At 39.4% G+C, this 72,089-nt stretch overlaps 1 protein-coding gene across 4 annotated transcripts; it reads right to left on the bottom strand.

The window, feature by feature from the left end:
- Window positions 1–18,586: 18,586 nt before the first annotated feature.
- Window positions 18,587–54,846, bottom strand: LOC128696563 (mitochondrial import inner membrane translocase subunit Tim10B). 4 transcript variants are annotated; one of them, XM_053787881.2, is made up of 4 exons: window positions 54,693–54,737; window positions 32,877–32,972; window positions 27,835–27,930; window positions 18,587–20,741 (listed from the first exon to the last, which is right to left on the bottom strand). In XM_053787881.2, exon 4 carries the CDS (start codon window positions 20,502–20,504, stop codon window positions 19,878–19,880), a length of 627 nt encoding a protein of 208 aa, XP_053643856.1. In that variant the 5' UTR covers window positions 20,505–20,741; window positions 27,835–27,930; window positions 32,877–32,972; window positions 54,693–54,737; the 3' UTR covers window positions 18,587–19,877. The 4 variants fall into 4 exon arrangements, with proteins under 4 accessions (XP_053643856.1, XP_053643855.1, XP_053643857.1 ...); XM_053787880.2 differs by lacking the exon at window positions 54,693–54,737 and adding an exon at window positions 54,506–54,580; XM_053787883.2 differs by lacking the exon at window positions 27,835–27,930 and having other exon boundaries at window positions 20,412–20,741; window positions 54,693–54,846.
- Between the last annotated feature and the right edge of the window lie 17,243 nt (window positions 54,847–72,089).

A 72,089-nucleotide genomic window follows, 5' to 3' on the forward strand; every position in this document is an offset into this window, starting at 1 on the left:
ACCTTCAATGACACGTTTAAAGGAGAACAAGGAATACCGGGTCAGTGGCCACTGGTTGTTCGGTGAATCTTAACAATAGTCAGCAGTTCTCTCTCACAGTACGTGATTTTGGCATATAGCGAATTAGATGAGAGATGATTTGTACTGCTTCAGATGGGATAACTAATATTTATCGAAGAGCAAAACAAGGAATTACAAACCTCTAACACACACTACCTCAACAAGATCACAACTCTAGAACATAAACTAAGCACACTGGAACATCTAAGCAGCACCCATACCCAGTCTGTGGATACCATCAACAGTCTAAAAGATCAGGTAACCCAACTAAACACCAACATCAAGAATGAAAGAGAAAGAGTGGACCTTCAACTTATTGTTGTTATGAACAATTTTCAAGACCACTTTGAACAACAACAACAACAATGTGACTCAGTTGTAGTAAATAGCAGCCTTCTTCCTATAACTATAACCCAAGAAACATGCAGACAAACCACCATAAAACTTATCCAGGACCAACTTCGACTCGTAATACCTAGTGATGAAATACGTAAAGGAATGTAAAGTGATAGGTCATCAAACTGGAAAGATATCAGTGGTACTAAAGTTCAACTCTAGCTCACAACGAAGCGAACTGTTAAGAACATCTATTAATATGAAAACAAGTGTTTGTCAACGAGTACCTGACAAAAATAAGACAAAAATCTCTTTTACAGACGAAGAAAGCTATGATATGACCACAAAATTTACCAGTGCTTTGTAAGGGATGGCAAAATTACAGTCAAGAAGGAATCAACAGGCAAGAGATACTTCATTTCTACCACACATGATCTAAAAAAATTCCTTATGAAGCTGGTCTGAGTCAGAATAAATATGCAGTTTGTACCCACTTCCACAAGTAGTGTTATGAGAGCCTAAAAATTTGTTTTTTTCATCCAATTTTTTTCTGTAAAACCTAATTCTCATTTCCATATTGTCAATCTGACAGCAGTGATTCTAAGCTGTCCAATCACTACTTCATATTTTATATTCTCATTAAACACCTCAAGATCACCATCTTGTTTGCCTAAAAAGATATATATTTTTTTTTTTATATGTTTGTAACTATCTTTTGCAGTCCTCCATTAGTTAACTGCTTTATTTTTTATTCTCTAGTGTGTGCAATCTAAAACAATTAGTGCAATACAATCCAAAGTTAAGTGTTTACTGTCTAAACAGATAAACATTTCTATTTTTTTATATATTTGTAACTACCTTTTGCAACCCTCCATTGTTAACTCCTATATTTTTTTTCTTTTTATTAACTCTAGTGTGTGCAGTCTATAATAGTTGGTGTAATACAAAACCCCCTTTTTTTGTTTACTGTCTAGTATTAGTGCAAACACTGTTAGGTAATATTGATATACCTAGTCCTAATAGTTCAATTTTTTTCCTATTGCTAATCATACAATTTGTGTTATTACTTGCCTAAATTTTGTGCTTTAAGTCAAATCTTACTATTTAAAAATTATTTAAGACCATTTTTTACCATCTTTTAACTTCATATTTTTTGTGCACTGTACCATACACTCATATACCCTTATCTTACATATGGAATTTGTGCATGGGGATCAACAACATCCAGTCACCTAAAACCCCTCATAACCCAGCAAAAGGCAGCAGTAAGAATGATAACGAATTCCCACTCCCGCCAGCACACTCCTCCAATTTTCAGAAGTCTGAATCTGCTCACCATTAAGAACATCCATACTTATTCATGTGCCTACTACATACACAGAACAATACACGCAAATATAAACCCTCCACTCAAACTTCTCCTCACCAACTTAAACAGGACACATGACCACAACACAAGACACAGATCTCTTTTTGATATACCTCGTGTCCTTATCACACTGTGTAAAAACTCTATGCACATAAAGGGCCCTAAAATCTGAAAACCAGTTTAAGACTCTTCTCAAAAGCCACTTAATCACCCTAGACTAAACACTAAATACTCAGTACACACATACTCACCTATGTACTCCCACATCATAACTTCAGCAATCACTTTGAACGTTTTATCCATTGTTGACAGGAATATAATTGAACCATTGTTTTCCACAAAAAGCATTTTAGACTATAAGAATATATCCTTTTTCTTATACAAATTTAATTCACTTATAATTAATAATCTACTGTTCAACTATGAAATAATTACTGTCCTACTGTACAACTATTTATTTATTTATTTATTTATTATAAATTTGTGCACACATACAGAGGTACAAAAAAATACAGATAAGAGCAGTATGCCAAAGCCACTTATACTATGCATAGCATTACGGGCTGGCTTAAAATTAACTTAAGATTAATTAAGCAATGATGAAGTCAGTGATAAAACATTAATGTAAACAGATTACTATAAAGCACAAGTGAGTATTACAAAGACAGGTCATATGAAGGATTCTGTTAGGTAGTGTATTTAAAAAATAATAAAGTTAGATTGGGTTTTAGGTTTAACATTTATGTGATATAATTGTGAGAAACATTTAAGATATACAATTTATAAGGTTCAGTTATTCAGTATTTATTTGGTTTTGGGTGAGTAAGTGATCTTTGAGTAGAGACTTGAATTTATAAACAGGTAGTGTTTCTTTTATATTTACAGGTAATGAATTCCAGATTTTAGGGCCTTTTATGTGCATTGAGTTTTTGCATAGTGTGAGATGAACACGAGGAACATCAAAGAGTGATCTGTGCCTTGTGTTATGGTCATGTGTTCTGTTGAGGTTGGCAAGGAGATGTTTGAGGGGAGGGTTAATATCAGAGTTAAGTGTTCTATGTATGTAATAGGTGCAGTAATAAGTATGGATGTTTTGTATGGTGAGTAGGTTTAGTGTATTGAATATTGGTGGAGTGTGCTGCCTGTAGTGAGAATTTGTTATCATTCTAACTGCACATCAGTAGTCTGTAAGCCAATAATGTTAAGTTGGCCCATAATGCCAAGGCATAATAGAGGCTCTCTTTGCATTGCAACCCACTATTGTAAATATAAAATCTCTATGTACTGTTTGCAAAGACATAAAATAAATAAATAAATAAATAAATAAATAAGTATTATTATTACTTGTGAAGTATCTGTGCAATCTTTAGAATAGTTCTTCTGCTACCTACACTCTGTACTGCTTGTATAAGCTCTCATATCACCTCCAGTGAAACATTAACAGTTATCTTTATACTATTTATACATTGTTAAACTTGCATTAGTCATATGATTGCAAACACCGATACTGACATTAACCTTTTATTAAATGACACACATGATCCTAACAACAAGTAGCCTGCTAGTCAGGCTAAGACACTACTCAGTGCCAACAATAACATAACAGTATTCAGTTATAATGTCAGATCACTAAGCAAGCACTATGATGACCTGCAGGCACTAGTGAATTCACTAAATGTCAGTATGTCTATCATTACTCTCACTGAAACATGGCTAAAACATGATGTTACAAACATCTATTCCATACCTGGCTACACAGCTATACACAATTGTAGGCCAGAACAATTAGGAGGTGGAACAGCTATATACTATTCTGATGAGCTAGAGTGTATAAATTCTACTTGCACAAGGGATGAACACAGTGAATATACCTTTGCAAAATTTAAATCTAAAGACCTTACAAAACCTCTAACAGTTGGAGCAATATATAGAGTTCCTCACTCCAATATTTACTCTTTTAGTGAAAAACTAAGAAACATAATAACTAGTGCTGAAATGAGCAAACACCACCTAATACTTACAGGGGACTTCAACATAAATCTCATCCATGACCATGACCCACAAGTGACTGAATTCAAACACTATGAACAGCTGCTTACTTCTACTACTATTGGTTACTACCAATAGTGTTTGTCCATATCTGGACAAACACTATATCCCCATTAAAAGCAGGCATAATCACAGATAACACCACTGGCCACTATCCCATCTTTCTCATAACCAACTTGTGTAAAGTGCCCCAGGACACAACTAAGATCACATTCCGATTATACGACGAGTCATCTGTTAATAACTTTATTTCAGCATTTAGTGACACTGGCAAAATGAGCTAGCAAACAACTTCGATATTGATGAATGTGTTATTACTTTTTTACAAAAAAAAACAAAACCTCTATAACATGCATTGCCCAATAAAAATTAAGCAGATCACAGCAAAGCGACTAAACAGCCCCTGGCTTACAAACAGCATCCTCTAATTTATTGATAAAAAATATATCTATATGAAAAAAGTACAGAATGGGTCTAATAACAAAGGATCTCATAAAACGTTACTCATCAATACTAACCAATCTAATAAGGAGGTCAAAAAAAAATGCATTATGAAAACAGATTTCATGACATAAAAGATGATACGAAAAAGACCTGAAAAACCTTATCTGAAATTCTAAAAACAAAAAAGCTGTGCCAAAACAGAATGATTAACTTAACTAAACCAGATGAACCTCTCCTACAGCCAACTGATACTGCCAACAAACTTAATGTCTTTTTTTCTACCGTAGGAACAAAACCAGGAAGTAAACTCCCAAGCTCAAACATTCAACCAAAAGACTACCTCACTGGCAACTACCCTAATACTCTATTTTTAGCCCCAACAAACCCAACTGAAATCTCGCTTATCATCAAAACACTAAAGAACAAGACAGGGGACCTAAATAACTTACCACCACTCGTGTATAAAAAAGATTCTCGTGTGTTGTCACCAATTATTGCAACTCTTTTTAACAAATCCATTGAATCTTCCACCTTCCCATCCATATTCAAGACAGCAAGAGTCACCCAGGTCCTCCAAGGAAGTGATCCAACTGAATTGAACAATTATAGGCCTATATCAAACCTGCCCCTACTATCTAAAATCTTCGAAAAATTAATACACAAACAATTATACTCCTACTTCGTATCCCACAACATATTCAACCCTTGTTAGTTTGGGTTCAGACCGAAAAAAAAGTACTAATGATGCTATTATACATATGCTTGAACTATACTCTGCACTCGAGAAAAATGAATTTCCCCTGGGACTGTTCACAGACTTACGAAAAGCTTTTGATACAGGTGACCATGACCTTTTGCACCAAAAACTTGAACACTACGGGGTCAGAGGACACTCTCTTGATTACCTAAAATCTTATCTTAACAACAGAACCCAGTATGTATACACAAATGGAGCCTGTTCCACTACACAACCTGTTCTTGTTGGAGTCCTACAGGGATGCATTCTTGGCCCACTTCTTTCTCATTTACATCAATGACCTACTAAATGCATCTAATCTCCTTAAACCCATTTTATTTCCAGATGATACAACTTAAGTCTTTTCTCACCCAAACCAAACCATACTATCAGACACAGTAAATACTGAACTGCTAAAAATATCTACTTGGATGATTACCAACAAACTTACTCTCAATATTGACAAAACCTACTTCATGCTTTTCGGAAACAGAGCTTCAAATGTACAGCTAATCATATTGATAAATGGTTCACCTATCTAGAGAGGCAGAGGGCAAATTTCTAGGTCTCGACCTTGACTGCAGTCTCAAATTTCAGACACACACACAGCAAATTTCCAAGGTCTCCAAAACAGTAGGCATCCTTTCAAAGATACGGTGCTATGTACCCCAATCAGCTCTTCTAGCATTGTACCACTCTCTCATTTACCCTTACCTCACCTATGGTATTTGTGCATGGGGCTCAACCACAGCAAATCACCTTAAGCCTTTAATAACCCAGCAAAAAGCGGCAGTGCGATTGATTACTAACTCCTGCATTAGACAACACTCCACCACTCTTCAAGAGTCTTAACTTACTAAATATATAAAACATCCACACTTATTATTGTGCCTACTACATACACAGAACACTATATGTACTCTAATGTAAACCCTCCTCTCAAACTCCTCCTTGATAACTGTAACAGAACACACAACCATAATACGAGACACAGATCACTCTTCAATATTCCCTGTGTTCATCTCTCCCTATGCAAAAATGCTATGCACGTAAAAGGCCTGAAGATCTGGAATTCATTGCCAGAACAAACTGAAGGACCCCTGTCTGCAAATCAGTTTAAGGCCCAAATGAGAAATCACCTCATCACCCAAAATTAACCAGACAAACCATACCTAACCACTACCAGTTTCTCAAAAGCTACTCATATTGTGCCGATGAATACTCAACCATTTACTACTTTGAAAATAGGATGTCTGTTCTTTTCACTGTTTTAAATAGTAGTAGATTGTAATACAGCACATCATAATGTAAATTGTTCCATTGTAATACTAAATTTCATTGTTTTCAATATGTAGTACTAAACTGTAATACATCACACTGTAAATTGTTTTAAATTGTTACATTGTAATACTCTAATCTTTATTAACTAATTCAATAGTGTAAAAAGTCTCTACTAGACTTATCAAAACCTTGTAGCATTACCTGATATAATATTCAATTCTCCTGTACTCATTTTTAACTCATCTAATGACCATATGAACTACGTATTATTGCCTTATTATTCTTAAGTTAATCTTTAAGTTTGCCTGAAATGCTCAGCATACAGAAGGGCTTTTGGCATGTACACCCAACTATTATATTCCTCTGTAGAACCATGTAATTTGTCAAAATAAAAAATCTAATCTAATATGTTTTGGCAGACATATCTCATAAGTATTTTGCCAGTGCAATGATCTGTAAGGTAATCTGTAGGTGCTGTTAGCACCTACAGTTTGGTGTGTGTCAAGGTCACTTGGATGATAACTCCAAGTCTGTTCTGTTCTGTGACATGCGAATGATTAAAAATTCAATGCTGTGTCATGGAAGAAGCCAGGATCATTGTCAAAGAGCAAAGGTTAGAGGTACCATGGGGTTAGGGTAAATACCAGAATCAGGGTCAGGCAATGAAGTGCTGCCTAAAAGTGATACTGGGCTCTGAGGAAGGTCCATGCGATGCTAGGGACAGGTAAAGTTGCCACAGTGATCAGAGGCCCAGGAGGTAAAGCATGATTGGTTATTTTTGTGTGAAAGAAAGGATGGGAGTAAGGGAGAGGGGAAGAGGCAGCTCCTAGAATAAACATAAAAAACACTGTATACACCCTGAACCATGACCACCTTTAGATCATTGCAAGTACCCTTATCTGACCTAGCATACTAGGATACCTGGCACACTGAGCTAGCATCAGCCAGTAATAGTGATGGGTGATTGCAATAATATAATCGTGGGGGAGCGGTAAACCTGTAGGATTATACAGTGCACATGGGGGGGTATGGAAGGTATTGAGGCTTAAGTCAGGGAACTGGAGCACAGATTCAATTTCTTAGATCAAGAGCCCCTCAACAGCATCAAGGAACCTTCCTTGAGGGGAGGGAGATTGGAAACACCTGCCGCCACCACCACCTGAATGACAGTATTATTATAGATAAATAGTTCAGAGAACCATTCATCTACAATCCTGTCAGACACTGCAACTTCTTGGGATCTTAATACTTGAGAATTCTTCGCTTGTCTAACCCTTGCGCATGACCTACTTCCACATTGAACAAATGTGACACCACCTACGACTGCTGCACCTCCTGCCTACGGTTTATAAGCTTCTTCTCCGCACATATGCCGTATTCTATTCAAGATTGATGGACTGACCACATCGACTCAAGGTTGAGGGACTGATTACCTCATTCTCCTACTGTTCTTCAAGATTCTCCTTTGTATGGACTGATGAAGCCACTGTGTGGTGAAACGTTTCCTCAATAAAGATACCCAAGAGTTACACATGTGTCTAATTTATCAGTATTATTATAATCAAAAAGAAGCCTTAAACCTACAAGGGTCATACAGCACCACCGGGCAGGGAAGGATGCAGGGGTAATGGGTAGCAAAAGGGAGAGGGATGATTATTAGGTCATGGAGTGCAGTGGGGCAGTGGATAGTGCAGGGGTAGAGAGTAGTTTATTATAGGGCAGATCAGACCAATGTTGTTACCAACGGGTGTGAAGGTGGGTAGCAATTACAGCAAAACAGTCTGTGAATGGAACACCTCTATATGAAACTGGGAGGTCATGTACTGCTGACCGTGAAGCAGTATCTGACTGTTCATTGCCCTGCATGTCAACATAACCGGGGACCCAACAAAAAACTACATCTTTGTGCTTGCTAGAGATATGGCGTAATCAAAATCGGATATAAAGGACCAGGGGATGAGGCGTATCAAATTTTCGTATAGCCTGTAAAGCACTGAGGGAGTCTGAAACAACCACAAATAGTGGCACATGCATAGATGCAATATCAATGAGCGCTACAAGAATGGCATACAATTCAGCCATAAAAATGATAACCGGGGATAATAAATGCCCTCGCACAACACTGTCGAGAAACATCGCTGTGAATCCGACGCCGTCAGAAGACTTAGAACCATTGTCGTACACTGAGATGGCATTAGAATGAGATCGGAAGTGGGTGACAAAATGAGAGCGAGAAGCTACCATAGGCAGTTGGGCTTTCATGCATGGCAGAGGGAAAGAACAGACACGAACCGTCGGAACTTCCCAAGGGGGTAGGGAAAAGTGAGACACTACATGAACATAGAAAGGTGGTAAATGAAGAGAAGACAAGAGTGAATGCAGGCGAAAAGGGATGGAGTAAATGGGCAACAATCAAATAAAGAACGTCAACCAATATCAGTGACTATCCTATACAGTGGCACCTCAGCTTACAAACGCCACACCTTGCGAATTTTTCAGGATACGAACCGTCGTTTGGTCAATCTTTTGCTTCTGGATATGAAGGAAATTTCAGGACGCAAAGTTTACAATGTGTGTTTACATATCATAATATAATTGGAGCAAAGAAAGCCACTATCATGCTGAGGCATTTCTGGCAGACTATCCTAATACTTAAAGACTACTAAATCTAGACAGGTGAAAAGTGTACTAGTAGTAGTTACCAATGTTTTGCTGATGGTAGTGCCAACTACTGGCAGCCTTTTGAAGTTTCTCCTTGCTGCTGTTATTATTATTATTATTATTATTATTATTATTATTATTATTATTATAGTATTATTATTATTATTATTATTATTTTATTATTATAATATTGTATTATTATTATTATTGTTATAATTATTATTAGTAGTAGTATGTACATGGTGATGGGCTCTTGATCTAGGGAATTGGATCTGTGCTCCAGTTCCCTAGATTAATAATAATCAAAATAATAATAAAGAGGTTTTTGTGGCATTTATGGATTTAGAAAAGGCATATGACAGGGTGGATAGGGGGGCAATGTGGTAGATGTTGCAGGTGTATGGTATAGGAGGTATGTTACTGAAAGCAGTGAAGAGTTTTTACGAGGATAATGAGGCTCAGGTTAGAGTATGTAGGAGAGAGGGAGATTATTTCTTAGTAAAAGTAGGCCTTAGACAAGGATGTGTGATGTCACTGTGGTTGTTCAATATATTTATAGGTGGGGTTGTAAGAGAAGTGAATGCTATGGTTATGGCATGATAAAGAATCAAACACAAAGTGGGAGTTGTTACAGTTACTCTTTGCTGATGACACGGTACTTTTAGGAGATTCTGAAGAGAAGTTGCAGAGGTTGGTGGATGAATTTGGTAGGGTATGTAAAAGAAGAAAATTAAAAGTGAATATAGGAAAGAGTAAGGTTATGAGGATAAAAAGATTAGGTGACGAAAGACTGGATATCAGATTGGAGGGAGAGAGTATGGAGTAGGTGAATGTATTCAGATATTTAGGAGTGGACGTATCAGCAGATGGGTCTATGAAGGATGAGGCGAATCACAGAACTGATGAGGGGAAAAGGGTGAGTGGTGCACTTATTAGTCTGTGGAGACAAAGAACTTTGTCTGTGGAAGCAAAAAGGGGAATGTATGAGAGTATAGTTGTACCAACACTCTTGTATGGGTGTGAAGCATAGGTGATGAATGTTGCAATGAGAAGGCTGGAGGCAGTGGAGATGTCATATCTGAGGGCAATGTGTGGTGTGAATATAATGCAGAGAATTCATAGTTCGGAAATTAGGAGGTGTGGGATTACCAAAACTATTATCCAGAGGGCTGAGGAGGGGTTGTTGAGGTGGTTCGGACATGTAAAGACAATAGAACAAAACAGAATGACTTCGAGAGTGTAAAAATCTGAAGTGGAGGGAAGGCGGGGTAGGGGTCGGCCTAGGAAAGGTTGGAGGGAGGGGGTAAAGGAGGATTTGTGTGCGAGGGGCTTGGCCTTCCAGCAAGCGTGCATGAGCGTATTTGTTGAGAAGGGTTCGTGGAGATGTGATGGTCGGAGTTAAACGCACTTGTTGGATGGTAACACATACATTAGCAGTGTGTGAAGGGTGAGGCCCAGCCTGCCTGTTGCTGCTTGGTAGGTCTAATGGGAACTGAGAGTGAGGACGAGCGCGCAGCACTCACAACGGCATCACGTGACATCACACATGCTAGTCACTGGGCCTAGCAAGGGGTCATGTATGTAAAACATATGGATGGTACTAACTATGACACTCAGATAAGATAAGCTATACAACACATGTAGGGGATCAGCAACTATGCTGACAGCTCGGTCATGTTACGTATGTCATCTCGACATACAATACTATGGTATAGGCTGAACAGGCAGGTAGCTCTGGGCTGATTCTATACAATAGCAAAGACATATGTAACTTAGAACTGATGGATGGTATTGTAATGGATGTTAACGTAATGGGTGTTAACATAATGCATTACGAATTATAAGAACAAATCATGGTATAATAAAGGATGGAATTGATCGATTGATCTGTATTCATGCACTCTACGGATTCTGAGGAAGAATAAATATATATTTACAAAGGTGACAGTAAATTAACAGCAAAGGCAGATCTAGCGAGCACAGATCATTACTGCTAAATTCTCAGAATTCGGAGGGAACGTGAACACAAAAAAAAAATTTCTGAAAAAACTGATCAGCTAATAGCAAAACACACAGTTGAAAACTTCATTCATCTTGGACATCTAATTATACAGGCTATGTACATTTAAACCCAACTCTGCGAGGGTAAGATTTACATATGCAGAATGGTTATCATCTTTGGGTGGATCGAATTCTTCTGCAATGGCTAACACATACCTTGACTGAGGGTGATCTGAACAAGTATCTACAAAAGATACTTGTGGGTTTCTCATCACTTGTCGTGAACGCAAAGAATAATGACATTCGGGTTGATTATCTGACTAAGTATTAGAGGTAGAGGGTACAGAGTCAGGAGGATTGTCAGCGACTGACACATTAGTCTGGGTAGAAATATCATCCTCGACATCGCATACTAATTTCATATGATCTAAATGTGATTCCTTATACTGACCAGTACTAATTTCTCTAACCTTATACTTGATAAATTAGACACATGTGCAACTCTTGGGTATCTTTATTGAGGAAACGTTTCGCCACATAGTGGCTTCATCAGTCCATACGTAGGAGAAACTTGAAGAACAGGAGGGGAATGAGGTAATCAGTCCCTCAACCTTGAGTCGATGTGTTCAGTCCATCAATCTTGAATAGAATACCTCATTCTCCTCCTGTTCTTCAAGTTTCTCCTACGTATGGACTGATGAAGCCACTACGTGGCGAAACGTTTCCTCAATGAAGATACCCAAGAGTTGCACATGTGTCTAATTTATCAACATGTCGGTTCTCTGAACCATTCATCTACAAACCTTATACTTATTGCCACTGATATGTTTAACTACTCAATAAGGGCCAAGAGAATACCGGCAAATTAAAAAAAAAAAACTTTTGATCGAGCTTAGGCATTGCGGATGTTTTGTTGAAATTACTCAGCATAACCCTCGAACCCACTTTAACTTTAGTCGGCTTAGCACGGCTATTACTCTAGTAAATTCTGCTGTTGATTTATGAAGTATTTCACAGATTCTTCTAAAAACACTTTGAGCTATGTTGGTACGAGTTGCTATGAAATCATCAGGGTTATAATTGGGTTTCGGTGTGGAATATAACAACTCGTAAGGCAAATGCTTGTCTACACCGTACAATGCATAATGTGGAGTGTCACCTATAGAAGCATTGTAAGCAGAATTTATAGCACATTGAACATCTGGTATAACTTCATCCCAAGTTTCACTATTGGGGTTGATAGTGGCTCTCAAAACATCAAGCACTTTCTTATTTGTTCATTCTACCAAACCATTACTCGCAGGATGATGGGGAACAATGGTTGACCTAGAGGTCTTGTACAAGGTACACAAATTTTCAAGTATCTCGTTGCAGAATTCACCTCCATTATCTGTTACTAGGGACTTAGGGGTGGTATGCCTGCAGATAATGCGTTCTTTAAATGCTTTAGCTACTGTCTCAGCAGTCTTATCTGCAATAGGAACTAATTCACAATATCTGGTGAAATGGTCTACCATAACACACAGATGTTTGTTACCTTGGAGGGAACATTTAAAATTGGTTAACAAATCAAGCGCAACTCTTTCCCACAGTTCGCCAGCAGTTGGATACACTTGGATTGGATTAGGACCACTGACATTTCCTTTATGCTACATACAGACACTACATTCTTAACATACTCAGAAACGTCAGTTGCTATACATGGCCAAAAGTATTTCATTCTGGCTTGTTTCACAGAACAATCCATACCAGGGTGTGCAACACCTGGTGCATCGTGAACTAGATGTAAGGCTACATTCACTAGTGACTGTGGAATTACTAACCGATATACCCTTCTGCTTGGAGTACCCAACTCGGCTGTTTGATACAGTACAGTGGATCCCCGACATTCGATGTTAATCCGTTCCTGAGAGCTCATCAAATGTCGAAAATATCTAAAGGCGAATTAATTTTCCCCATAAGAAATAATGGAAATCAAATTAATCCGTGCAAGACACCCAAAAGTATGAAAAAAAAGTTTCACCACATGAAATATTAAGTTTAATGCAATAGAATAATTACAATAACAACAATAACAATAGATTAATAACAATAGAATAATTGATACTTACCTTTAATGAAGATCTGGTAATGATTGATGGGATGGGAGGAGGGGAGTGTGTGGATGGTGTTAGTGTTTAGAAGGGGAATCCACTTAAATTCACTCACATCACCACTAGTTGCAGGCAATTTCTTTATCAAATCATCATGTAACTGCCTAGCCTTTTCACAAATGATCGCTTGAGAGATGCTATCTCCTGCTATCTGTTTTTCATTTATCCACACCAATAACAGTCTCTCAACATCTTCTAACACTAGCGATCTCTGTTTCGAAAACAAAGTTGCACCTTTTGCAACAACAGCTTCCTTGATTGCCATTTTCCTGATCACTATAGTAGAGATGGTTGATTGGGGTTTATTATACAACCTGGCCAGCTCCGACACACGCACTCCACTTTACTTTCGTACTTTGAAATTATCTCTTTCTTCATTTCAATAGCCATTAGCACCTTTTTTTCTCGAAGGGTTGGCACTAGAAGCTTTCTTGGGGCCCATGGTTACTTATTTTGCAGAAACAAGCACCAAAAACAGTGATAACATGGATAATATGGAATGTACCAAATGTATCCTTAGATGCACGCACACTGGCTGGCTTGTAAACACTGGCACACACGGGGCAGTTCAGGCCACATGTGTACACGTCTCATACGAATCGTATCGAATATCGGGTTTTCGATCGAATGTCGAGGCGAAATTTTTGCATTAAAATGCATCAAATGTTGGATTTATCGAATGTTGATGCCATCGAATGTCGGGGTCCACTGTAATTCTTGACTCATGACTAAGTCACTAATGGGTGCTGGTGGCTTCACAGTCAGAATAAGATCTTCCTGGACCAGGAATTGAATCACACCAGACCACAAGGGATCAGTTCTTTCTTACTGGAGAAATAAACGAACTCAGTGGGGAGAGTCAGCCCTATACCATCCAGCCTGTCTTAAGTACCAGCCTTGCCTGCAATGCCAACTTTCCACCCCTGCTGTGCTCATCGTTACAAGTTCTCAAGCCAGTCTGTGTGACGGGCTAAGCCAGCCATGCCAGCCAGCCAACTAACCCAGGTGACTAACCCAGTACTCAAGCAAGCCACGTGGCTACAGCCCTCACCGTCACTTTGTGCTTCTAGTTCAAACTGTTCTGAGTGTTTTACCATCCCTGTGGTGTCATGGTATTTTGTGGCCTTTTTTTAAGCCAGCCGGCTTAGAATATTTTCGTGCCTGGTGCAGGTGTCCCCAGAATGGCTTACACCACTTATCCCATCCCGGAGGCCTAGCAAGGGGTCATGTATGTAAAACATATGGATGGTGCTAACTATGACACTCAGATAAGCTATACAACACATGTAGAGGATCAGCAACTATGCTGACATATTTGATAGGCGTGAATGGAGACAAATGTTTTTTAATACTTGACGTGCTGTTGGAGTGTGAGAAAGTTACATTTATGAAGGGATTCAGGGAAACCGGCAGGCCAGACTTGATTCCTGGAGATGGGAAGTACAGTGTCTACACTCTGAAGGAGTTTGTTAATGTTGCAGTTTTGTAACTGTAGTGTAAAGCACCCCTCTGGCAAGACAGTGATGAAGTGAATGATGAAGAAAATTTTTCTTTTTCGGGCCACCTGCCTTGGTGGGAATCGGCCGATGTGTTAATAAAAAAAATAAAGAATAATAATTATTATTATAATACTTTTTTTTTTATTATCACACCGGCCGATTCCCACCAAGGCAGGGTGGCCCGAAAAAGAAAAACTTTCACCATCATTCACTCCATCACTGTCTTGCCAGAAGGGTGCTTTACACTACAGTTTTTAAACTGCAACATTAACACCCCTCCTTCAGAGTGCAGGCACTGTACTTCCCATCTCCAGGACTCAAGTCCGGCCTGCCGGTTTCCCTGAATCCCTTCATAAATGTTACTTTGCTCACACTCCAACAGCACGTCAAGTATTAAAAACCATTTGTCTCCATTCACTCCTATCAAACACGCTCACGCATGCCTGCTGGAAGTCCAAGCCCCTCGCACACAAAACCTCCTTTACCCCCTCCCTCCAACCCTTCCTAGGCCGACCCCTACCCCGCCTTCCTTCCACTACAGACTGATACACTCTTGAAGTCATTCTGTTTCGCTCCATTCTCTCTACATGTCCGAACCACCTCAACAACCCTTCCTCAGCCCTCTGGACAACAGTTTTGGTAATCCCGCACCTCCTCCTAACTTCCAAACTACGAATTCTCTGCATTATATTCACACCACACATTGCCCTCAGACATGACATCTCCACTGCCTCCAGCCTTCTCCTCGCTGCAACATTCATCACCCACGCTTCACACCCATATAAGAGCGTTGGTAAAACTATACTCTCATACATTCCCCTCTTTGCCTCCAAGGACAAAGTTCTTTGTCTCCACAGACTCCTAAGTGCACCACTCACTCTTTTTCCCTCATCAATTCTATGATTCACCTCATCTTTCATAGACCCATCCGCTGACACGTCCACTCCCAAATATCTGAATACATTCACCTCCTCCATACTCTCTCCCTCCAATCTGATATTCAATCTTTCATCACCTAATCTTTTTGTTATCCTCATAACCTTACTCTTTCCTGTATTCACCTTTAATTTTCTTCTTTTGCACACCCTACCAAATTCATCCACCAATCTCTGCAACTTCTCTTCAGAATCTCCCAAGAGCACAGTGTCATCAGCAAAGAGCAGCTGTGACAACTCCCACTTTGTGTGTGATTCTTTGTCTTTTAACTCCACGCCTCTTGCCAAGACCCTCGCATTTACTTCTCTTACAACCCCATCTATAAATATATTAAACAACCACGGTGACATCACACATCCTTGTCTAAGGCCTACCTTTACTGGGAAAAAATTTCCTTCTTTCCTACATACTCTAACTTGAGCCTCACTATCCTCGTAAAAACTCTTCACTGCTTTCAGTAACCTACCTCCTACACCATACACTTGCAACATCTGCCACATTGCCCCCCTATCCACCCTGTCATATGCCTTTTCCAAATCCATAAATGCCACAAAGACCTCTTTAGCCTTATCTAAATACTGTTCACTTATATGTTTCACTGTAAACACCTGGTCCACACACCCCCTACCTTTCCTAAAGCCTCCTTGTTCATCTGCTATCCTATTCTCCGTCTTACTCTTAATTCTTTCAATTATAACTCTACCATACACTTTACCAGGTACACTCAACAGACTTATCCCCCTATAATTTTTGCACTCTCTTTTATCCCCTTTGCCTTTATACAAAGGAACTATGCATGCTCTCTGCCAATCCCTAGGTACCTTACCCTCTTCCATACATTTATTAAATAATTGCACCAACCACTCCAAAACTATATCCCCACCTGCTTTTAACATTTCTATAATACGTATGTATTAATTATAATAATACGTACGTTCTAAGAACAATAATAATTATAACAATAATAATAATAATTAATAATACAATATAATAGTAATAATAATAATATGTTATCATTTTTAGACATTTCTCGTATTTTTTTCATATTTTTGTGCCAAATGCTTCAAAATACAAATTAGTAACCCTCTGGGTGGCTGTAGGTACTTCTAGACCACGGGTATCTCAGTGTGAACCAAGAGTTAATAAGAAGAGGTGTGTTACTCTGAGTGACCACAGCAGACCCCTGGGATGCGTAATTTTGTCTTATATTGTACAAATTTCATACACAATGCCTCACCCAAACAGACAGTATTCGTGTACAATCAGCAAGAAGCTCAGGAAGCGATTAGAAACTATGAAAAAAGCTAGAGAAACAAAGAAGGCAGCAGCATAGAGTGAGACAGCTGGCCGCCACCACCACTGTGGCCGCCCCCGCCACCACTGTGGCCACAGTGATCATGTCTTCACCTATATACTATACATCTGTCTTGACCACACCTGTGGTTAAATATGTGACAACCTCACCACTAATCATAGATAAACACAAGCCAGGTGTGGGGTTATGGACTGGGAAGATACTAGAGTGGGAGACTAAACGGCAGATGCTTTCCGCTGCTGCCTGTGTTGCCATCACTTGCCATATTATGGCCTATTTTATTCATTCTAGAGTATATAAAATGTTTCTATGTTATTAATATTGTTTATTATGTCATATTAGAGTTGATATTAGCATTATTTTGTCATGCCTCCTGAGAGGCTGGAATGGATTAATTGCATTTCACTTAATTTAAATGAGGAAAATTCACTCAGCATACGAACAAATCAGGATACGAACAAGGTCACAGAACGGATTAAATTCATAAGCCAAGGTTCCACTGTATATGGAAGGATTGCGGAGTTCATGAGAGCAAACATAACAGCGAAGGCAATGAGCATCACAGTTATCAGACAAGGATGGAATATTCACCTTTGCATAGAGGCTCTCAACCAGTGAAGAGCAAAAAGCACCGAAGCATGAACGTAATCCCTGGTGATGGATGGGATTAAAGCTAGAGTTGCAGGAGAGGCCACCGAATATATCTGGTCTCCATAAAAGACTTTCGACAAAATTAGGGCTGAAGGTAGTCAAAGGAGAGTTCTTCGATCAGCCTCCCCATGAAAGGTGAGCGAGGGATTTAAGGAGGTTCAGCTGGCTATGACAAGTTGCCTTCAGAGAGGCAGTGTGAGGTTTCCAGGATAACCTATGGTCAAACAGAAGGCCTAGAAACCTGACTGTATCACGTTCTGGGATACACAAGCCATACAGGTACAATGGGTGATCAGAGATGATTTGGTGAGTTTTAGTACTAGAAAATTTAAGCCCACTCTTGGTGGCCCAATTGGAAACACAGTTGACTGCATGCTGGAGAGAAACTACAATGAGGTGACAGTCAGCACCTGCACAAGCTTTAACAAAGTCACCAACATAAAGCGATGACCTAATATTGGATGGAAGAACAGAGGCCAGATCATTTATAGCAAGGAGAAAAAGTGTTGTGCTCAGAACACACCCTGGAGGACACCTTCAGCTTGGACAGTCTGGGGAAAGCATATTATTAACCTGAACACAGAAATGTCTTTCAGTTAAGAAGTTCTTAAGGAAAAATGGTAGATTGCCTCGGAGGCCTAAGGAGTGGGCCTGGGCCAAGATATTATACCTCCCTGAATGACAGTAAAATTTCTGTCATTCACGGACATGCAAGGCTGTCCTCTAGTGGCACTGGAGGAATGCACAACATGTGCCTAAATAATCCAATTCCCATTTCACAACAGCGTCACCACTGACTGTCACATTAGAATGGAGATGATCTGTTTTTTTGCATTCACCCAAATAGCAGAATTTCCCAAGAGGGAAATTTTCCCAGTAATGAGGCTGAATGGGGTGGGGGGGTTATTTAGATTTGATCTGAGGAAGAGGACAAGAGGTTTAATTACTCAGATCAAGAGCCTCTTCATCACACCAAGGGATCCTCACGAAGGGGTAGAGTGATAGGTTTCCAATCTAATGTTTTAGGGGCATATGTATTCAAAAGACTATATTCTGGTAATGGATCAATGTTGATATGAGAAAAGAAATTCAAAGCCAAGTTTAAATTTTATTAAACCAAAGTCTACATGTTAATATTAAGAAAATTTACAACTGCTTTACTTTAGTGTATATGTAAATCAATAACCACTATAGTGTAGGTAATCTGAAAAGAAACTGCTGAAGAATACTTTTTTTATTGCATAATTTATCATGTACTGTAATTTCACATATGTACTACATAAAAGACAAAAAATCTAGGAGTAAATGTATTCAGCCTTTACTCTTACAAAAAACCTACAGCAATATCAAAATGGTTTCTTTGAAGATTTTTTTAAGACAGTATATACACAACATGACTAAGGAAGAACTTCAACTCTTATGCAGTTGTTTTCTTAAATTTGATAACAGTTTCTACTAGATAAGGAGGGAAGCACAAAATACCATTTCATACTGCAGCCAAAATGGACTGACAGATCACATTTACACCACAAGACAAAGATGATAATTCATTGGATCTCACATTACCTTTCAAGTGTACTGCTCTTATTACTTGGCTGACAGGTGACTGCATATACATATATCTCCTTGATGAGCAATGCTGTGGGAAAATTTTATAAGTGCTTCTGCTTTTTAATTCACAGTCCTTTAACTGAGGTACTAGTGACATAAAGCACTGATAGATCAAGTACCATGCACCTTGTGATTTATCAAGATTGTCATCTTGGAGAATACATGTGATAGATTCCCAGTTGTGTTCACATGGCAGAGGTGGTTGTAAGTTTGCTGTCATGTCTTCAATTACCTCAGAAGGAACATGTTCTTGTCTATGTATATTTTGCCGAATAGCCATATCTGTGGTGCATTCTATATACAGCTGACAAAATCCAACTGTCTGCTTCCTTGCTAACTAAAAATATCCATATCTCAAACTCCTATAATAAAAATGATCATCCAATAAAGCTACATACAATTCCTCTTTATCTACAACCTTATCTAATATATTAAAGAAATTAAAACCTCATATCATTTTGACTTTCCATTTTTAAGCACTGGGTGAACTGATGAATATACATTATGTCTTGCAGTGTTCCAGCTGTCATTTTTAGTTTAACTTTTCTCACAAAACTGTTTCAGTTTAAAAAATTTCTCTTGGAGAGAAAATTTAATTAATTTATCACAGCACACATAAATACTGTGAACTGTGTGTCCTTCCCACTTATGCATTAAGTAAAACAGAAGCTTTTTAAAAAATGTTTACTTGCCAACACCTGGTAAGCCTACCAACACAAGTACCACATTTGTTTCCATTACTGCATGTTCTAAAGTGCCAACAAGTTACTAATTTCTAAGTTTTTCTAAGCTTTTCATTTTTCAATTCTTCTGAATCACGTTCATTTGTAGCCATCAGTTCAAGTGTGTCTTGGACAGTACTCAATGCTGCCTGTGCTGTGGCTTCATCTTCCTCTTTACAACTGTTCTGATTGCTGGGATTACAATTCTTATCTGAACTACCATGATCGTCCATTGAGAATACCTGGCCTCTTTTTACCATTTCACCCCTTGCAGCTAAGATATCCTCAATGTTCTTCTTGCCATCAAGGTCTGAAAACCATCCAAGATTATCTGCCACAAGATGGTGTTTTGCACAACCCTCACAGGTAACTATGACTACACCTTTTTTGTAAGCCAGCTGGGAAATTGTCTTAGACTGTCTTGTGTTACATACTTTACATGTATATGTTAATTGAAACATGGGTTCAATTTTCCCTAATTGCTTATCATGTCCTTCATGCTTACCAGAACTATGGCTACAAAAATTAGCTACAGTACTGTGAAAATGCTGATTTATGTTGCTATCCTTGATTAGAAGCTCAAACTTTCTTGCAAACAAAGTTCTTGGTATAGCTGTTAAAGCTGATCTTCCAATGTTATACCCTAAAAATCTTGTTGCTACTTTTACAATGTATGCCATAATTAAAGAATACACAGCAGTCAACAGTGGTTAGTAATAAAATACATTCAATGATTACACTTAAACTGGTTGATCCACTTGTTGCTGCTCTTGGACAAGGTTCTGCTGAGCTTCAATCTGCTTATTCATCTCATCAATGCGTCGCTGCATATAAATGGGCTGAACTTCTGCATAAACTGACATAATCTTGTGGTTCACACTTATGTGCTTCCCAACACAACGATCCACACAGGCCGTCTGAAAAGGGTAAATCTGATTTAATAAAATTAATAAAATAATATACTGTATTAGAATGGGAATGAACACAAAGATATTTAGATAAGGGTGGAGGAACAAGGAGTAAAGAACATTACTGTAATAAAACACTTATAGGAGGGTCCTGCTTTACAGTGCTTCTCTTCACAGCATTTTGCCAATACAGCAGTTTTCAATTATACCAAATATTCATTTATTCAGACTTCTTACAATAAACGTATTCACCACTCACTATGAGCTAAGGATGAAAATATTTTAAAGTAAGTAATGTGTGAATTGTATGTGAGTTTCTGAGGCCTAGCTCTCTTTTTCACTTAATATATGATAGAGGTTGGCCATCACTAATCCAGCAATCAGTTATCCGGTTCCATCAGTAATCCGGCACTAATTTCAGCTAGCATAATTTAAAATTTCATCATTATACTGACTCAAAAATTGTACAGATGGTTGTAAATCCACAGCAGCAAACCAGTGGAGGAGAAAGCAGTGATGAAAATGAGGAAGATGTAGCAGAAAGAGTCTCTATAGGGTAATTAAGTGTATTCTAACCTAACCACTCTGTAATCCGGCAAACTCACTAATCCGGCACACTACAGGTCCCAATGATGCCAGATTAGTGATGGCCACCCTGTCTTGTTTTATATGCATTTGAAAGTGAAAAAAGGCTATGTTTCACCTTACAACTATTTTCACTTTACAACAGTAGCCCAGAACCTAACCTGCTGTATAAGCAGGGCCCTCCTGTATTTTTACATTGAATTTATATTCAATTATTTAGTCAGGATTAAAACTGGTTATGAAAATATCTTGATGCACAATATTTTAAGCAGAAAAAAAAATACTTCTGACCCTACTAAAAGCATCATTTCTGCATTAGGAGCTGTGGGGAGGTCCACCTGGAATGTGTCACACAATGTTTACATAGTACCAATACTACACTTTTCTCAACTCCAGGAAGGTCCATACAGTGGACCCTCAGTTATCAGCCATAATCTGTTCCAGAAGCTCGGCCTAAAACCGAAATAATATTTCCCATAAGAATTTATGTAATTGCAATTAATCTGTTCCAGACGCCCAAAAATATTCACAAAAAAAAACATTTTTTTAAAGATTAATTATAGTTTTACATACACAAAACAATGAGAAATAAATAAAATAAATACATGAACAATTAAATCAGTATTACATACCTTTATTGAAGACTCTTCTTGGCTTTTGGAGGATAGGGAGGAGAGAGGCTTGAGAGCCACTGTACCCCTGCAACTCTCTCCACTTTGCACACATGTCCTTAATCAATGAAAAAGGCACATTCTCCCCTCTCTCTTCCTCCTCCTCTGAAGCAATTTCCTCAGCTGTGGTCTGTTGCTGTTCCAGATGAAGGTCTTGCAGCTCTAATCTCTACCACCATCACTATCACCCTCTACCACCATCACAACCACTACCACCATCACTACCACCCTTAACCACCCTCAAAACCACTTCCACCCTCTACCACCATCACAACCACTACCACCATCAGTACCACCCTCTACCACAATCACTACCACCATCACAACCACTACTACCCTCTACCATCATCACAACCACTACCACCCTCTACCACTATCACAGCCACTACCACCCTCTACCACCATCAAAACCACTACCATCCTCTACCACTATCACTACCTCCCTCTACCATTCTTGTACTTTGCTACAATTTCTTTCTTAAATTCCATTGTGTTTCTCACTTTCTTTACCAAAGGAACTTTACTAGGAACAGAGGCATCGCTAGAGTTGGTGTCACCCGGGGCAACATGTTTGGTGTCATCCCCATGAAATTCAAGGGCAGGGGGATGGGGAGGGGGGGTAAACTCCAGTTATGTCGCTACTGCATGACCAGTGACAAATGTTTAGCAAAAAGAACGTTTAAGGGCCATAAACTGAACAGGAGAATACTTCTCAACTTTATTAATGATAAAATATATAATGGTAATAATATTGAGGAAACAAACACAAATGCCACTTTGAGTACAGCCAACAGATCCTACATCTATTCATCTTCAACAATGCAAAAAAATAAAAAATAAAAAACTTGAAAAATAAAGAAAAAATTGCAAATCAGAGAAACACTAGTTCCGATATGACTTTGAGTACAGATAACATCACAGTAAATCTGATATTACATTTCCTTGCCTTCAATTATGCAAAATCATCTATCACATCATCAAAATCAATCTATCAAATCATCAAAATCAACGAAGGATTCTTCTCTTATGTTGGTGCAGCATTGTTTTGTGCATTAGTGTCACCTTCTTTAGAGGCTCTATGGTGTCACCCGGGGCACCCCCCCCTGCCCCCCCTTACGATGCCTCTGACTAGGACTTTCTTTGGGGCCATGGTTACTAATTTCACAGTTGCACTTAATAAATATCCACCAAAAACAATGGATTATAGTGAAATGTTTGGATGAATGAGCAGAAGCTTTCTCACTCGCCCAAGCCAGACTGACGCACGAGCGGCTGGTGGTGGTCCCATACGGCCGATAAGCGAAATAACAGCCGATAACCGGAAGCCAAAAAAACGGCCGATAACCGAGTTGGCCGATAAGCGGAACGGCTGATAACCGAGGGTCCACTGTATTTTCTTTTTGATTTTGCTCAGTAGCTCTGTATTTTCTTTCGTACAATATGAGAATGTTTGAAAAAACTGAATCTAAAATAATAGCCTGCATCTTATACAGTCACAAAATATATTACGATGGGAAAATTGGAAAAATGCCTTTACAGCTACATAATCATGTTTATGGGGAAATACGTACTTAACATGCAAATATATTACAGCAAGTGGGGAATGGGATGGTTAGGGTAGTCAGGTGTGATCCAAGAAAGTGATGGCAAGCTCCAATTTAAAATGACTCATGGCCTGAATAAACCCAAGATGGTAATTTTTCTTGTGTGGCTCAGTAAGGAGAACAAAAACACATGAGTGAGATGAGTGGCTCTGTAAGGAGAACAAGAACACATGGGTGAGATGTGTGGCTCTGTGAGGGGAACAAGAATACATGGATGAAATGTGTGGCTCAGTGAGGAGAACAAGAACACATGGGTGAGATGTGTGGCTCAGTGAGGAGAAAAAGAACATATGGATGAGATGTGTGGCTCTGAGAGGGGAACAAAAACACATGGATGAAATGTGTGGCTTAGTGAGGAGAACAAGAACACATGGGTTAGATGTGTGGCTCTATGAGGAGAAAAGGAACACATGGATGTGGCTCAGTGAAGAGAACAAGAACACATGGGTGAGATGTGTGGCTTAGAACAAGAACACATGGTTGAGATGTGTGGCTCAGTGAGGAGAACAAGAACACACCGATGAGATGTGTGGCTCAGTGAGAACAAGAACACATGGGTGAGATGTGTGGCTCAGTGAGAACAAGAACACATGGATGAGATGTGTGGCTCAGTGAGGAGAACAAGAACACATGGGTGAGATGTGTGGCTCAGTGAGGAGAACAAGAACACATGGGTGAGATGTGTGGCTCAGTGAGAACAAGAACACATGGATGAGATGTGTGGCTCAGTGTGGAGAACAAGAACACATTGGTGAGATGTGTGCCTCAGTGAGGAGAACAAGAACACATGGATGAGATTCCCAGTAGACAATAGTGGCATCTTAAAATTAATTATTTACAGTACTTACAAACACTGATCTGTAGTCATGATCATTGCAAAAATTAAAACAAATAATTTTAAATACAGAACACTGTTGATTAACACACACTCTATTAATACTTTTTTCGTGATAACCTGGATGAAAATTGTGGCATGTTTTCGATGAACATGCCATATTTATTAGTTAGCATGGAGTAAATTATTTAGGGGAAAATAACTAAAAGGCAGTACATGAAGGTTAGTAACCAATAATTTTACTGTACAGGTAGGCCCCGCTTATACAGCAGGTTACGTTCCGGGATACTGCTGTAACGTGAATTTTTATTTATTATCACACTGGCCGATTCCCACCAAGGCAGGGTAGCCCAAAAAAGAAAAACTTTCACCATCATTCACTCCATCACTGTCTTGCCAGAAGGGTGCTTTACACTACAGTTTTTAAACTGCAACATTAACACCCCTCCTTCAGAGTGCAGGCACTGTACTTCCCATCTCCAGGACTCAAGTCCGGCCTGCCGGTTTCCCTGAACCCCTTCATAAATGTTACTTTGCTCACACTCCAACAGCACGTCAAGTATTAAAAACCATTTGTCTCCATTCACTCCTATCAAACACACTCACGCATGCCTGCTGGAAGTCCAAGCCCCTTGCACACAAAACCTCCTTTACCCCCTCTCTCCAACCTTTCCTAGGCCGACCCCTACCCCGCCTTCCTTCCACTACAGACTGATACACTCTTGAAGTCATTCTGTTTCGCTCCATTCTCTCTACATGTCCGAACCACCTCAACAACCCTTCCTCAGCCCTCCGGACAACAGTTTTGGTAATCCCGCACCTCCTCCTAACTTCCAAACTACGAATTCTCTGCATTATATTCACACCACACATTGCCCTCAGACATGACATCTCCACTGCCTCCAGCCTTCTCCTCGCTGCAACATTCATCACCCATGCTTCACACCCATATAAGAGCGTTGGTAAAACTATACTCTCATACATTCCCCTCTTTGCCTCCAAGGACAAAGTTCTTTGTTTCCACAGACTCCTAAGTGCACCACTCACTCTTTTCCCCTCATCAATTCTATGATTCACCTCATCTTTCATAGACCCATCCACTGACACGTCCACTCCCAAATATCTGAATACATTCACCTCCTCCATACTCTCTCCCTCCAATCTGATATTCAATCTTTCATCACCTAATCTTTTTGTCATCCTCATAACCTTACTCTTTCCTGTATTCACCTTTAATTTTCTTCTTTTGCATACCCTACCAAATTCATCCACCAATCTCTGCAACTTCTCTTCAGAATCTCCCAAGAGCACAGTGTCATCAGCAAAGAGCAGCTGTGACAACTCCCACTTTGAGTGTGATTCTTTATCTTTTAACTCCACACCTCTTGCCAAGACTCTCGCATTTACTTCTCTTACAACCCCATCTATAAATATATTAAACAACCACGGTGACATCACACATCCTTGTCTAAGGCCTACTTTTACTGGGAAAAAATTTCCCTCTTTCCTACATACTCTAACTTGAGCCTCACTATCCTCGTAAAAACTCTTCACTGCTTTCAGTAACCTACCTCCTACACCATACACCTGCAACATCTGCCACATTGCCCCCCTATCCACCCTGTCATACACCTTTTCCAAATCCATAAATGCCACAAAGACCTCTTTAGCCTTATCTAAATACTGAATATCACTATACGTGAATATCACTATAAAATGAATCACAGCCTTGTTTTTATTTTCAAATGCATATAAAAGCCTGATAACATGTTTACACTATCATATACTAAGCGAGCAATATAGCTGGGCTAAAAAATGCATATAAAATACACACATTACTTACCTTAATTATTTTCATCCTTAGCTTATAGGGAGTGGTGAATATATTTATTGAGGGAAGTTTGAATCAATGAAGAATGGGTATAATTGAAAACCACTGTATTAGTGAAACACTGTAAAGTGAAATGCTGTAAAGCAGGGCCTACTTGTATCTACTCCTTTTTTAACAATCATTTACTTACCATTGGTGTATTTATATAAATGTTCAATATACTGGTGATTAATAATAGAGTGAAAAGTACAGTGGGAGCCCAAGTTTCAAACTTCCTTTGTTCCAGAAGGCTGTATGAGTGCAGTTACCGAACGAATTTATTCCCATAAGGAATAATGTAAATTAGATTAGTCCGTTTCAGACCCTCAAAAATACGCTTATAAAAGCACTTACAATAATACACTTACATAATTGGTAGAGTTGGGAGCAGTTCGAAACTCGGGGTTCCACTGTACTGTAATTAAATGAGAAAGTGAGGGGTAATCTTGCACCACCACCATGAGCAACAATTGTGTTTGGTGTTCATATGACCATCACATTATATGCTGTTTTTGTATGTATGCATGCACACATACATGTGCATGCATACACACATGCACACACACGACTCACGAAATCGTAATGACACGATTGCAAACAAACCATACCCCGGCCGGGATTGAACCCGCGGTCAGAGAGTCTCAAAACTCCAGACCGTCGCTTTAGCCACTAGACCAGCTAGCCACAATAAGATTCGTCCAACTAGGTATATTTCTACACCATAGGAAGGTTAGCACAGGCACCACTGTGACCACAAATGCAAGTTTTTACAGACGAATCTCCAGCTAGCGTGGCCATGACGAACTCTAGCTCAAATCCCCTCACTGCCATCAACATGACTCACAGTGGTGCCTGTGCTAACCTTCCTATGGTGTAGAAATATACCTAGTTGGATGAATCTTATTGTGGCTAGCTGGTCTAGTGGCTAACGCGACGGTCTGGAGTTTTGAGACTCTCTGACTGCGGGTTCAATCCCGGCCGGGGTATGGTTTGTTTGCAATCGTGTCATTACAATTTCGTAAATCATGTTGACGGCAGTGAGGGGACTCAGAGAGCCACAAAACTGCGTCATCACTTTTACTCACATCTTCAAGCAGAGTATAGCACTTTATCTGGATTTCTTGGGTTATCCTAGGTAATTTATACTATGTATACTTGTATTTATGCATACCTGTGAGACAGAGATAGACAGACAGATAGAAAGAGAGAGACAGATTGAAAGAGATAGAATGAGGAAGAAAGATAAAACACTATTGTGTATGACACCATGTTTCAAAGAGTTCCACAAGCTGCAGAACTTCTAGGAATATGTTCAGTGACTGTATACTGGTATATATATTATAGAACAATAGTAATAAACAATTTTTTGTACTGTTTGTTTTTGTAAACAAGTTTTGTAAACAATATATTCATAATTATGTTTGTGTGCTTATTGTGTTGTATACAACGAGTGTATATACGTACACTGCACCTTACTTTGGTCTCACAGGCCACATAAGTTATGTGAAAAAATAAAATAGTGAAAATAACAACAAACCTTCAAATACAAGTAAACCAAAGTTTACCGGTGAGCGGCAGTCGCCGCTGTTGCCATACGGGGCTCATTTTCTGCAAACTTCACGCCTCCATATCTCTGTAAGTATTGATGGTAAAAAATTTTTGTTTATCCTATAATGTTTAGAAAAAAAAAAAACTATTTTTTCATAAGAAAAAATATTTTTTTTTTTTTTAAATTTGGCCGACCCTGAGAACAAGTCTCTGAGAGGGCCTGTTGACCCTCAAAGGGTTAAGGAATTTTGGAAAAAAAATTTTAATATCCTCCAGTGTTTAAGGATAATAGACAAAGCCTGGGGGAAAAAATTTCTTTCAGGACAATGAACTCTGCCTGGAAGAAATTGTGGCCAGATTGTGTGTCAGAGATTTTGAAGGCTTTAAGGCAAAGCCTGTAGTGAATGATACTGTTTCTCTGGGCCAGTCTATGGGTTTGGAAATAGACGATGAGGATGTCAAGGAGTTGGTGGAGGATCACAAGAACACGCTCACCACAGAAGAACTCCAAGACCTACATAAGGAACGGCAAGAAAAACTGGTTGAGGAAATTTCTTCTTCAGAGGAGGGAAGCAGTAAAGTCAACATTTCCACTTAAGAAATTAAGGAACTGTGTTACCATTGGGCTCAAACACAGAGCCTGGTGGAAAAATGGCATCCTAACAGAAGCAGTTAGTTAAACATTTTTATTATATACACCATACCCATCCTGTGGGTGATAGTCAAAGGATTACAAAGGTACATAATGGGTCCAGGGACTGGGCTCCAAAGTTTTGATAGCTGAACAAGATACAAAGGTAATGGATACAATCATGAACAAATTATAAAGTAATGGGCAATTCACACATCAACACCCAGTCACAACTGTAATGAGTCATTGGTGGAAATACAGTGGAACCTCAGTTTTTGTACGCCCCAGTTTTCGTAGAATTCGGTTTTTGATGACTTTTCTCATCAAAATTTTGTCCCAGTTTTCATAGAGTTGAAAATGGTCCTTACCAAACGTGTCCGTGTGACTCGGCCACTCAAGCACCCACACAAAGCATCCCATATGTTCGTGACTCAGTCTGCCTTCGTTTCTCGTTGAATGAGCATCACCCCTCACATTCATCTGAAACATTTCGTAATGATCCATTGTTTTTTGAGCTTGTTTATTGAGTGCGACTGCTAAATAAGCCACCATGGGGCCAAATAAAGTTCCGAATGTGCACTCCTCAGTGATTAAGGACACGTGTGCAAAGTGGAGTGAGTTGCAAACTTTTGTGGAGAAATATCACCCTAACAAAGCTGTTGCAAGCCATGTCTGTAACATGTTCAATGACAATGCCTTGTCCCATTTTAGGCAAATCTTAAGAAGATGCCAGAAACAGACCTCTCTGGACAGAGAGGTTTGTTTCTGGTGACAGGGGTCCATTGCCATTAAAAGACAAAGAAGGGAAGTAACCCCAGATAGGGACTTGATACCTGTCCCCCTGTATAGGGACTTGATACCTGTCCCCCCATATAGGGACTTGATACCTGAAGTCCTTATGGAGGGAGAGTCCCCTTCCAACCAATAACCTCTCCTCCTCCCTCTCCCCTTCTCGCGTCTTCCATATGCCAACAAGAGTCTTCAATAAAGGTAAAAGTGATAATAAATGTTCATTTATCCATTTCATTAGTCCTTTATATTAATTTATCATTGTTTTCTGTATATAAAACTATAGTTATTCTCTATAAAATGTATTTTTTTTAATACTTTTGGGTGTCTGGAATGGATTAATTAGATTTACATTATTTCTTATGGGAAATATTGTTTCAGTTTTCGCCTTGTTTACCATGCTTCGTGGTAAGAAACTTCTCACTCCCTGGCGAACTGGGACTCTTTTGTTCCCAAGTGATAGTTCTAACACAGATGAAAGTGTCAGTGAAGATGAATTTCATGGTTTTGAGGAGTTTGTGAATGAAAGTAATGAACATTATTACCGGTAATAGTGATGAAAACCCAGACAACCCTCAACCTTCCACTTCAGGTGCTGGGCCGTCATGTTCACGTTCAGTTGTACCAGAACGAAAGAGGAAACTTGTATTTTCCCATGTCCAGGACTCAGATGTGAGCAGTGGTGATGATAGTGATAGTGAATATGATATCCAAGCTCTTGAAAACAGCTCCAGTAGTGAGAGTGAAGTGGAATAATCTCCAGTGAAGTGTCAGTATATACGACGCTATATTCGCTCTGGTAGTGTGCCATATGTTATTCCAAGGGGAAGGAATACATCTCAGAGTATATCCCGTGGCTGTACAACAGGAACAGATAGTGAAAATGAAGATGATATTGTTACAACTGGGATGGATAATGTGCATGCATCATCAGCTGGTGGTGGTGCTATGGGCCATGAGGCACCAGCAGCAACCCATACTCGTACCCACGCCGCTAACTCAGCTGAGTTACAACAAAGCCCACCCTCACTCACCCACCCTATGATTCAGGAAACAATTAAAATGGACAGGCCCTGGAAAATGGCCGCTTTGGCCCATACCTAATTAACATCAGAATTAGTGGACTTTGCCTGATACTGCAGAAGACAACCACACACTATCACTATGGATAAAATGCAGACTTATGGACTATTATCCATTTTGTCAGATAAGAAGAGCATCTGTCCAATCAAAATTTTTGTCTGAAATTGCCAAAATCCATTAATGAAAAGTTATACAGGTCCTCCATCACAAATCCGCCATCATTGGGACCTGTAGTGTGCCGGATTACTGAGTTTGCCGGATTACAGAGTGGTTAGGTTAGAATACACTTAATAAAATTAACCAACTTGACTTACATAAAGTTCATTGAACATCGGCTAATTTGAGCTCAATTTCAAGGTACTTTTCATCATGAAAGCAATCAAAATCACGTCTATTTCTGTAATATATCTTCCTTTCTATCAAATGAGTCCAAAAAATGAGAAAACAACCATAAAAACCATACAAGAATATACTGCAAAGAGGCAGCTAATGGCTGAGAAGTGAACTCCCTTATTTATTGTCCGTCTTTTTTATTTTTGTTGTATGTTAAGAAGCATCTTTACATCATACATTGCCCAAGTTTCAGTAAGATAGCCCAACAAACAACCGAGAAAAAAACAATATTTACCAAAAGTCATATACGGCAAGCCCAAGCCAGGTACTGGAAATAAGTCACTTTGTCTGACTTTTCTGGGTTATCCTAGGCTCTCTATACATACGCTGCTATGTATGATAATCTATGTAACTGTATTTGTGTATACCTGAATAAACTTATTTACTTCTAGTCTGTCAACTGAGTACAAGAAACCGCCCATTCATTTATTTCAACTACCCAATAAAGTGGTCAGAAATTGGCAATTCGGCCAATTTCACACAAATTTCAACAGATGCCAATTTCAAAATAGGGTCCAGAACAAACAATGCAGACATTCCTGGCACTAAAATAACATTTTCTCTGTTAATTAGTCACGGCTACAGGCCCCTCTTATATTACTCTTGCTTACCATTTGGAATTTTAATTCACAAAAAAAATAGATTTACTGTTATGCAAACTGCTGCATTATTGTAATAACTGTATAAATAATATCAACCCATTCTTGATGCCGTATTGGAATTTGGACTGGCAGGCGGACAGGTATTGGACGGTGACATCATTTGTTTACTCTTGAGCTTTGCTAAAGAATAGAACATTTTCGCTACTGTGAGCGCAATTTCAAGGTGCTTTTCATCATGAAAGCAATCAAAATCATATCTATTTCTGTAATATATCTTTCATTCTATGAAATGAGACCGAAAAAATGAGAATATAACCATAAAAACCATACAAAAATATACCGCTAAGCGGCCGCTAATCGCTGAGAAGTGAACTCCGCTATTTATGGTCTGATTTCTTTCATTTTTGGTGTACATTAAGAAGTATCTTTCCATCTTACATTGCCCAAGTTTGAATAAGATAGCCCAATAAACAACTGAGAAAATAATATAATAATAATAATAATATCTTTATTTACTACATGTACATGTACAAGGTATACAGACCGTAGCTGAAATCAGTGACATACTACTATATAGAAAGCTGCTTGTTATGCAGAGTATTTCAAGAAAATTAGGTCAGTGTCCCAGGATAACACCCACACTAGTCGGCTAACACCCAGGTACCCATTTACTGATGGGTAAACATAGACAACAGGTGTAAAGAAACACGCCTAATGTTTCTACCCTGGCTGAGAATCGAATATTTACCAAAAATCATATATGGCCAACCCAAGCCAGGTACTAGAAATAAGCCACGTTGACTTTTTTGGGTTATCCTAGGTTCTCTACACATATGCTGCTGTGTGTGATAATCTATATAGAGAAAATAACTTTTTGGTTTCAGGTTTATGGTGCAGTACGAGTGTATATCACAGTTAGCCCTGTGCTACACTCCGTTTTCTCTAATATAAGCCCTCAAGACAGGGATAGGAGAATGGTATTTATATACCATATCCTATTCATACCTCCGTCGAACTGCTCGGTGTTATGCCAAATATTATTTATTCTGGAGTATTTAACATGTTTTATGTTATTCATATTATTTATTATGTCATATTAGATCAATTGTGATAGGCAAATAAGCTGTAGTGTTGATATTAGCGTAATAATAAAGCATATTCTCCTGCATCATGAGACTGAGCTCAAGGCAACCGACAGTGGCTTCAAAGCTACTTTATCTTTAAAATGGATAATGTACTGTGTAGGTGCATTACATAATGAGAAGCATTTTTTTATTCATTGGAACTATGGCTAGGGCTAAAAGTAAACAGGTTAAAACAATAAATGAAGAAAAAGAAATTGGAATGACTCATGCAGCAAGTAGTGCCACCAAACAGTAGCAGCAGGTTGTTGTGGTGACCCTGGAAATTTGAAATTATGCTAGCCATTATTAGTGCCGAATAACTGAAGGAACCGAATAACTGATTGCCGGATTTGTGATAGCGGACCTGTACTGCACTTTAAGTGAATAAATAATAAAAAGTTATGCTCACCTCTACCTCTGACAAACTGCGGCCATTAAACCCAGTAACACATAAGTTGAAACAACGTTCTGATATCTGATTGTAGAGGACCAGAAAATCCTTAAACTGAAAAAAAAAACATAAAAATACATACAGTAATTAAATTTACATGAACATACATCAAATTCTTAGGTTCATAATGATATAACAAAGAATTTAGTACAGTAAAAGTCTGAAAAAAATGGACTAATAGGTGGAGGGGGTGTCCAATTTATAAAAAATTCCATTATATTGAAAGTCTCAAATAAGCACATGTAGTCCAGGAGGCCTGGTCACAGACCGGGCCGCGGGGGCATTGACCCCCGAAACTCTCTCCAGGTAAACTCCAGGTAAACCTAACATGGAAAAATGACCAACAAAATGGACTTAGTCCACTGTACTGATGACATGACTGGACATACAAAGAAAAAACTAATGCAAACATACTTTGATCTTTTTTCCTCTTCCCCCACACTCTCCTCCTCTCCCCCTCACATTCTCCCTCTTTCCCCCCCCCCCCTCACATTCTTCCTTTTTCCCCCCTCACATTCTCCCGCTCTCCACCACACTCTCTTAATGGAAACTATTTTAAGTCTGCCTGCCTGTTTTAAATGGAGTGATGGTAAGGGGTGTGTTGGAAGTGACTGGGAGGTAGACAGAGGCTGAAATTAGACTGTACAGTACATGTACCAGATGAGTGTACCAAACTCAGGCAGCAAGAACTGCTTTAACAATCCACAGCAAGAATTGCTTTAACAATCCACCTGTGCCTAAGCTGTGCTGGGCTGGGCTAGACTTGGTTAGGCTTGGTTAGGCTTGGCTAGGCTTGGCTAGGCTTGGCTAGGCTAGGCTAGGCTAGGCTGGGCTGGGCTGGGCTGGGCTGGGCTGGGCTGGGCTGGGCTGGGCTGGGCTGGGCTGGGCTGGGCTGGGCTGGGCTGGGCTGGGCTAGGCTGGGTTGCCTGGCTGGCTGGCTGCCTTTCGTTGTTCTACCTGCCCTGTCAGTGCTTCTTGTAAATAATTATCTTGTCTCTGGCAACATAATTTCCAGTTGGACAGAAGAGATTTGTCTTTGTCACCAAAATGAAAATGGACAGGTCCAGGATGAAGCCTGGATCATACAAATTTGCATTTAAGTGGAACTGATCCATTTTATCAAGCTTATGACTAGACCGGACATCCATTTGATATAACAGATTTGGTGTGCTTCATGGCTATTTTAATTAGACATCCTGTCAAATGTATACCTTGAGCCTTTGTCTGGCCAGAGTTTTTTGCCCATTTTAAGTGATATTTGCTTTACGGTTAAAAATAATTTAATAGAACCTCACCCAAGCATTCATGATATATGATCCCTTTGCAAGGGATGGAAAAACTGCAGTCAAAAAGGAATCAACAAGAAGATATTTTATTTACACTGAACATGAACTAAAAAATTCCTAAGTGATGCTGGCATAACCAAGTCAGAATAAAATGCAGTTTGTATCCACTTTCCAAAAGTAGTATTATGAAACCCCCATTTTTTTTTATCCAATTAATTTCTATAGAACCTAATTTTCATTTCTATATTATCAATCTGACAGCAGTGAATTGCTAAGCTGTCCAAACACCACCTTATAGTTTATACTCTTACTAGACACCTCAAGATCACCATCTTGTTTGCCTACAAACATTTATAATTCTATTTTTTTTATATTTGTAACTATCTTTTACTGTCCTCTATTAGTATAGAACTATAATTTATTTTTTACAGTCTTTTGTGTGTAGTCTATAACATAGTGCAATAAAATCCAAAGTTAGGTACTACTGATTTAAAACCTTACTGTTTCTACTGCCTATTGTACACAGTTTATTATAGCATTAGTGCAATAACTGATAGGTGCTACTCATATATCTAGTCTTAATAGCTCATTATATTTTATTACTACAGGTTGGCCATCACTAATCCGGCAATCAGTTATCCTGCTCCATCAGTAATCCGGCACTAATTTCGGCTGGCATAACTTCAAATTTCATCATTATATTGACTCAAATTTCATCATTATACTGACTCAGAAATTGTACAGATGGTTGTAAATCCACAACAGCAAACCAGTGGAGGAGAAAGCAGTGATGAAAATGAGGAAGATGTAGCACTCTCTCTATTGATAGGTTAATTAAGTGTATACTAACCTAACAACTCTGTAATCCGGCAAACTCACTAATCTGGCACACTACAGGTCCCAATGATGCCAGATTAGTGATGGCCAACCTGTACTATATCACTGTAATTTTGTTAGGTTGTACAATCTACTAGAACAATATACACTTACACCATTATTGTTCAATCACCCCCTTATTACAAATATTAATAATACCCCTTATCACCCATCTGCAACTCATAACCATTTAAATATTTGTCAGTTAACCCCCAAATGCTTCATGCTGACATCAACCCTGAACTGAATCTATATAATCTAAATCCCGTTCACCACTTAACTGAAAGCAACTGCCATTATTACACAGCAACAGAAGCCAGAAATATTTCAGTTTTGAATTTCAATATTAGATCCCTAAGTAAACACTATGATGATCTCCTAGCAATCCTAGATTCATTAAAGACAACCTTATCCTGTGTTATTCTTACTGAAACCTGGCTTAACCCTTTGACTGTTGCAACCCCAAATCCTGAGGTGTCTCCTGGTGTTGCGCAAAAAAAAAAAAAAAAAAAAAAAAAAATGCAAGATCCTCATGCAACTGCCTTGCCTTCTCACAAATAGCAGACTCCACTACACTGTCTCCCACAAATTCTTTTTCCTTAATCCACAATAATAATAACTTTTCCATCTCTTCCATAAAAAAAAAAAAAATCTTATGAAATGGTAGAGAATCTTTCCCCGATGGTAATGATGCCAAAAGAACAAAATTTGATGGGAAACTTACGGAATTATGCTCTCACAAAGTTAGCGACCTCGGCAACATTTACAAATCGGTGATTTCGCCCACTTTGAGCCCTATTTTCAGCTAATTCCATTGCTCCAGTCGAGCAAACTTATAGCTATTTCTTTAGAACTCCATTTGTTCTATCGACTGAGTACAAGAAACTGCCCATTTACCGATTTCAACTACCCAATAACGTGGTCAGAAATTTGCAATTCGGCCAATTTCACGAAAATTAAAAAATATGACAGGGTCCAGAATGCAGACATTCCTGACTCTAAAATAACATTTTCTTTGTTCATTAGTCACACCTCCAGGCTCCTCTGATATTACTCTTGCTCACTCTTACTCACCGCAAAGTTGGCATTTTAATCCAAAAACACTGAGTTTTTTTTCTCATTATGCACTGCATGCTGCAGGATTTTTTTTTATATGGTGCACACTGACCACACAGACCCATTCTCTCACATGTGGGCCTACCAGCTTTCTCCTGCTTGATCTGAAGCCGCTAGAATTTTTGAGTATACATGTACATATATACATCAAATATGGTGGCTCATAAGACGTATATATACAGGTCTCCCTCAACATTCACGTTTTCAGCTTTCGCGGGCTTCACACATTTGCGAATTCCCAACCGCCAAATTTCCAGCCACCAAATTCCCAGCCGCCAAATCATATTCAAGTTTCCTGCCACCTGCGAGTCCCTACTACCCTCCCTCTGACCCCCGCAACTGGCAGCCAGCCCTCCCACCACTCAGTGTGGTGAGTGTTTTGTTTGTTCATTATTTGCTATTAAACTACAGTATAAATAATGTAAACACATTCATGACTGCATATTGGAATGGCTATTTGGACAGGTATTGGACGGTGACATCATGTGTTTACTCTTGAACACAGCAAAGAATCAAACATTTCTGCTACTGCTAATAATAACAATAGTAGTAGTAATAATAATAATAATAATAATAATAATAATAATAATAATAATAATAATAATAATAATAATAATAATAATAATAATACGATATAATTGAAGAAGGAAATTGTACAAAAATACGAGGGAGTGGTTGACACATCGTCAGTGTGGCTTTGTTTATGCTGGAGTGAACATTAGTCTCCCTGCTCTTCCAAACATTTCACAATAATTCATTGTTTGGTGCTTGTAGATTGAGAGTGACTGGAGTGGTTTAGGTAGTGGTAGAGGTGATAGAGGCAGTGATAGAGGCAGTGGTAGAGGCAGTGGTAGAGGCAGTGATAGAGGCAGTGGTAGAGGCAGTGGTAGAGGCAGTGGTAGAGGCAGTGGTAGAGGCAGTGATAGAGGCAGTGATAGAGGCAGTGGTAGAGGCAGTGGTAGAGGCAGTGGTAGAGGCAGTGGTAGAGGCAGTGGTAGAGGCAGTGGTAGAGGCAGTGGTAGAGGCAGTGATAGAGGCAGTGGTAGAGGCAGCAATAGAGGCAGTGATATTTACTAACATATATGTTATAAATAATAATAGTACATTATGAATAACATTTATTATTATTATAAATGTTATTAATATTAACATGTACTATTATTATTTATAACATACGTATATGTTAGTAAATACCACTGCCTCACCCACTGCCTCTATCACTGCCTCTATCACCGCCTCCATCACTGTCTCTATCACTGCCTCTACCACTGCCTCAACCGCTGAATTATTGTGAAATGTTTGGAAGAGCAGGGAGGCTAATGTTCACTCCAGCATAAACAAAGCCACACTGACGGTGTGTCAACCACTCCCTCGTATTTTTGTACAATTTCCTTCTTCAATTATATCGTATTATTATTATTATTATTATTACTACTACTATTGTTATTATTAGCAGTAGCAGAAATGTTTGATTCTTTGCTGTGTTCAAGAGTAAACACATGATGTCACCGTCCAATACCTGTCCAAATAGCCATTCCAATATGCAGTCATGAATGTGTTTACATTATTTATACTGTAGTTTAATAGCAAATAATGAACAAACAAAACACTCACCACACTGAGTGGTGGGAGGGCTGGCTGCCAGTTGCGGGGGTCAGAGGGAGGGTAGTAGGGACTGTGAAATAAGCTGCCATGGGCCCAAAGAAACTTGTGAATGGTACCCCTGTGGTAAAGAAAGTGAGAAACACCATAGATGTGAAGAAGGAAATAATACAGAAGTATGAGAGTGGTGTGAGACTTGTTGAGCTTGCCAGGATGTATGGGAAAAAAAATCCACCATCGGTTCTATCCTATCAAAGAAAGAACAAATCAAGGAAGCTGATGTTGCGAAAGGTGTTAATATAGGGAGTGGATGGGGTGCCTTCTTCAAAGATTAAGGAGATTTGTGCCAAGTGGAATGATGTCCAAATGTTTGTGCAGAAGTACCACCCTGAGCAAGCTGAAACAAGCCATCTTTGCAACAAGTTCAGTGAAAGAACCATGTCCCATTTTAGGGAAATGTTAACCCTTAAATGGTCCAAACGTATACAGTGGACCCCCGCATAACGATCACCTCCGAATGCGACCAATTATGTAAGTGTATTTATGTAAGTGCGTTTGTACGTATATGTTTGGGGGTCTGAAATGGACTAATCTACTTCACAATATTCCTTATGGGAACAAATTCGGTCAGTACTGGCACCTGAACATACTTCTGGAGTGAAAAAATATCGTTAACCGGGGGTCCACTATATACGTTTTTTCAACATCTGAAAGTATGTAAAAAAATGTAGATCTTTTTTGTTTTACATTTGAAAACATGTAAAAAAAACTTTTATCTACATTTTTTTTGGTTACATTTGAAAATATGTTAAAAAAAGTAGATCTACTTTTGTAGCACTACGAATTTGAACGTCGATTTGTTTGGACCATTTAAGGGTTAAAGAGGCACCAGAAACAGAGGACTGTGGAGAGTTATTTTGTGAGACAGGGGTCCAGTGACTCTCAAGCTGGTCCTAGTGGCATTAAAAGACAGAGAAGGGAAGTAACCCCAGAGAGGGCTTTACCTGAAGTCCTCATGGAGGGGGATTCTCCTTCCAAACACTAACCCCAACTCCCTCTCTCCTCCCTATCTTCCAGATGCCATCACCAATCTTCAATAAAGGTAAGTAAAAATGTTATTTTATATGTATTACTATACATAATTAAAAACTATAGTATTTGTTGTATGTTAAACTGTAATTAATCTCTATAAAATGTATTTTTTGTGTGAATATTTTTGGGTTTCTGGAACGGATTAATTGTATTTCCATTATTTCTTATGGGAAATATTGCTTCAAATTTCAGACTTTTCGAATTTAGAACTAGCTCCTGGAACGGATTAAGTTCGATTTTTGAGGTTCCACTGTACGCCTAAATTCTAGCGCCCTCAAATCTAGTGAGAGAAAGCTGGTAGGCCTACATATGAAAGAATGGGTCTATGTGGTCAGTGTGTGCATTATAAAAAAAAAATGCTGCAGCACACAGTGCGTAATGAGAAAAAAAACACTTTGACGGTGTTTTTGGATTAAAACAGCGACTTTGCACTGTATTTTCATATGGTATTTATTGTTGTTTTCTAGTTTTCTTGGTCTCATTTTATAGAATGGAAGACATATTACAGAAATTGAGATGGTTTTCACTGGTTTTACATTGAAAAGTACCTTGAAATTGAGCTCAAAGTAGCAGAAATGTTCGATTTTTACCAAAGTTCAAAAGTAAACAAATCATGCCAGGCGTCCAGTACACATCAACTAGTGAGTCTAATATTCTTTCACAAGTGCGCTGATATTATTTATACCATTTCTACACTAATGCAGTAGTCTGCATAACAGTAAATCTTATTTTTTTTTGTTAGAATAAAAATTCAAAGTGGAAAGCCAAAGAAATATAAGAGGGACCTGGGGATGTGACTAATGAACAGAGAGCTTATTATTTTAGTGCCAGGAATGTCTTTCTTGTTTATTCTGGACCCAATTCGGAAACTGGTATCTTTTGAAGTTTGTGTGAAATTGGCAAAATTGCCAAATTCTGACCACTTTATTGGATAGTTGAAATCGGTAAATGGGTGGTTTCTTGTACAGTGGACCCCCGGTTCGCGATGCTATCGGTATCCGATAAATCCAGTAGCCGATGCATTATATCGCCAAAAATTTTGCCTCGGTTCCCATTACAAAACCCAGTATGCGATGCGATTCGTACGAGACGTGTCCACGTGTGGCCTGAACTGCCCTGTGTGTGCCAGTGCTTACAAGCCAGCCAGTGTGTGCGCATCTAAGGATACATTCGGTACATTCCATATTATCCATATTATCACTGTTTTTGGTGCTTGTTTCTGCAAAATAAGTCACCATGGGCCCCAAGTAAGCTTCTAGTGCCAACCCTGTGGTAAAAAGGGTGAGAATTAGTATGGAAATTAAGAAAGATTTTGAAGGGTTTGGGGCTAACCCTGAGAAGCCTATGCCAGTTGTAGAATCCATTGTGTCTACTTCAAAGATTAAGGAAATGTGTGCAAAGTGGGTTGAACTGCAAACCTTTATGGATGAAAATCACCCTAACATAGCTATTGCAAGCCGTGCTGGTGACTATTACAATGACAATGTTGTGGCCCATTTTAGACAAATCTTAAAGGAACAGAAGGTACAGAGCTCTATGGACAGATATGTTGTGTGACAGAAGTCCAGTGACTCTCAAGCTGGTCCTAGTGGCATTAAAAGAAGAAGGGAAGTAACCCCAGAAAAGGACTTGCTACCTCAAGTCCTAATGGAGGGGGATTCCCCTTCTAAACAATAGGTTCAACACTCTCCCCTTCTCCCATCCCATCAATCATCACCAGATCTTCATTAAAGGTAAGTGTCGATTATTCTATTGTTATTATTCTATTGTTATTGTTGTTATTGTAATTATTCTATTGCATTAAACTTAAATTTCATGTGGTAAAAGTTTTTTTTTTCATACTTTTGGGTGTCTTGCACAGATTAATTTGATTTCCATTATTTCTTATGGAGAAAATTGAGTCGCTTTCCGATAATTTTGGTTTATGATGAGCTCTCAGGAACGGATTAATATCGCGAACCGGGGGTCCACTGTACTCATTCGATAGAAAAAATTATTTTTGTTGAATAGTACGCTGGAATTAGCTGAAAATAGGGTTCAAAGTGGGCAAAATCGCCGATGCGTAAACATCATCGAGACCGCTAACTTTGCGAGGGCATAATTCGGTAAGTTTTCCATCAAATTTCATACTTTTGGTGTCTTTATGATAGAGAAAAGATTCTCTATCTTTTCATAAGAAAAAATAATTTTTTTTTTTTTTGAAATTTGGCCGACCCTGAGAACAAGTCTCTGAGAGGACCTGCCAACCCCCAAAGGGTTAAGCAGCTTAAAAAACATATAGGCTGTGTTTGTTTTGACTGTTAGCCTTCAAGTTAGATAGAAAAAAAATTTTTTTGCACAATTTTATGGGTCCTAGGACTTTCCACTTTCTACTAAATTGGGAAGATGTACAATGCTTTAGTTGACATCAGATGAAAGATAAAGGCTAGCTTAATAATGACCCAGAACAGTTTAGCGATAATGTCAGTAGATTCCATAAAAAATAATGTTGAAGTTAGTAATTTTGTTTTTATTGTTTTTTTTTGTGTACAAAAAAAATCATTAAAAATAAAGCTGTAAACAGTATCACAAATCCACTGTGGGTGTCTGTAGAACCATCATTCCTCAATAACGTCTGGAAAAATCATGACAATCCTATTAATATTTGTCAAAAGAGAGGGATTACAGTGTCAATAGCTTATGTCTGATTTATTATTGATTTTGTTTGGTGTGAAAGTCTATGGTTACCGCACGCTAAATCTGAGCGTGTTGCACCCCTCCTTGCTTGTTGACAGCCTGACGGCTACTGAGGCAGACATTGACCGCACTCCACACTCTAGCCAGCACAGAAGATGCCATGTACAGTATTTACAATGAAACAGTCATAAAAAGTGTAATTTTTGGAGAAAAAAAACAAAAAAGCAAAACACTAATTGCCAACATGTATTTTTGCTGACATCAGCAACAAAAAAAATACATTTAATGAAAAACATACAGGTCTCCCTCAACATTCACGAGGGTTAGGGGATCAAGAGCCTCGCGAATGTTGAAAAATCGCGAATGTTTGATGACCCAATATATTGTAGGGAAATATAATACAATACTGCTTCCTTAACTTGTCGAACCATGAACAATCATAAAATACAAGAAAACGTCGTAAATTGTACTAAATACATACGTTATGCCTTAATAACATGTATGTTATTAAATACCACTGCCTCCACCACTGCGAGTCCCTACTACCCTCCCTCTGACCCCCCACAACTGGCAGCCAGTTCTCCCACCACTGTGTGGTGAGTGCTTTGTTTGTTCATTATTTGTTATTAAACTACAGTATAAATAATGTCAACCCATTTATGACTGCATATTGGAATGGCTATTTGGACAGGTATTGGAAGGTGACATCATGTGTTTACTCTTGAACACAGCAAAGAATCAAACATTTGTGCTACTGCTACTGATAATAATAATAATAATAATAATAATAATAATAATAATAATAATAATAATAATAACAATAAATACGACAGAATTGAAGAAGGAAATTGTACAAAAATACGAGGGTTGAAACAGTGGTGGAGGAAGTGGTTGACGCATCGTCAGTGTGGCTTTGTTTATGCTGGAGTGAGTATTAGTCTCCGTGCTCTTCCAAACATTTCACAATAATTCATTGTATTTGGTGCTTGTAGATTGAGTGTGACTGGAGTGGTAGAGGCAGTGATAGAGGCAGTGGGTGAGGCAGTGGTAGAGGCAGTGGTAGAGGCAGTGGTAGAGGCAGTGATAGAGGCAGTGGGTGAAGCAGTGATAGAGGCAGTGGGTGAGGCAGTGGGTGAGGCAGTGGGTGAGGCAGTGGGTGAGGCAGTGGTAGAAGCAGTGGTAGAAGCAGTGGTAGAAGCAGTGGTAGAAGCAGTGGTAGAGGCAGTGGTAGAGGCAGTGATAGAGGCAGTGGGTGAGGCAGTGGTAGAGGCAGTGATAGAGGCAGTGATAGAAGCAGATTACATCAAAATGTTGCCAGAATTTTGTACTATTTTTCAGGAAGAAAAATTTTTTTTCCATAATTTTTCAATTTTAATTTCCTGAAACTGTAAAAAGGCTCGCCCCTCCCTTAACCCTTTGACTGTTTCGGCCGTATACATGTCTAACAAGCCACCATGTTTGACTTGTATATACTCAAAAATTCTAGTGGCTTCAAATCAAGTAGGCCCACATGTGAGAGAATGGGTCTGTGTGGTCAGTGTGCACCATATAAAACAAAATCCTGCAGCACACAGTGCATAATGAGAAAAAAAAATCCGTGTTTTTGGATTAAAACGCCAAATTTGTGGTGTATTTTCATATAGCATTTATGGTCGTTTCCTCATTTTCTTGGTCTCATCTGACAGAATGGAAAACATATTATAGAAATAGAGATGATTTTGAATGGTTTTACTATGAAAAGAACCTTGACAAATGATGTTATTGTCCAATAACTGTCCAACTAGCCATTCTAATATGCAGTCATGAATGGATTGACTTTATTTATGCAATTATTACAATATTGCAGTAGTCTTACCTTACCTTTGACATACCTTTGAAGAATTTTGAAAGTATATCTACTCTCTGAGCCCAGCCATGGGCCAGGCTCGTCTGGTGCTTGCCTGGTCAGCCAGGCTGTCCCTGCTGGAGGCCCGCTGCCCCACTTATCCATCACAGCCTGGTTGATCTGGCACCTGGTGAAGATACTTGTCTACTTTCCCCTTGAAGGCTTCAACACTTGTTCCAGCAGTGTTTCTGATATCTTCTGGTAAGATGTTGAAAAGTCTGGAACCCCGGATGTTGATACAGTGTTTCCTTATTGTCCCCACCGCACCCCTGCTCCTCACTGGCTTTATTTTACACTTCGTCCCATATCTCTCACTCCAGTATGTTGTTATGGCAGTGTGCAGATTTGGGACCAAGCCCTTGAGTACCTTACAGGTATATACATGTATTATCATGTACCTCTCTCTCCTCCGCTCCAATGAGTACATGTTCAAGACTTGCAGGCGTTCCCAGTAGTTTAGGTGCTTTACTGCTCAATGTGAGCTGTAAATGATCTCTGTATCTGTTCCAGCTCTGATATTTCTCCTGCCTTGAACGGGGCCGTCAGCACTGAGCAATATTCTAAGTGAGGGAGCACTAGCGATTTGAAGTGTCACCATCGGCATTATTTCCCTTGTTTTAAAAGTTCTCAATACCCACCCAGTCATTTTCCTGGCTGTCGTGATCTTTGTCTTGTTATGGTCTTTAAATGAAAGGTCAGCTGACATAATTATTCCTAGGTCTTTTACGTGTTCCTTACGTTCTATTTGGTGACCCTCTTGAATTTTGTATATAGTGCTCCTATTCAGTTCTTCATTCCTTCCATACCTAAGCAGCTGGAACTTATCACAATTGAACGTCATGTTGCTTTCCACTGCCCACTGGAAAAATTGTTTGTCTTCCTGTACTTTTTCAGTGTCCTCTACAGTACTGACTTTCATGCTTATTTTAGTGGCATCTGCAAATGATGATACAAAAGTGTGCCAGGTGTTTTTGTCTATGTCTGCTATGAGGATGAGTAACAGCAGAGGTGCCAGGACAGTGCCTTGGGGCACTGAGCTTTTGACCTTGCTGATGCTGGATCTTGCCCTGTTCACTACTACTTTTTGTGCTCTGTGTGTTAGAAAACCGAAAATCCATCTGCCTACCTTCCCCGTAATGCCCATGGCCTTCATTTTGTGCACTATCACTCCATGATCGCATTTGTCAAACGCCTTTGCAAAATCTGTGTAAATGGCATCTGCATTTTGGTCGTCTTCCAGTGCCTCCGTAATTCTGTCATAACGGTTCAGCAGCTGTGATAGACATGATCGTCCTGCTCTAAAACCATGCTGGTTCGGGTTATGTTGCTTGTGCTGCTCCATGAAATTTGTAACCTGCCGTCTCATTACTCTTTCGAAGATTTTTATGATGTGAGAGGTTAGGGCTACTGGTCTGTAATTTTTAGCTAGTGCTCTACTACCTCCCTTATGCAAAGGAGCTATGTCTGCACTCTTTAAGGCCTCCGGTATTTCACCTAGATCTAAGCTCTTTCTCTAAAGAATACTGAGGGCTCGTGCTAGTGGTACTTTGCATTTCTTTATAAATAGAGCATTCCATGAATCTGGTCCAGGTGCTGAGTGGGCATGTTTTCCATTTCTTCTTCAAAATCTATGGGATTTGTACTAATGTCAGTTAGTTGGTCTGCGTGGCCTTCTTCTGGAGTGAAAAATATTTCTGCATTTTCTACCTTACTGTCATTTAGTGGGTTGCTGAACACCGACTCATACTGTTCTTTTAGGATTTCACTCATTTCCTGTTCGTTGTCAGTATACGAGTCTCCTCTCAGTAGTGGTCCAATTCTACAGGTAGTTCTTAGTTTGGATTTTGTGTAGGAATAGAAATATTTTGGGTTTCTTGCAATGTCCTGTATGGCCTTTTGTTCCCTTTGTACTTCTTCTGTGAGGTATGACATCCTAAGTTTTTGCTCTAATTCAGTGATCTCTCTGCTAAGTCTATCTTTCCTCTGTTGTAGCATATTTGTGTTTTTAAGCAGTTCAGTAACCCATTTTCTTCTTCTGTACCATCTCCTACGCTCTCTCTCTATATCTGATGTTCCTCTGGGTTTCCTCAGTGGTACATGTTTCATACATATTTTGTATGCTTCTGTATTCAGCTTCTCTAGGCACTGGTGGGGATTTAGGGTGCTCATGTCTGATTCCCAGGGTATGTCTGATAGCTCTTGGTTTATTTTTTTCCAGTTAATTCTATGGTTGTTAAAATTAAACTTACTGAACATCCCGTCTCTAACTTTAGTGATGCAATTTCCTACCCCTGAGTTAATACTAGTTTGAACCTCTATGATGTTATGATCAGAGTAAATAGTTTTGGAAACTGTTATGTCTCTGATCAGTTCCTCGTTGTTTGTGAATATCAAATCCAGGGTATTTTCATTTCTAGTGGGATCAATTACCTGTTGGTTTAAAGAGTACTTTTCACAAAACCTCATTATTTCCCTGGTATGTACCTGTTGAGCCAGGGTGCTTCCCGGGGATATTTCTGGTATAACATTACGCTGTGCCATCTTCCATTTTACATGAGGGAGATTAAAATCTTCAAGGAGTAAAATATTTGGTGTAGGATTTTCTAGCCTATCCAGATAGCTATCTATCTTACTTAACTGATCTTTGAATTCCTCGTCAGTTGCCAATGGTGGTTTGTATACTAGGATAATTACCAAATTTCTATTTTCAACTTTAATGCCTAGAATTTCTACTACATCATTCGTAGAATTCAGCACTTCTGTGCAACAGAAAGTATCCTTTACATAGATTCCTACTCCTCCCTGTGACCTATTGATTCTATCACATCAAAGTTTATTCTCTATAAGGATTACAAAGCTGAGTTTACAAAATTTGGTTATTGTGTGCTTTACATGTAGTAAAATAATAATTACAGAGTGTACCACTAGAACACCTAGCATGGCTAGGCGTTTTGGGCAGACTTAAATTAAATCTTAAGTTTAAAATATTACAAAATTATGAGGTAAGTTGGTATTATGGCTAAGTGACTAAATACTAGTTTGTGAGTTTAGCAATGTGAATGATTTTGTTTTGGCACTATACATAGTTTTAGTATTGGAGTATCACAGGCCAACTTATGACTAGTTAAGATTCATTATTTTGAGATTGAGATTGATATTTCTGTTTATGGTCAAATGGGCGAGTGAGTGTAAGTGTTAACCACCAGGTGGTACTCGTGTAATTAGTTGACAGGGTGTATCAGGGAGATAAGATGTTTTCTGATGGTAGTTTTGAAGGTGATGAATGTGTCTGCAGTTTTAGAATTTTCAGGTAGGGTGTTCCAGATTTTAGGGCCTTTGATATACATTGAATTTTTGTAAGATTTAGTCGGACACAGGGAATGTCATAGAGATGTTTGTGTCTGGTGTTGTGCCTGTGGGTTCGGTCACAACTATCAAGAAAGTGTTTTAGGTCAAAATTAATATTGGAATTTAAGGTCCTGTAGATGTAGATTGCACAGTAGTAAGTGTGGATGTACTGAACAGGGAGTAAGTTTAGATCTATGAAGAGTGAGGGGGGGGGGTGTTGCCAGGGATGGGATTTAGTGATTATACTTACTGCGGCTTTTTGTTGGGTTATTATTGGCTTTAGGTGTGTTGCTGCAGTTGAACCCCAAGCACAGATAGCATAGGTGAGGTATGGATATATAAGTGAATGGTATAGTGTGAGAAGGGCAGTTTGCGGCACGTAGTATCGTATCTTGGAGAGGATCCCAACCATTTTGGATACTTTTTTGGTTATGTGTTGGATATGGGTGCTGAAGTTCAGGTTGTTGTCGAGGTATAGGCCAGGGAATTTCCCCTCATTATGCCTGGCAATTAGAGTGTTGTCGATCTTAATGTTAATTTGCGCATCTCCTGCTCTGCTACCAAACATAATGTAGTAGGTTTTGTCAGTGTTAAGCGTAAGTTTATTGGCTGTCATCCAAGTCGATATTTTGATCAGCTCCTCATTAACAATGGTGTTGAGGGTGGCAAGATTAGGGTGAGAGATGACATAAGTCGTGTCGTCAGCAAAGAGAATGGGGTTCAGGTGTTGAGATACGTTTGGAAGATCATTGATGTATATGAGGAAGAGCAGGGGACCAAGGACACTTCCCTGCAGAACTCCAGTATCAAGTAGCTGTGTTGTTGATGCTGTGTCTTTAATGGTGACATACTGATACCTATTAGTAAGGAAAGATTTGAAATATGCAAGCGCATGGCCTCTTATACCATAATGGTCAAGTTTGTGGAGTAGGATGCCGTGGTCTACTGTGTCAAAAGCTTTTCTTAGGTCAATAAAATTTCCTAGTGGATATTCCTTATTTTCCAATGCAGTGTAAAGCAGATCTAGCATTTTTATGATTGCATCGTTAGTGCTTTTATTTTTCCTGAATCCAAATTGGCAGGGGTAGAGTATGTTTTGTGCAGTTATAAATGAATATAGTCTCCTGTGCACGAGTTTCTCAAAGATTTTGGATAGCAATGGTAAGTTTGATATTGGCCTATAGTTGTTTAAATCTGTAGGGTCACCACCTTTATGTATTGGTGTAACCCTTGCCGTCTTCAGTAGTTTCGGGAAGGTGCTAGTTTCTATTGACTTGTTTAAAAGTAATGAGATAGCATGCGAGAGGACATGGGCCGCTCTCTTGTACAATAATGGTGGGACATGAGACAGATTCCCTGAGTTATTTTTAAGTGACTTTATAATCTCGGTGACTTCCGAGGGCTCAGTTGGAGTAAGATAGAAGGAATTTGGGAAATTCCCATCTAGGTAGTCCCCGGCATGGGCATTGGTACGTGGGATTTTATTGGCGAGATTAGAACCTATGGTTGAGAAGAAGTCGTTTATCTTGTTAGCTGTGTCAGTGGGATGCAGTGGTGTTTCATTAGGTTTAGTTAGGACAATATTCTTGGTATTTTTCAGTTTGTGGGTCCCTAGAATCTGAGAGAGTTTTCCAGGTCTTTTTTATATCTCCTCTTGTGTCAGTGAATCTACTGGAGTAGTATAGTTGTTTGGCTTTCTTTATTACTTTGGTGAGGACTGATGAATAGTGTTTAAGACTATCTTTGTGTATTAAGCCCTGTCTATATTGCTTTTCATATTGGTGTTTCTATCAATGGATTTCAGAATGGTGCTGGTTAGCCATGGGCAACCAAGCCGTTTGTTTGTGATCTGTTTCGTTTTTATAGGACAATGTTTGTTGTATAGTCTAAGTAATTTGTTAAGAAAAATGTCTATCCAGTCATCAATACCATTGGCCTTGGAGAATTCTGTAGGCCAGTCAACAGTCTCTAGGTCAGCTGTGAACTTCCTTATTGAGGCCTCATCATGGAGTCTAAATGAAACTTGTTGTATTCAAGTGGTGGTTTACTAATGTTTGTCAAGAGGAAGGTAGGGTAGTGGTCTGTAGTGCTATCTGTGATTATCCCTGATTTAAGGGGGGCTAGTATATTGGTCCATATGTGGTCTATTATGGTTGCACTTGTTTCAGTGAGCCTGGTTGGTTTAGTTATTGTTGGTATGAGAAGTGTGTTGTTCATATTGTTGATGAAATCAGTTACAGGCTGATCATCTAGTAGGCCAAGGTTGATGTTGAAGTCTCCAGCTAAGAGAAGGTGGTGCTTATTCATTTGTCTGTTTGTTATTAGTGCCTTTAATTTCTCACTGAAATTTGGGATGTTTGTGTGGGGTATCCGGTAAATGGCACAGATTGTTATAGGCGTCTTAAGGTTTTTTACAGTAAAATTAGCAAAAATGTATTCTCCATATTCATCACTAAAGCAAGTGGTGCTAATACAAAATAATTGGTTAGAGTAATAGATTGCAATACCACCCTGAACTTGGTATGGTCTGCAGTTGTGGATTGCTGTGTATCCTGGTAGAGGGGTAGATATCAATTGTGTCCTGCTTAAGCCAGGTCTCAGTAAGAATAATGCAGGAGAAGGGTATCTTTAGTGATTCAAGGAGTGCCAGGAGGTCATCATAGTGTTTGCTTAAGGACCTGATGTTGTAGTTAAGTACTGATAGACTTTTAGCATTGTTTAGGATAGTGCTGGCTTGTGATGCTGTGTAGTAAAGGCAGTTACTTTCCAATAGGTTTTGATTGTGTGTCAGATTATGGAGGTTTAGATCAGGGTCAACGTGATCAATCATCTTCTAGGTTTAAATTATGGCTATTTATATCCTGAGTTGTGTGTTGAGTTTTAGTACTGATATCTGTAGTGGTGGAAAGTTTGGACAAGTATATAGCTATAGCATTTTGGTCATGTAGAGTATAGTCACTAATACACATAATGGAGTTGGTGTTGTTTATGTGTTGTGCTGGAATGAGCTAAAGTACAACTAGGTATAAACTAATAATATAAAAATACAAATTAAAAATAGCACAAGACTCTCACTTGTAATTGCACTAAGGTCTAATGTAATGACTTTGGTATAGTCTATGTATTGGGCTAGAATGAGCTATAGTACAACTAGGTTTAATCTAATAATATAAAAATGCAAATTAAAAATAGCACCAGACTCTCACTAGTAATTACACTATGGTCTAATATAATGAATTTGGTATTGACTATGTATTGAGCTAGAATAAGCTATAGTACAGATGAGTTTAATCTAATGATATAAAAAAGGCACAAGACTCAATTGTAATTGCACTAAGGTGTTATATAAGTTGTTTACAAGAATTAGAGTATAACTAGATTTAAATTGACAAGATAAAATATACAAGGTAGCAAAAGAATAAAAAAAAGAAAAAAAAATATATGAGGTAGTTGGTACTAGTTAGTAAAAGATAGTTAAGGGCCTTGAACAATAATATAATTGAAATATACACTAATTGCACACACAATATAGTCACTAAGATATGATAACAATCTTAGAGTAGGACTTATAATATAAACTTATAATATAAAAATACAAATTGAAATGGTACTTGCAATTGCACTATGGTCTGGTATAGGTTGTTGACAAGATCAAGAGTATAACTAGATTTAAATTGACAAAATAAAATTCACAAATTAAAGTACCAAAAGAATAATAAGTAAAAAATAGCAATGGCAATGTCTTAGTTATAATATGATAGTAAGATGGTAGACAGATACACAGGTACAAAGGATAATATAAAGGTTGGAGTTGAATATACAAACTTGGAAATTTGGCAACAAAATGTTATGGGAAGTATAAAATAATGATTAATGTACAAAAGTAAAATTGACTGGTAGTAAATATGGTGTTTAATAAAATTTTAGTAAGTAATAATGATTACAAAACAAGTGAAAAAGTAATGTTTATTTCATTCAATATTGCACTGGTAGTTATACTTGAGGTTATTTGGCAGTACAAGGTAATTAAGAGTACTCTAAGATAGTAAATGTGGTATTAAAACAGGTTAAGGTAATTAGACAAGTAATGGTTATTAAATGATGTCAAAAATGTTAAGAGTAAATTGTATTGATAGTAAAAATGGTAATTATTAATTTTAGTAAGTAATATCAATTGATAGTATTTAAAAAAATATGAGGTAGTAATATGGACAGAGAAAGTATCAATTCAGCTAATATTTAAGCAAACAATAGTAAATAAGAAAATTAGATAAGGTGACTTATGCTTACTAGTAAAATCACAAAATGAGGTAGTTGATTATTTAATTACTAAGAGATTGAACTAAGAAATTTGAACAATAATGGAGCAAAACATACACATTACGTAGGCTTTTAGGTTGGACATTTAGTTATTCTCTGTAAGATCAGTATCCCTGAGAAATCGTGACAGATCATTCTCGTTCGTGATTGTGTACAGTTGACCTACATTTGTTTTCCTAACTAGAATTTTCCCATCCCATGTGAAGCATTGGTGTATTGTGTCATTATTCTCCCGCTTAAGTTTTCTGACTCTATACAGGAGGTTCTGACGTTTTTTGGTAAGACACTCGTTTATGTATACCTCTTTCTTTACTTTAATAAATGCAAAAATTAAGTCTTTTTTCCTGTCATGTGAGTGGAATCTAAGCATAACACTTTTTCTACCATGGGATCCTAGTAACCTGGCTTCTTTTATTTCTGACTCTGGTACAATAACACTTGTTTGGTCCTTTATGATCTTTACTGTTCGTTTGGTTCATATCACTGGGAAAAAGTGGACTGTTAACTATTACTGCGTCCGATAGTTTATCTTGCTCAGTTTTATCTTCTTGGAGAGCAAAGTAGTCACTGAACTGGTTATCTAAGTTGTTCTTCCATTCTTTTACTGCTTCTTCAACCTTTGTATTAAGAGATATTATTTGTTGAGTATGGCTATCTATGACTGTTGGATGGTCTTGTCACAGTTAGTCATTCCATCTATACATGTTGTAGTTTTCTATCTTTATCTCTCCATGCATAACAGTAAATCTTCTATTTTTTTGTTTGAATAAAAATTCAAAACAGAAAGCAAGAGTAATATCAGAGGGGCCTGGAGACGTGACTGATGAACAAAGAAAATGTTACAATAGTAACACTATTGTTTGGAAGGTGAATCCCCTTCCATAAAGCATTTAGGTACCAAGTCCTTATCCAGGGTTACTTCCATTCTTAGTTTTTTCATGCCACTAGGACCAGCTTGAGAGTCACTGGAGCCTTGTCGCTCAAAAAATTGTTCCAGCTCTGTTTCTGGCGCTTCTTTAAAATTTGCCTCAAATGGGACAAGACATTGTCACTGTACATGTTGCCGACATGGCTTGCAGCAGCTTTGTCAGGGTGATGTTCCTCCACAAATGTTTGCACCTCACTCCACTTTGAACAAATCTCCAAGCTTTGAAGAAGGCCCTTTCTCCATCTCTCTTCCTCCTCCTCTGAAGCAATTTCCTGAGCTGGGCTCTGTTGCTGTTGCAGATGAAGGTCTTGCAGCTCTTCAGTGGTTAGCTCTTGACTGTGGTCCTCCACCAACTCTTCTACATCTTGGCCAGTCACATTCAACCCCATGGAATTCCCCAATGCCACAATAGATTGCACAACTGGCATAGGGTTGTCAGGGTCAGCCTCAAACCCTTCAAGGTATTTGTTGAGGACACAATCTGGCCACAATTTTCTCCAAGCAGAGTTCAACGTCCTGGAAGTCTCTCCCTGCCAAGCCTTATCTATAAGGCCTATGCAATGGAGGATACTGAAGTGATCTTTCCAGAACTCTCTTAGGGTCAAGTGAGTGCCTGAGGTCATATCAATGCACCTTTGAAACACTGCTTTGGCGTACAGTTTTTTGAAGTTTGAAATGATCTGCTGGTCCATGGGCTGGATGAGAGGAGTGGTATTAGGGGGCAAGAACTCCACTGTGATGAAACAACTCCTCCACCATTTGGTGGAGGGCCCATTGGCCCATACTACGCCGGTCCTTCACAATCCATCTCACTAACAGAATATTTGCCCAACTCAATTTTCAGTGCTACCCAAGTAAAAAGCTTTGATAATTCTATTTACTCATGTGCAGGTCCCACTCACATCCAACCCCTCTCACTCATGTATTTATCCAACAAAAATTTGAAACTACCCAAGGTGTTAGACCTTTGTTATTCTGAGCATTTCAGGCACATTAGGTCAGTTTTGTCCCAGGATGCAACTCACACCAGTCAATTAACACCCAGTCGAGTAAGTAAGTTTATTCAAGTAGACACAAATAGAGTTACATAGATTATCACAGCAGGATATGTGTAGAGAACCTAGGATAACACAAAAAAGTCAGAGAGACTGACTTATGTCCATTGGGGTCCTTATGTTACCTCATCAATAACATTACATTAATATAAAAATCAAATGTGGCAGATAAGAAATTATATAAAAATGACACATAAAACAAATTATATAAAATATTGAATAAAAGATGATACAGAATAAGTAGACCACAAGAATTATGACAACATAAAAAAAATATAAAGAATACTAAATTATAATAGATTTCACTCTGAAAATTAATTATCAATATGTTGGAATACAATGAAAAATAACTGACAATGAATATACAGTGGTACTTTGAGTTGCGAAATTAATTTGCTCCAGAAGGCTGTTTGAGTGCTGATACCGAACAAATTTGTTCCAGTAAGGAAAAATGTAAATTACATTAGTCCATTTCAGACCCCAAAAATACACTTACACAAGCACTTACAAAAACACACTTACATAATTGTTCGAATTGGGAGCTGCTTGAAACTCGAAGTACCAATGAATATTAGTAATTAATAATCATCCGAATAACCAAGGAGGGACAGACAGACAGCAATTGCAAATAGCAGAAGGTTGTGCCAGGATCCACTGCAAATAGCAGTAGGTTGTGCCAGGATCCACTGCAAATAGCAGTAGGTTGTGCCAGGATCCACAACAAACAGCAGTAGGATGTGCCAGGATCCACTGCAAATAGCAGTAGGATGTGCCAGGAGCCACAACAAATAACAGTAGGTTGTGCCAGGATCCACAACAAATAGCAGTAGGTTGTGCCAGGATCCACTGCAAATAGCAGTAGGTTGTGCCAGGATCCACAACAAACAGCAGTAGGATGTGCCAGGATCCACTGCAAATAGCAGTAGGATGTGCCAGGAGCCACAACAAATAACAGTAGGTTGTGCCAGGATCCACAACAAATAGCAGTAGGTTGTGCCAGGATCCACAACAAATAGCAGTAGGTTGTGCCAGGATCCAAAACAAATAGCAGTAGGTTGTGCCAGGATCCACAACAAATAGCAGTAGGTTGTGCCAGGATCCACAACAAATAGCAGTAGGTTGTGCCAGGATCCACAACAAATAGCAGTAGGATGTGCCAGGATCCACTGCAAATAGCAGTAGGATGTGCCAGGATCCACTGCAAATAGCAGTATTATTATTATAATCAAAAAGAAGCGCTAAGCCACAAGGGCTATACAGCGACAAATAACAGTAGGTTGTGCCAAGATCCACAACAAATAACAGTAGGTTGTGCCAGGATCCACAACAAATAGCAGTATTATTATTATTATTATAATCAAAAAAGAAGCGCTAAGCCACAAGGACTATACAGCGCTGCTCACAAATAGCAGTAGGTTGTGCCAAGATCCGTTATTTCGACCAACATCTCACGTCTTATCTAGCCATAGAAAAGTGAACTACGCCACGGATTAACTGAGGTAACACTGTAAGTCATTATAGTTCCATTAACATATCTCATCAATGAAATCTTTCCTTCAAACATATTATAATTTACTAATATAAGCTCACCTGTCTAACATTAGAAGCAACATCAATATCCATCATGTGTTTATTGTTGTTAAGGTTGAGTACAGCTCAGCACTGACCGCCATCAATGGTAATAAGTCAGTCTCTGCCTTTTTTGGGGGGTTTTCCCAGGTTCTCTACACATGTGATGCTATATTGTGTAATAATCTATATGACTGTATTTGAATAAACTTACTTACTTATGTATAATAATCCTGACTAGCTGCTCGCTAGCCAGGAAGCTCCAGCTTAATTATTAACGTAATAAGTAAGATTCAGGAACGTTGTGAGTTGTCTAGTGATGGGGAAAAAAAGTTAATCATACAATGTTGTGTTTCTAATGGTATAATAAAAATAAATTACACGAAACAATGACTGGAAATAAGTCACTTCATCTGACTTTTTTGGGTTATCATAGGTAATTTACACACGTTACTATGTATAATATATAATATGTTTATATACTACAAGTACATTTACAAAGTATACAAGCCTAGCTGACATTAATGACATACTACTATATAGAAAGCCGGTAGTAATGCAGAGCATTTCGGGCAAATTAGGTCAGTTTTGTTCCAGGATGCGACTCACGCCAGTCGATTAACACCGAGGTACCCATTTTACTGATGGGTGAACATAGACAACCGGTGTAAGGAAACACGTCCGATGCTTCTACCCTTTCGCTGGGAATCGAACCCGAACCCTCACTGTGTGAAGTGAGAGCTATTGCCACCAGGCCACGGGGCACTGCAATTATTTATTTATTTATTTATTTATTTATTTATAAATTTTAGCATACATACAGAGGTACAAAAACAATACAGGTAAGAGCAGGTCTGTGCCTTGTGTTATGGTCATGTGTTCTGTTGAGGTTGGCAAGGAGATGTTTGAGGGGAGGGTTAATATCAGAGTTAAGTGTTCTATGTATGTAATAGGTGCAATAATAAGTATGGATGTTTTGTATGGTGAGTAGGTTGAGTGTTTTGAGTGTGCTGCCTGTAGTAAGAATTTGTTATCATTCTAACTGCAGCCTTTTGTTGGGTAATTAGTGGTCTGAGATGGTTAATTGTTGTTGAGCCCCATGCACAAATTCCATGGGTGAGATAGGGGTAAATAAGAGGGCCAGGAGGGCTGACTGTGGAACATAGTACCGTATCTTCGATAGTATGCCTACAGTCTTGGAAATTTTCTTAGAAATTTGTTGTATATGTGTATGAAATTTGAGTCTATTATCGAGGTGGATTCCTAAGAATTTTCCCTCTGTTAGCTTTGAGATAGGTGATCCGTTTATCGTTATGTTAAGAGGTTCATCTGTAGCTCTGTTACCAAACTGAATGAAGTAGGTTTTGTCAATGTTTAGTGTAAGTTTGTTAGTCCTCATCCAGGTAGATATTTTCTGTAATCCGGTGTTTACAGTACTGGCTAGCGTGACTGGGCTCGGGTGAGAGAAGACGTATGTAGTGTCATCTGCAAAAATTGTGGGTTTGAGTAATTGCGAAGCATTTGGTAGGTCATTTATGTATAGGAGAAAGAGAAGAGGGCCAAGGACACTTCCCTGTGGGACACCAACTGTAATTGGTTGTGCGGAAGAGCTTGCCCCATTTGCGTACACATATTGGCTTCTGTTGCTGAGGTAAGACTTGAGGTAGTTGAGGGAGTGCCCTCTAATACCATAGTGTGACAATTTTACGTGAAGCAAGTCATGGTCAACTGTATCAAAAGCTTTACGTAAGTCAATGAAGATCCCCAGTGGGACTTCTTTTTTCTCTATTGCATTAGAACCCTTTCAAAGATTTATAAGTAAGTAAGTAAGTTTATTCAGGTATACACAAATACAATTACATAGAATTATCATACATAGCAGCATATGTGTAGAGAACCTAGGATAACCAAAAAAGTCAGACAGAGTGACTTATTTCCATTGGGGTCCTTTGTGATATAGGACGTTAGCACTATCGGTCAGTAGTTCTTTGCTATTGCTTTGCTGCCCCTTTTGTGGAGTGGGGCTGTGTCTGTTGTTTTTAGCAGCTGTGGGACGACCCCTGTGTCCATGCTCCCTCTCCAGAGGATGTTAAAAGCACATGATAGGGGCTTCTTACATTTCTTGATGAACACGGAGTTCTATGAGTCTGGGCCTGGGGCAGAGTGCATGAGCATGTCATTTATTGTGATGAATGGTTTGAAAACCCGACTAGTTGAAGATTGAGACACTTATGCAACATATGGGAATCTTTGTTCAGGAAACGTTTCGCCACACAGTGGCTTCATCAGTCCAATACAAAGCAGAAGGGTGTAAGGAGAAGAAGAGTTTGAGGTAATCAGTCCCTCAGCCTGGAGTCGATGTGTTCAATCCATCAATCTTGTAGAATGTACAGCATTAAGTGTCTCAATTATTAACTTGTCGGTTTTTCAAACCATTCATCACAACTGTCAGACACTGCAGCATCATGGGATCTTGTTACAAAGAATTCTTCAACACTTGTCCAACCTTTGGACGATGGCCTACTTCGACACAGTATATAAGTCACGTCTACTGCCCTATGCTGTACATTCTGCAAGATTGATGGATTAAACACATCGACTCCAGGCTGAGGGACTGATTACCTCACACTCCTCCTCTCCTCACACCTTTCTACTTTGTATTGGACTGATGAAGCCACTGTGTGGCGAAACGTTTCCTGAATAAAGATTTCCGTATGTTGCATAAGTGTCTCAATCTTCAACATGTCATTTATTGCCTTTTCGAAGCTATTTGGCGTCAGGATATCAGATAGGTGTGTATCTACCAAATTCTGTGTCTCTCTCAGAAAAAAACTCATTTAGGTCTTCGACTCAGTCTGGTTAGCAGCTCGCTAAAAACCGAGTCATGTTGGGACTTGAGTAGCTCACTCATTTCCTTGCTGTCATATTTGTAGGACACATCTCGTTTAAGTAGGGGCCCAATACTGGATGTTGTTCTGGACTTTGATTTGGCATAAGAAAAGAAATACTTTGGGTTCTTTCAGTTTCATTTATGGCTTTTAGCTCTTCCCGAGTTTCTTGACTCCTGTAAGTTTCCTGTAGCTTCAGTCGATGTTTGCTCTTTCTCTGACTACGTAAGTTTATTCAGGTATACACAAAGACAGTTACATAGATTATCATACATAGCAACATATGTTTTGAGAACCTAGGATAACCCCCATAAAAAGTCAGACCAGTGTCCCTGTGGAAAATACTGTATATATTTTCCAGAAATTCAGTATTTATATGTAAATAGATGGCCATACTGTATTTAATATTATTTATGTCATAGAAAACGGAAAGCCTGCGTCTGCGCAGAGGGGACTCGCCATCTTGGTTTTGAATTGGATACAACGTTAATATAATGGGAAGAATTTTTCGTGCTCTAGAGGTTAATATTGGATTGACACCTCTCAAATAGGAGGCGAAATTGTTGGATGTGCGTTGGATGAGACTCTTCAGGTCACTTGTTCTATCTAGGCTGGAATATTGCTGCACTCTAACAGCACCTTTCAAGGCAGGTGAAATTGCCGACCTAGAAAATGTACAGAGAACTTTCACGGCGCGCATAACGGAGATAAAACACCTCAATTACTGGGAGCGCTTGAGGTTTCTAAACCTGTATTCCCTGGAACGCAGGAGGGAGAGATACATGATTATATACACCTGGAAAATCCTAGAGGGACTAGTACCGAACTTGCACACGAAAATCACTCACTACGAAAGCAAAAGACTTGGCAGACGATGCACCATCCCCCCAATGAAAAGCAGGGGTGTCACTAGCACGTTAAGAGACCATACAATAAGTGTCAGGGGCCCGAGACTGTTCAACTGCCTCCCAGCACACATAAGGGGGATTACCAACAGACCCCTGGCAGTCTTCAAGCTGGCACTGGACAAGCACCTAAAGTCAGTTCCTGATCAGCCGGGCTGTGGCTCGTACGTTGGTTTGCGTGCAGCCAGCAGCAACAGCCTGGTTGATCAGGCGCTGATCCACCAGGAGGCCTGGTCACAGACCGGGCCGCGGGGGCGTTGACCCCCGAAACTCTCTCTAGGTAAACTCCAGGTAAACTCCAGGTAACTTGAGATATCAGACGACTGGACAAGACAGCTCCAGGAACCTCAGATAAGCTCTCTAGATTTGTGTATAATTCTGGCCAGTGTTTTCATAAATTTAGTTAGTGAGGTTTTTCTGAGTATGATACAACTTAATATCCAGTCAAATTGGTGAGTGATATTAAGATAAATTTTCCTTCTGTTATGTATATGTGAATTTATATATAATCATTTTTTAATATACAGTCCACAAATTTATATATTTACCAGTATTCCTGGTGTATGTATATTTCATTTAATAATAGGTCCAGAGCAACTTGTGGTTATGACAGTGGTAGGTATCGAAGGGGGACATTTTTTGCGACCTAGGTGTCCCAAATTCCTACTTGTCTATGTAACATTGATAAATAATAATTATTTTTGTTATCATTTACTGTTATGTACATAATTAGTTACATTCAGATAAATGCAATTTTCCACATTTAATTTGCCCGTTGGTCCTTCGAACCCGATGTAATTAGTGAAGTCATTAATTAAGTAATTACTTAATAATTATATGTGAAATGACAGAAGGAGGTGGATGTTGAGTTCACAAATTTGCTTAATGTGTAGTGGATTATAATTATTAAAATATTAATTTGGTAAGTCAAGTGTAACTAATTATATTAATGTGTATAATATTAATTTTGCAAAGTCAAAGTGGCTAGGATTTATATTAATGTATTTGTATAATATTAATTTGATAAGACAATTTTGGCCAAGATTTATATCAGTGTATGTGTAATTGATAAGAAAAGTGTGTCTAAAAGATTATATTGTGTATAATAATTTTGCTATGCCAAATTCTGGCAAGGATTTATTAATTTGTATAATATTAATTTTGATGAGCCAAGTTTGTATTAATGTACATTTAAAATTTATATTACAATTTTTACATGTAATTGCTGAGCTCAAGTAGCTGGGATTTATTCAAAGGTAGGTTGTGTCAGTGTTATTGATTGGGTTGAATTTAATACATTGCATCATGGCTGAAAGGGTCATGTAACCAAGGCATATAACAAATGTTTTGAATTAGTGAATCAAGAAACTGTGAATACTGATGATTTGAAATTGTATTTAGATGCTTTAGGTAATAGATATGATTCATACAAATTATATTACAACAAATTTGAAGGAGATTTGTTAGTAAACTGTGTAGATGAGACTGAAGTAGATTTCATGATTAATCAGTATTATGAATTAGAGGAAAAGATTCTTTCTTGTAAAAGTCAGGCCTTGAATAAATTAAAATGTGTAAACCAGGCAGTTAATCAGTCTGCTCCAACAAATAATATGTCTTTGGCAAAACTCCCAGAATTGTGTTTGCCTGTGTTTAATCCTGGAGAAAATTGGGAGGAATTTTGGTCAATTTTTAAAGCAGCTGTGCATGATAGGAGTGACCTAGCCTGTGTAACTAAATAATTTTACCTCAAAGGAGAGGTAAGAGGAGATGCTCACATACTGATACAAGCCTTTCCCAATGTAGATGACTCTTACAAGGAAGGAGTTGACTTGTTGAAGGTCACTTATGGTAATATAGAACAAAGTAGGTTGAATCTAGTGAATATCATTGTTAATTTAAAATCTTCAGATCACACTTACAAAGGTTTACAGCAGTTTAGAGTTAAACTGGAGAGCACTCTCAAAACTTTAAGTAATAAATATAATCTGAAGGAATCAGACTGGTTATTGAGTGCCATGGTACAGAAAAAATTAAGCTGTAAAACACTTGAATGATCCTCAAACAAATATCACAAGGGTTATTTTGGACTGGAGGAAATAAGACTAGGTCTACAAGAATTAATTGTGCAGTTGCAGACCAGCCAACTCATTTTAAAGATGCAGCACATAATAACTCTGAGGTATTTGTCAAGTTTCACAAAGGGAAAAATTATCCCAATGGTAATAATCAAATTTCATTTCCTAAAAAGAGTTGCATAGATGCATATCAATTAGCAGGAATCAGAAATAATGATTCTCCACAAGGTAAGAAGAATAAGTACCCTCCTAAGAGTAGCTCAGTTAATAAGAAACCAGTCAAAGAAAAGAGAGATTGTCTCTTCTGCAAGGGTACTCATTTTTCTAATGGGCGGAAAACATTATATACTGAGTCAAAAAAGGAGAATTAGTGTGCACTGCGTAGCAGAGTTTACTTCCAGAGGGGAATCATAGGCCTGTCCCGTGTGGAAAAAAATAATAATAATTGAACTTTTCATGTCAGAGGAAAGAAAGTCTCCCTGATAACATTGAGTATACATAGTGTATAGTGTATACTACAGTGGCTCCCTAGTATATTGATGATAAAGGCTAAAGTGTCACTTGAAAACAGGTGAATTTGTAAATGAAGTGATAAGCCTATAGAGGAAGGTGCCAGAAGTCGCCAGAAACTTACCACAGGTCAGCTGTTTTTAATAATCTTACTGGCCTGCTAGTGTACTCGCATATAATCTAGTGATACCAGTGAATAGCAGAATACAGTGTTGTAGTAGCAACTAACCAGTATTATAATGGTACTTAGTGGAGTGGAGTGACTTTCATTAGTTTCTTTTCTTGAAATACGAGACGTTACTGTGAATTTCATATAACCTGTAGTTACCAGCGGTCGCAATATACACAACGAGAAGCAATTATTACTACAGAAAAAGCGTCCTTCCTCCAAAATTTGCACCAGTCAACTATAGTGATAATATAGCATTTATTGTGGTGGAGACGGAAAAAAAAAATAGAAAAGCCAGATACAGCGATTGATAAACAAGGAGGTGACCGTTCGTCATTGTAGGAGCTGCCAGATATCACCGGCTCTTCAACACGCAAGTTATACTGTTGTATCAGTCAAATCACATATTACTCGGGTAGATAATTTCCAGTAGATCCTTCATGTGTTAGCTCAAATCACCGACCAGTATGTTTTAAATAAGTGACCCACTGATCAGAGCAGATCGACTGGTCCGGACCCTTGACTGGTCCGAACCCTTGACTGGTCCGAACCCGGGACTGGTTTCAAACAGTTTCGTTGGACAATAAAGCAGACTGTAAACGGATGGGGTTGTAGGCGCCCTTATAAACACAAACATTAAAAATCAGGAACGTGACGGTAAGCTGTCCAATATACAAAAAGAGTTAGAAACAGAAATACAAATAGCTAGAGCTTCATTTAAGGTTATAAATATAATATTCAAGAGGTTGCTAGTAGAATTGCAGTAAATCAACCATTCAAATCATTATGAAGCTGTGTGTAGTCTGTGGTCAGTCAAACAAACGGGCTTCCACATGGATAAACTGTCATTTTTGTGGAAATTGGTGTCACGCCCCTTGTGCAGATATCCCAGAACTAGCTACAAGCAGTATTAAAACAGAGATGTGTTTCTGGGTATGCCCAAATGAGGAAAATCTGTGGACTAAAATCACAAGGGTATTAAAAGAGGACAACATCAAAGCTGCTTTCATAGAAAACCTGGAAGCTTTCTACAACAGATGGGAACATAAAAAGTCTGGGCTGAATGGTACTGCCCTTGATACTGGCCATGTAGTCACAAACTGTAAGGCTGGAGGTGATGTCCTGGGAGACAGTAATAGTAAAGCTGGAGGTGCTGTCCTGGGAGACAGTAATGGTGAAGCTGGAGGTGCTGTCCTGGGAGACAGAAATGGTGAAGCTGGAGATACTGTCCTGGGAGATAGTAATGGTGAAGCTGGAGATTTTGTCCAGGTAGTCGGGAATTATACGCAGGAAGGAATACATATAAATGACCTCATAGGGGACAGGAGCCATAGTAGGGAAACAAGTGTAGTCAAAGATAAGATAAAACCAATATTGCAAACTAGAAATTCCACAGGAAATAGCAAACAAGAGGACTCCAATAGCAATAGTGAGGATAAATTACCAAAAACAACTGGTGGGAGCTCCATTGTTGGTGCTAGGGAGGATAGCAGTAAGACAGGGAAACATGCACCAACAGGGAATACAGTCACAGAAACCCAAGGCAAGCGGAAACCAAGCCTGTGCACATACTATGCACTTGGTATCTGCTGGCATGGGAAATCTGGAAAAACAGATGGGACGTGCAACTATGACCACCCTAGAAAATGCCATGCCCATATGACAACAGGAAAATGCAAACTCCCTTCCTGTAAGCTTTTTCACCCTGAAATGTGTACCTCTTCAGTACAGGAAAGACTGTGCTATAACTTAAATTGCCAGGCATACCATCTAAAGGGGACAAAAAGATACAAAACATCCAGGCCATGGGAAAACCTGGGTAGCCACAGCCACTCAAGAGGGAGAGGTTTTTTAGTGCCAGGAAGGAAAAAAAACTGGCAGGAAATGGCAGAAATCGTACACCAAATCCAGTCATTCCTGGAGTGGAACCACACTCGATGGCCTCCACTCCAAACCAACAGATACAGATACTAATGCCGGAAAAAAAAAATCCCCCCCAGTACCAACAATACCACCAGTCCGATAACATTCTTCTTTGCAAATATACAGGGTCTAAAGCCAGCAACAAACAACAAAATACCTTTCATCCGTGGACTGCTTGCAGAGGCAAAGGCAATGTTCGCGGCTTTCACTGAGACCCACATAAAGGATCACTTGGACAATGAAATATGGATCCCAGGTTACAACCTATACAGATGTGACAGAGTGAACAGGCAAAAGGGGGGGGGTTGGCATGTACATTGCAGAGTCACTTGTTTGCACAGAACTGCTTAATGCCTCAAATGACGTAGTGGAAGTTTTAGCAGTAAAGGTCGAGAACCAAAACCTAGTCATTGTGGTAGTCTACAAGCCTCCGGATGCAACATCCCAGCAATTCCAGGAACAGCTGTTAAAAATTGACCACTGTCTGGAAAATCTTCCAGCTCCTGCACCCAACATCTTGCTCCTGGGGGATTTCAACTTAAGGCACCTAAAATGGAGGAATATAGCAAATAATATTGTTGCAGTAATAACACCAGGAGGCAGCTCTGATGAAAACTCACACTCACACGAGCTTTTAAATCTCTGCACAAAATTCAATTTAAACCAGCAAATAATAGAGCCTACTAGACTGGAGAATACACTAGACCTCATATTCACTAACAATGATGATCTGATAAGAAATGTCACCATATCAAAAACAATATACTCAGATCACAACATAATTGAGGTTCAGACATGTATGCGAGGAGCCCCAGACCGACAAAATGAGACTAGTCACGAGGGAGCATTCACCAAATTCAACTTCAATAACAAAAACATAAAGTGGGACCAAGTAAACCAAGTCCTAACCGATATAAGCTGGGAAGATATACTAAGCAACACAGACCCAAACTTATGCCTAGAACAGATTAACTCGGTGGCACTCGATGTATGCACAAGGCTTATTCCTCTAAGAAAAAGGAGGAGTAGATGTAAAATAGAAAGAGACAGGCGCTCCCTTTACAGGCGACGGAAAAGAATAACAGAGCGGCTAAAAGAGGTCAATATATCTGAAATGCGCAGGGAGACACTGGTCAGAGAAATAGCAAGCATCGAACTTAAGCTAAAAGAATCCTTTAGGAGTCAGGAATCGCGGGAAGAAGTAAAAGCTATAAATGAAATCGAAAGAAACCCAAAGTATTTCTTCTCCTATGCCAAATCAAAATCGAGAACAACGCCCAGTATTGGGCCCCTACTTAAACAAGATGGGTCCTACACAGATGACAGCAAGGAAATGAGTGAGCTACTCAAGTCCCAATATGACTCAGTTTTTAGCAAGCCGCTAACCAGACTGAGAGTCGAAGATCAAAATGAATTTTTTATGAGAGAGCCACAAAATTTGATTAACACAAGCCTATCCAATGTTATCCTGACGCCAAATGACTTCGAACAGGCGATAAATGACATGCCCATGCACTCTGCCCCAGGGCCAGACTCATGGAACTCTGTGTTCATCAAGAACTGCAAGAAGCCCCTATCACGAGCCTTTTCCATCCTATGGAGAGGGAGCATGGACACGGGGGTCGTCCCTCAGTTACTAAAAACAACAGACATAGCCCCACTCCACAAAGGGGGCAGTAAAGCAACAGCAAAGAACTACAGACCAATAGCACTAACATCCCATATCATAAAAATCTTTGAAAGGGTCCTAAGAAGCAAGATCACCACCCATCTAGAAACCCATCAGTTACACAACCCAGGGCAACATGGGTTTAGAACAGGTCGCTCCTGTCTGTCTCAACTACTGGATCACTACGACAAGGTCCTAAATGCACTAGAAGACAAAAAGAATGCAGATGTAATATATACAGACTTTGCAAAAGCCTTCGACAGGTGTGACCATGGCGTAATAGCGCACAAAATGCGCGCTAAAGGAATAACAGGAAAAGTCGGTCGATGGATCTATAATTTCCTCACTAACAGAACACAGAGAGTAGTCGTCAACAGAGTAAAGTCCGAGGCAGCTACGGTGAAAAGCTCTGTTCCACAAGGCACAGTACTAGCTCCCATCTTGTTCCTCATCCTCATATCCGACACAGACAAGGATGTCAGCCACAGCACCGTGTCTTCCTTTGCAGATGACACCCGAATCTGCATGACAGTGTCTTCCATTGCAGACACTGCAAGGCTCCAGGCGGACATCAACCAAATCTTTCAGTGGGCTGCAGAAAACAATATGAAGTTCAACGATGAGAAATTTCAATTACTCAGATATGGTAAACATGAGGAAATTAAATCTTCATCAGAGTACAAAACAAATTCTGGCCACAAAATAGAGCGAAACACCAACGTCAAAGACCTGGGAGTGATTATGTCGGAGGATCTCACCTTCAAGTACCATAACATTGTATCAATCGCATCTGCTAGAAAAATGACAGGATGGATAATGAGAACCTTCAAAACTAGGGAGGCCAAGCCCATGATGACACTCTTCAGGTCACTTGTTCTATCTAGGCTGGAATATTGCTGCACTCTAACAGCACCTTTCAAGGCAGGTGAAATTGCCGACCTAGAAAATGTACAGAGAACTTTCACGGCGCGCATAACGGAGATAAAACACCTCAATTACTGGGAGCGCTTGAGGTTTCTAAACCTGTATTCCCTGGAACGCAGGAGGGAGAGATACATGATTATATACACCTGGAAAATCCTGGAGGGACTAATACCGAACTTGCACACGAAAATCACTCACTACGAAAGCAAAAGACTTGGCAGACGATGCACCATCCCCCCAATGAAAAGCAGGGGTGTCACTAGCACGTTAAGAGACCATACAATAAGTGTCAGGGGCCCGAGACTGTTCAACTGCCTCCCAGCACACATAAGGGGGATTACCAACAGACCCCTGGCAGTCTTCAAGCTGGCACTGGACAAGCACCTAAAGTCAGTTCCTGATCAGCCGGGCTGTGGCTCGTACGTTGGTTTGCGTGCAGCCAGCAGCAACAGCCTGGTTGATCAGGCGCTGATCCACCAGGAGGCCTGGTCACAGACCGGGCCGCGGGGGCATTGACCCCCGAAACTCTCTCCAGGTAAACTCCAGGTAAACATACAATTCATGAAATGATAAAGTTGAAAGATTGGAGGAACTTGAGAGATGTATCAGGTGTTTGGGTAATCACAATGTAAAGGATTGTTATGCCAAATTAAACTTCTGTTATCAATGTCACAAAGGAAGACACCATATAGTCATGTGTAAAGGTCTATATGATAATGTTGATAATAATGATAATGTTGACAATCCTGACACAACAGTGGCTAATGTAAAAATTGCTGCTAATGTTAATAATGATGGTTTTGCTGAAGTAGCCTTACCTGTGTTACAGGTAAAAGTTGATGATAAAAGGCATAAATCAAAAAATGTAACTGCATTATTAGACCAAGGATCCCAACGTACTTTCATTAAATGTAAATGTCTTGATGGTATGAAAGTACAGATGGGAGATCCCACAACTTTAAAATTATCTGGTTTTCTCTCGGATAAAAGGGCTCAATTGTATGACACTGTTTATATAACGGGCTTCCACATGAATAAATTGTCATTTTTGTGGAAATTGGTGTCACGCCCCTTGTGCAGATATCCCAGAACTAGCTACAAGCAGTATTAAAACAGGGAAGTGTTTTTGGGTATGCCCAAATGAGGAAAATCTGTGGACTAAAATCACAAGGGTATTAAAAGAGGACAACATCAAAGCTGCTTTCATAGAAAACCTGGAAGCTTTCTACAACAGATGGGAACATAAAAAGTCTGGGCTGAATGGTACTGCCCTTGATACTGGCCATGTAGTCACAAACTGTAAGGCTGGAGGTGATGTCCTGGTAGTCAGTAAATGTGGGGCTGATAGTGCTGTCCTGGGAGACAGTAATGGTGAAGCGGGAGGTGCTGTCCTGGGAGACAGAAATGGTGAAGCTGGAGGTGCTGTCCTGGGAGACAGAAATGGTGAAGCTGGAGATACTGTCCTGGGAGACAGTAATGGTGAAGCTGGAGATACTGTCCTGGGAGACAGTAATGGTGAAGCTGGAGGTGCTGTCCTGGGAGACAGTAATGGTGAAGCTGGAGATTTTGTCCAGATAGTCGGAAATTATACGCAGGAAGGAATACATATAAATGACCTCATAGGGGACAGGAGCCATAGTAGGGAAACAAGTGTAGTCAAAGATAAGATAAAACCAATATTGCAAACTAGAAATACCGCAGGAAATAGCAAACAAGAGGACTCCAATAGCAATACTGAGGATAAATTACCAAAAACAACTGGTGGGAGCTCCATTGTTGGTGCTAGGGATGATAGAAGTAAGACGGGGAAACATGCACCAACAGGGAATACAGTCACAGAAACCCAAGGCAAGCGGAAACCAAGCCTGTGCACATACTATGCACTTGGTATCTGCTGGCATGGGAAATCTGGAAAAACAGATGGGACATGCAACTATGACCACCCTAGAAAATGCCATGCCCATATGACAACAGGAAAATGCAAACTCCCTTCCTGTAAGCTTTTTCACCCTGAAATGTGTACCTCTTCAGTACAGGAAAGACTGTGCTATAACTTAAATTGCCAGGCATACCATCTAAAGGGGACAAAAAGATACAAAACATCCAGGCCATGGGAAAACCTGGGTAGCCACAGCCACTCAAGAGGGAGAGGTTTTTTAGTGCCAGGAAGGAAAAAAAACTGGCAGGAAATGGCAGAAATCGTACACCAAATCCAGTCATTCCTGGAGTGGAACCACACTCGATGGCCTCCTCTCCAAACCAACAGATACAGATACTAATGCCGGAAAAAAAATCCCCCCCCAGTACCAACAATACCACCAGTCCGATAACATTCTTCTTTGCAAATATACAGGGTCTAAAGCCAGCAACAAACAACAAAATACCTTTCATCCGTGGACTGCTTGCAGAGGCAAAGGCAATGTTCCCGGCTTTCACTGAGACCCACATAAAGGATCACTTGGACAACGAAATATGGATCCCAGGTTACAACCTATACAGATGTGACAGAGTGAACAGGCAAAAGGGGAAGGTTGGCCTGTACATTGCAGAGTCACTTGTTTGCACAGAACTGCTTAATGCCTCAAATGATGTAGTGGAAGTTTTAGCAGTAAAGGTCGAGAACCAAAACCTAGTCATTGTGGTAGTCTACAAGCCTCCGGATGCAACATCCCAGCAATTCCAGGAACAGCTGTTAAAAATTGACCACTGTCTGGAAAGTCTTCCAGCTCCTGCACCCAACATCTTGCTCCTGGGGGATTTCAACTTAAGGCACCTAAAATGGAGGAATATAGCAAATAATATTGTTGCAGTAATAACACCAGGAGGCAGCTCTGATGAAAACTCACACTCACACGAGCTTTTAAATCTCTGCACAAAATTCAATTTAAACCAGCAAATAATAGAGCCTACTAGACTGGAGAATACACTAGACCTCATCTTCACTAACAATGATGATCTGATAAGAAATGTCACCATATCAAAAACAATATACTCAGATCACAACATAATTGAGGTTCAGACATGTATGCGTGGAGCCCCAGACCGACAAAATGAGACTAGTCACGAGGGAGCATTCACCAAATTCAACTTCAATAACAAAAACATAAAGTGGGACCAAGTAAACCAAGTCCTAACCGATATAAGCTGGGAAGATACACTAAGCAACACAGACCCCAACTTATGCCTAGAACAGATTAACTCGGTGGCACTCGATGTATGCACAAGGCTTATTCCTCTAAGAAAAAGGAGGAGTAGATGTAAAATAGAAAGAGACAGGCGCTCCCTTTACAGGCGACGGAAAAGAATAACAGAGCGGCTAAAAGAGGTCAATATATCTGAAATGCGTAGGGAGACACTGGTCAGAGAAATAGCAAGCATCGAACTTAAGCTAAAAGAATCCTTTAGGAGTCAGGAATCGCGGGAAGAACTAAAAGCCATAAATGAAATCGAAAGAAACCCAAAGTATTTCTTCTCCTATGCCAAATCAAAATCGAGAACAACGTCCAGTATTGGGCCCCTACTTAAACAAGATGGGTCCTACACAGATGACAGCAAGGAAATGAGTGAGCTACTCAAGTCCCAATATGACTCAGTTTTTAGCAAGCCGCTAACCAGACTGAGAGTAGATCAAAATGAATTTTTTATGAGAGAGCCACAAAATTTGATTAACACAAGCCTATCCGATGTTATCCTGACGCCAAATGACTTCGAACAGGAGATAAATGACATGCCCATGCACTCTGCCCCAGGGCCAGACTCATGGAACTCTGTGTTCATCAAGAACTGCAAGAAGCCCCTATCACGAGCCTTTTCCATCCTATGGAGAGGGAGCATGGACACGGGGGTCGTCCCTCAGTTACTAAAAACAACAGACATAGCCCCACTCCACAAAGGGGGCAGTAAAGCAATAGCAAAGAACTACAGACCAATAGCACTAACATCCCATATCATAAAAATCTTTGAAAGGGTCCTAAGAAGCAAGATCACCACCCATCTAGAAACCCATCAGTTACACAACCCAGGGCAACATGGGTTTAAAACAGGTCGCTCCTGTCTGTCTCAACTATTGGATCACTACGACAAGGTCCTAAATGCACTAGAAGACAAAAAGAATGCAGATGTAATATAAACAGACTTTGCAAAAGCCTTCGACAAGTGTGACCATGGCGTAATAGCGCACAAAATGCGTGCTAAAGGAATAACAGGAAAAGTTGGTCGATGGATCTATAATTTCCTCACTAACAGAACACAGAGAGTAGTCGTCAACAGAGTAAAGTCCGAGGCAGCTACGGTGAAAAGCTCTGTTCCACAAGGCACAGTACTAGCTCCCATCTTGTTCCTCATCCTCATATCCGACATAGACAAGGATGTCAGCCACAGCACCGTGTCTTCCTTTGCAGATGACACCCGAATCTGCATGACAGTGTCTTCCATTGCAGACACTGCAAGGCTCCAGGCGGACATCAACCAAATCTTTCAGTGGGCTGCGGAAAACAATATGAAGTTCAACGATGAGAAATTTCAATTACTCAGATATGGTAAACATGAGGAAATTAAATCTTCATCAGAGTACAAAACAAATTCTGGCCACAAAATAGAGCGAAACACCAACGTCAAAGACCTGGGAGTGATTATGTCGGAGGATCTCACCTTCAAGGACCATAACATTGTAACAATCGCATCTGCTAGAAAAATGACAGGATGGATAATGAGAACCTTCAAAACTAGGGAGGCCAAGCCCATGATGACACTCTTCAGGTCACTTGTTCTATCTAGGCTGGAATATTGCTGCACTCTAACAGCACCTTTCAAGGCAGGTGAAATTGCCGACCTAGAAAATGTACAGAGAACTTTCACGGCGCGCATAACGGAGATAAAACACCTCAATTACTGGGAGCGCTTGAGGTTTCTAAACCTGTATTCCCTGGAACGCAGGAGGGAGAGATACATGATTATATACACCTGGAAAATCCTAGAGGGACTAGTACCGAACTTGCACACGAAAATCACTCACTACGAAAGCAAAAGACTTGGCAGACGATGCACCATCCCCCCAATGAAAAGCAGGGGTGTCACTAGCACGTTAAGAGACCATACAATAAGTGTCAGGGGCCCGAGACTGTTCAACTGCCTCCCAGCATACATAAGGGGGATTACCAACAGACCCCTGGCAGTCTTCAAGCTGGCACTGGACAATCACCTAAAGTCAGTTCCTGATCAGCCGGGCTGTTGCTCGTACGTTGGTTTGCGTGCAGCCAGCAGCAACAGCCTGGTTGATCAGGGGCTGATCCACCAGGAGGCCTGGTCACAGACCGGGCCGCGGGGGCGTTGACCCCCGAAACTCTCTCCAGGTAAACTCCAGGTAAACTGTCAGGTTGGGCAATGAGAAAAAACGTGTTAATGCAGTAATTGTAGATTGACTTCCAGAGAAAATAAATATCTACAGTAGGGCTTAGTAAAGCTACAGAAAGACTTTCACATAATGTAAATTTAGCACCTTCTGGTGTAAGTGATGATTCTGTAGGCCCAATAAATATTTTGATAGGTAGTGACTATTATGCCTCCTTTGTAAAGGGTATGGTAAAGAAATGTGGTGTCACCCTTTTGAAGACTGCAGGAGGCCATGTAATGTATGGTAGGATTCCTCGTAATAATAATTCATAACTAGAGGAAACTACAAATACCATAACTGTGTGTCTTACTCATGAAATCGTACCCCATTATAATTCTTCCATAGAGGATGGTGTTGAGCCAGTGCATAAATTGTGGGAATTAGACAGCATTGGAATAAATGTAAATGAAGAAAGTCCAGACGATTCTTTTACTCAGGATTAGATTTTAGATTTTGCCACCGAAGTGGCTAGTTTATTGTGCACCCCATATCCATCCTGTGGACGGTAGCGCGAGAGCATATGGATACACAAAAGGCCTAGGAACTAGGCCCCAAAGGGTTAACAGGAATACGTATGGATTTATATCTACATATCTATAGTTCACTTATCTGTTGCAAGCAAATTTAGGAAATTTGCTTAGTATATCTGGTATCTTATTTTCATTAATAAGATATCTTGACATGTCACATAGGTTATTATACTGTCTGTCTCTGTATTCCTCAATAAGTGGACAATTAAGCACATAGTGTTCAAGAGAGTGACCATATGCCTGATCACATAATTTACATTTAGTTTGATCATCATCTGTGTGTCTCCCAAACTGCCAGAAGTACTTGTAACCAAGCCTAAGCCTGGCCACTACAACATCAGTCAGTCTGTTCACATTGCAAGTTGCTCCATAAACGTACTTATCTACGTTCATGTTATCATAGTGGGTTATAGATCTACTCAGGCTTCTA

This window comes from Cherax quadricarinatus, chromosome 47 (genome assembly GCF_038502225.1).
Source record: "Cherax quadricarinatus isolate ZL_2023a chromosome 47, ASM3850222v1, whole genome shotgun sequence".
NCBI lineage: Eukaryota > Metazoa > Arthropoda > Malacostraca > Decapoda > Parastacidae > Cherax > Cherax quadricarinatus.

Bases quoted from the DNA above. Each gene is read 5' to 3' on its own strand.
- LOC128696563 (XM_053787882.2), bottom strand. From the start codon at position 20,504: ATGGCATACATTGTAAAAGTAGCAACAAGATTTTTAGGGTATAACATT.